The 72089-nt window shown below is 37.7% G+C and overlaps 2 protein-coding genes and 2 long non-coding RNA genes across 13 annotated transcripts; 2 read left to right on the plus strand and 2 right to left on the minus strand.

Annotated features, from left to right (window-relative positions):
• Positions 1 to 20619: 20619 nt before the first annotated feature.
• On the plus strand, positions 20620 to 25817 carry LOC107812511 (uncharacterized). 7 transcript variants are annotated; one of them, XM_075231211.1, is made up of 11 exons: positions 20620 to 20673; positions 20912 to 20962; positions 21076 to 21157; positions 21460 to 21574; positions 23266 to 23302; positions 23433 to 23502; positions 23581 to 23685; positions 24179 to 24329; positions 24827 to 24909; positions 25218 to 25311; positions 25404 to 25817. In XM_075231211.1, the coding sequence occupies exons 1-11, from the start codon at positions 20635 to 20637 to the stop codon at positions 25489 to 25491; spliced, it is 915 nt and encodes a 304-aa protein (XP_075087312.1). In that variant the 5' UTR covers positions 20620 to 20634; the 3' UTR covers positions 25492 to 25817. The 7 variants fall into 7 exon arrangements, with proteins under 7 accessions (XP_075087312.1, XP_075087313.1, XP_075087317.1 ...); XM_075231216.1 differs by lacking the exon at positions 20620 to 20673 and adding an exon at positions 20687 to 20833 and having other exon boundaries at positions 20912 to 20994; XM_075231213.1 differs by lacking the exon at positions 20620 to 20673 and adding an exon at positions 20688 to 20833.
• A 1243-nt stretch (positions 25818 to 27060) lies between these two features.
• On the minus strand, positions 27061 to 29869 carry LOC107812518 (uncharacterized). Of its 2 annotated transcripts, XM_016637658.2 has the most exons (3): positions 29676 to 29869; positions 27476 to 28280; positions 27061 to 27362 (listed from the first exon to the last, which is right to left on the minus strand). In XM_016637658.2, exons 2-3 carry the CDS (start codon positions 28223 to 28225, stop codon positions 27327 to 27329), a joined length of 786 nt encoding a protein of 261 aa, XP_016493144.1. In that variant the 5' UTR covers positions 28226 to 28280; positions 29676 to 29869; the 3' UTR covers positions 27061 to 27326. The 2 variants fall into 2 exon arrangements, with proteins under 2 accessions (XP_016493144.1, XP_016493136.1); XM_016637650.2 differs by having other exon boundaries at positions 27061 to 28280; positions 29676 to 29865.
• Positions 29870 to 35224: 5355 nt separating this feature from the next.
• On the minus strand, positions 35225 to 43928 carry LOC107807376 (uncharacterized). Of its 3 annotated transcripts, XR_012699438.1 has the most exons (4): positions 43800 to 43928; positions 42938 to 43076; positions 37250 to 37317; positions 35225 to 35418 (listed from the first exon to the last, which is right to left on the minus strand). It is a non-coding gene; the product is annotated as an uncharacterized LOC107807376 (long non-coding RNA). The 3 variants fall into 3 exon arrangements; XR_012699437.1 differs by lacking the exon at positions 37250 to 37317; XR_001652891.2 differs by lacking the exons at positions 35225 to 35418; positions 37250 to 37317 and adding an exon at positions 39973 to 40625.
• Positions 43929 to 46166: 2238 nt separating this feature from the next.
• Positions 46167 to 50412, plus strand: LOC107807375 (uncharacterized). Its single transcript, XR_001652887.2, has 2 exons — positions 46167 to 46930; positions 47094 to 50412. It is a non-coding gene; the product is annotated as an uncharacterized LOC107807375 (long non-coding RNA).
• Positions 50413 to 72089: the final 21677 nt, after the last annotated feature.

A 72089-nucleotide genomic window follows, 5' to 3' on the forward strand; every position in this document is an offset into this window, starting at 1 on the left:
TTTTCATAAAACACTAAAATTTAGAGTCTAATTACTATACGTAATTATAGTTTGTCTAATTATCATTTGTAACTATAGTTTGGGTATGCTTAATTTTAATATTCTCAATTTGTATTTTATGTCATTTCCTTATAAAAATGATGACATGTTTGAAGCCACAAGCTTCATTTCAAATATTTTGGTGTAGTGCGAAATGAAACAAAGAAAGTACTTCGTAAATTCTGAAGTGCGAGAGCAAAAAGCAAATGAAAAAGAGAAATTCGAAGCCTGAAGGAAGAAGAAAAGTAATTTTGCTTTCTTTAGGTTGAATGGGACTGGCCACACATGTAGACATAATTATACTTTTTGGATACTCATGAATTTTCTATACTGGCATATTTATCTCCCTTTGATTCTTTTTCAAGAGACCGGCTTCCTTTTCTTTCAAACAGATGTGTTGTTGTATTAATTTTTCTTAATTTTTTTTCTTTCAAATAATTATCTTAATTTGCTTGGACTCGCCCATGTGCGGGGCACTTGCAAAACGCCATGGGATTTATGTCTAGAGTTTACCTTCATGAGGCTTATTCCTTAAGCGTTCGATTGTGCGTTCTAAACAATGCCTAACGCCCAACGCTCGAGACTTGTCTAACAGTTAATCAATTTCTAAACGCATGAGTAGATTCTAAAGAGATACTACTTCCTCGTGAATTTATCTTAAATTGAGGTTTTTGGCTCAATAGGGAGCAACCCCATTTTCATCTTGAATTGGTCAAAATATGTCTGAGTTTCTTACTTTTTGTAGAGGATTAGATCTCTTATGCAAATCATGTGTCGAATTTCTTAATTAATATCGTTGACCCTCAAAATTATTTAACAAATAAATAGTAAAAGTTCTACTCATCTATAGATATATGAAGATTGAGAGTAACTCAAATAATGAGCCATAATATTGCAAATTTAATAATTTAATTTAATATAAAAAATCATGGAAATTAATATTATTGAACATATCTTCACTTGTTATCGGTCTTATTTCACATGTCTCTCAGAATTATAGACTTTTATTATTTTGATAGTTGAATGTAATTTTGTATTTATTTATGAAGGAATAATATTTTAACTTATAGTACTACTAAAGTATATCGATTATTTACTTTTACGAAGGTAAAATGTGTAGTTTGATAATATCTTTTAAGAAATTATAATTTTTTAATTGTTTGAAAGCTAAGACGTTATAGTTGATTTGTATCTCATAATAACTTTAATATTATTTCATTGTTTTTACTTATAAAAACATGGTAGATACTTTATTTTTTATGAGTTTATTTAACATTTTTTTAATTTTTCAGTTTTTTCATGTACTTTTTTTTGTGTTATTATGGTATTTTGTTAATTTATAAATTAAGAATTTTGATCTATGGGGTTACACATCCTGCTTCTGGACCTGCGCCTCGTATATTGTGTACAGTCAAAACTGATTTGAGTCAATCGTACGGACTGATCGAGACAATAATATTTCGATCAAAGGATATCTGCACGACAAGTGTGATGACCCAAAATGTCATCTTTAAATTTAATAAGTAATTCTGTGTTCTAAGACCTCGAAAGGCACCATTTACCATTCTTCGACTTGCGTGCGTAGTCCGTAAAATTTTTCGAAAAGTTTTCATGTGAAAATGGATTAAAATGTGAAATAGAGCTTTAAAACTCAACTAGGTTGACTTTGGTCAATATTTTTAGCAAACGGACCCGAATCAGTATTTTGACAGTTCTGGTAGCTCCGTATCGTGATTTGGGACTTGGGCGTATACCCGAAATTTAATTTGGAGGTCCGTAACTCAAGTTATGACCATTTAACGGAACTAGCAATTTATGGCTAAAGATTCCAAGTTTGACCACGGGGTTGACTTTTTGATATCGGAGCCGGAATCCGATTCTGGAAATTTGAACAGCTCTATTATGTCATTTATGACTTGTGTGCCAAATTTGAAGTCATTCCGGATTCATTTAATATGTTTTGGCACGAGATTTGCAAATTGAAAGTTTAAAACTCAAAGTTTGAATCGGGGTGTGAATTGTAATTTCAGCGTTGTTTGACGTGATACGAGACCCTGAGTAAGTCCGTATTATGTTATTGGACTTGTTGGTATATTCGTACGGGGTCCCGGGTACCCCGAGAGTCATACAGATTGAAATCGAATCAAGAATTGGACTTAAGCAAAATCTGAAATTTTAGGTTCTGGTGTAATCAGACCTGTGGATTTTTGACCGCAGGTGCGAGCTCGCAGAAGCGAGCCTTCCATCGCAGATGCGGGACTGGGCTGGCCTGGGGTCTTCGCAGGTGCGGCCTTTTTGCGCAGAAGCGGATGTCGCAGGTGCGACAAGAGTGTCTGCAGATGCGGAACTTCACCTGGCAGCCTGGCATCGCAAATGCAAGTCCACAAATGCGAAACTTTTGTCCGCAGATGAGAAAATGACTGGGCAGAACCCATAAATTCGGAAGTCGTCATTTTTACTCATTTTTGAGTTTTAAGTCTCGGATTTGGGCGATTTCAAGGGGGATTTTCACGACTTTGAATTGGGTAAGTGTTCTTTAACCAAAAGTGATTATATTTCACAAATCCATGTCTATATTCATCATTTATTTCGGATTTAGATGGAAGAAATTGGAATTTTTGTAAAACTTTCCAAAAACGAAAAATTAAGATTTGAAGGTCCATTTGATATCGGAATTGGACAAATTTTGTATGGTTGAATTCGTATCGGAGCGAGTGTTCGAATTTCACAAGTTTTTTCAGGATTTGAGACGTGGGTTCCACTGTAGAATATTTTAATAAATTTCGGATTTTTATCCGAAAATGTATAAATTCCTATGATTAGTATTAAATATATTGAATTGTTTGTGAATAGATTTGAAGCTTTCGGAGGCAAATTTAAAAGAAAAAGCTGTGGTTGAATAATTGATGAAATTTGCAAAGCGAGGTAACTATTGTGGTTAACCTTGACTTGAGGGAATAGAACCCTTAAATTATTTTTTATATGAATTGCATGTGAACGACGCATAGGCGAGGTGACGAGTGTCTATACGTCGTCAAATTAATTATTTAGCTGCTTACTTGAAAAATGATAAATTGTTTTAAATCATAAATTAATTATTATAGTAATTGTTTCTCTCCTATTCTTTGTCAAATATTAATTCTTGAATTCCTGCATTAATTGTTACATGCTATTTAAATTATGTGTCTTAATTGTTGTTTGACATTTAGTATATTAAATGTTAAACTGCATATTTTCTTTCTGATTTCCATAATAATTTGCTATTTGCCTTTGTTTGTTTCATAATTAAATCATAATTATTGTATGCTTGTTGTCTTATAATTTTATATTAATTGTTGCATTTATTGGGGAAATTTCTTCTATAAGAATTGGTAAATGAATATGTTGGAGGAGCGGGTTGCACGCCGCAACAGAATTGATTATAATGAATATATTGGAGGATCGGGTTGCACGCCGCAACAGACTTATTAAAAGTCCATATTGTAGGATCGGGTTGCACGCCGCAACAGACTTATTAAAAGTCCATAGTGGAGGATCGGGTTACACGCCACAACAGACTTATTAAAAGGCCATATTGGAGGATCGGGTTGCACGCCGCAACAGACTTATTAAAAGTCCATATTGGAGAATCGGGTTGCACGCCGCAACAGACTTTTTAAAAGTCCATATTGGAGGATTGGGTTGCACACCGCAACAGACTTATTTAAAAGTCGACATACATATATATATATATTGGGGGATCGGGTTGCACGCCGCAATATACTTGATTAAAATGAATATATTGGAGGAGCGGGTTGCACGCCGCAACGAAATTGAATATGAATATATTGTGAGAGCGGGTTGCACGCTGCAACAGAATTGAATGTGAATATATTGTGAGAGGGGGTTGCACGCTGCAACAGAATTGAATGTGAATATATTGTAAGAGCGGGTTGCACGCTGCAACAGAATTGATGGAAATGACAATTGGTTATGACTGTTGAGTTGTCTTCAATTATTATAAATAAATTACCTAATTTATTTCTATAATTGTTGTTGTTACTACTATTGCGTACAAGTAATGTAAGTGACCCGCCCTAGCCTCGTCACTACTTCGTCGAGGTTAGGCTCAGCACTTACCAGTACATGGGGTCGGTTGTACTGATACTACACTCTGCACTTCTTGTGCAGATTTTGGAGTTGGTCCCAGCAGCGTACCATAGACTTGCTCAGATTTTAGCTACTCAGAGGAGACTTGAGGTATAATTGCACGGCGTTCGCAAATCTGAAGTCCCCGTCCATTTTACTTTAGCTGTGTGTTTATTTTCAGACAGCTTTATTTTATTTTAGACCTTTATTTGTATAATTCTAGAAGCTCGTGCACTTGTGACACCAATTCTGGTATGGTATTTAGACACCGTTATTTTTATGGATTATTCACTATATTTTAAACGTTACTTCCGCAATTGTTCTCTGTTATTAATAAATTTAAAAATTATTTTAAAAATGGATAATATTATTCTAACGTTGGCTTGCCTAGCAAGTGAAATGTTAGGCGCCATCACGGTCCGAATGTGGGAATTTCGGGTCGTGACAGTTGGTATCAGAGCACTAGGTTACATAGGACTCACGAGTTACGAGCAAGCTTAGTAGAGTCTGAAGAATCGGTACGGAGACGTCTGTACTTATCTCTCAGAGGCTATGAAGTTTAGGAACAATATCACTTCTTTCTTATTTTGTCGTGCGATTTTATTCTATCATCGATGATTGAATCATTCTACTCTTATTCTCTCGTAGATGGTGAGAACACGTAATACCTCTACCGATGGACAGGGACCAGAACCCCCGGTGGCAACTATGGCCAGGGGTAGAGGTCGAGGTCGTGTTAGAGGTCGAGGCAGAGGCTGAGGTAGAGCTCAGTCCAGATCTCGAGCAGCTGCACCTGCTGTAGAACCTCAGGTGGACCTTTAGGAGGAGGCTCCAGTTCAGAATGTACCAGTTGGACCAGTTCAGGCCCCGGAAGGATTCATAGCCACTCCAGTACTTCAGGACGCTCTAGTCCGTTTGGTAAGTCTTATGGAGGGCGTGGCCCAGAATGGTACATTTCCAGTGGCACCAGCCGTCTCACAGGCTGGGGGAGGAGCACAAACTCCCACTACTCCCGCTCCGGAGCAGATGGCTCCCCAGAATCAGGCTCCAGCAGCCCCGCCAGTTGGGGTAGTTCAGCCAGTTGTTGCGGCACAGATCGGTGATAGGCCCACCATGTCTTTTGAGGCCTTATTGAGACTGGATAAGTTTACCAAGCTCTTTCCAGTTCACTTCAGTGGTACACCTTCTGAGGACCCATAGGATTATCTTGAACGCTGCCATGAGGTGCTGCGGAACATGGGTATAGTTGAGACCAATGGGGTCGATTTTGCTATATTTCAGATGACAGGTTCTGCCAAGAGGTGGTGGAGAGATTACACATTGACCCGACCATTCGGATCACCTGCACTTACCTGGGAGCAGTTCTCTCAGCTATTTCTGGAGAAGTTCCTCCCTATCACACTGAGAGAGGAATTCCACAAGCAATTTGAGTGTCTACAGCAGGGCAGTATGACTGTTACTCAGTATGAGTCCCGTTTTGTGGATTTGGCCCGTCATGCTATCCTTTTACTACCTACGGAGGGAGAGGGAGTGAGGAGGTTTATTGAGGGACTCACTCACCCTATCAGACATCAGATGGCCAAGGAGATCGGAAGTGAGATTTCTTTTTAGGCGGCTGTTAATGTCGCGATGAGGATCGAGATGTTTCTTGCACAGGAGAGAAGGCAGAGGTCTAAAAGAGGCCTCATCAGTTTGGCGGTTTCAGTGGTGCTTCGTCTGGAGGCAGGGCTACTTATGGCAGGGGTCAGGTACCTAAAGATGAAGGTCAGACCGTTGGAGATAGAGGACAGGCGGGTAAAAGGCGTCCTAGAGGTGGAGACCCAGCCGTTGTTATGTTTGTTCTATGGTATGACGGAGGTCGTTACATCAGATGGTGTCATTATGGGTACGACCTCGATTTAAAATAAAGGAATAATTTCCTTAACTTGATTCGGTTCTGAGTATCAAGACGAGTCCTCCTATTGTGCTTCACTTATGAGTGAGCTTCGTAATTCTATAATCTACTTATGTGTTTACTCCCGTTGGGAGATTCTATGGAGATAACTACGCTTATCATTCCATGTTGGTCACTAATAAGAGCTGTGAGGCTAAATGCGGCTTTCTGTTACTCATTTCGATAAGTTTTGATGTAATTTACGGATAATTAATTATAAATTATGAATTATATGCCCTACCGGTGTGGGGTTCATTATGTGTTATGATTTTGTGTAACCAAAATTATTTAAAAGGAGAAAATGGAAATTTTCTATTGGCACAATGTGCATATTACTTGTGATCCAGAACTGAGGATGAGATCCTCGCATTTTTAATATAAATCGATATGTTTAAACCGGGCTACGAGCTGTGGTGAAAGTTATATAAGGACGAGATCCTTGTGAAGAAAAATTCTTGTGTTTAAGTTCTCCCTTGTGAAATTAAATTTGTACTATAATACTAATAGGGAGTCATGCATGTTAGGCTTATTTGAGAATTCTTGTATGAAATTCTCTGTGCATATTTGCCAAAAAAAAAATCATGTTTGTAATTATTGGGTTTTAACCTTCGAGGTAGGTGCTCGCGCAGGTGGCGTTAAATGTTACTCGTTAATTCGGGTAAATAATTATGAGGTCTTCATGCCTCGCATCTCGTTATCAGTATTGTGAAGGTTTGCAACGAGATTTTTTTTTATTAACATGAGGTTAATTGGCAATTCGGTAATTGATCATGAACAACTATTAAGAACAAATATCCGTTGCCAAGAATTGATGACTTATTTGATCAGCTTCAGGGTGCCAAGGTATTTTCGAAGATTGATTTGAGGTCTGGTTACCATCAGTTGAAGATTAGGGCATTTGATGTCCCTAAGACAGCTTTTTGAACTCGGTATGGGCATTACGAATTCCTAGTGATGTCATTTGGGTTGACAAATGCCCCAGCATCATTTATGGATTTGATAAATCGGGTGTTCAAGCCCTATTTGGATTCTTTTGTGGTTGTATTCATTGATGATATTTTGATTTACTCCGGCAGTCGAGAGGAACATGAGTAGCATCTTCGAAGTGTGCTTCACACCTTGAAGAATAATCAGTTATATGCCAAGTTTTCAAAATGTGAGTTTTGGTTAGACTCGGTTGCCTTTTGGGGGCATGTTGTATCAGCAGAAGGCATAAAGGTGGATCCTAAGAATATTGAGGCTGTTCAGAATTGGCCTAGACCTACTTCAGTTACAGAGATCTGGAGTTTCCTGGGTTTGGCAGGTTATTATCGTCGGTTCGTGGAAATATTTTCATCTATAGCAAGCCCATTGACCAGATTGACCCAGAAAGGTGTCCCATTCAGATGGTCATACGAGTGTGAGATGAGCTTTCAGAAGCTCAAGACCGTTTTGACTACGGCGCTAGTATTGGTATTACCCACAGGTTCAGGATCGTATACGGTATATTATGACGCATCTCACATTGGGCTTGTGCATTATCAATGCAAGATGGAAAAGAGAATGCATATGCGTCGCGGCAATTGAAAGTTTACGAGAAGAATTATTCTGTTCATAACTTAGAATTGGCAGCCATTGTTCATGCGCTGAAGATTTGGAGGCATTACCTCTACGGTGTCTCGTGTAAGGTATTTACTAATCATCGTAGCCTTCAGTATTTGTTCAAACAAAAGGATCTTAATTTGAGATAGAGAAGATGGTTGGAGTTGTTGAAAGACTATGATATCACCATTTTGTATCACCCCGGAAAGGCCAATGTGGTGGCCGATACTTTGAGTAGAAAGGTTGTGAGTATGGGCAGGCTTGCGTATATTCCGGTTGGTGAGAGGCCATTAGCTGTATATGTTCAGACTTTGGCTAATCAATTTGTGAAGTTAGATGTTTCAGAACCCAGTCGGGTTCTAGCTTGCACAGTCGCTCGGTCTTCTTTATATGAGCGCATCAGAGAGAGGCAGTATGATGATCCTCATTTACTTGTCCTTAAGGACACGATGCGGCACGGTGATGCCAAACAGGTTGTTGTGGGGGAAGATGGGGTTCTGCGAATGCAGGGTCGTATTTGTGAGCCTAATGTGGATGTGCTTCGTGAATTAATTCTTGAATAAGCACACAGTTCCAGGTATTCTATTCATCCAGGTACCGCTAAAATGTATCAAGATTTGCGTCAACATTATTGGTGGAGGAGAATGAAAAAGCATATAGTTGCACATGTAGCTCGGTGTCTGAATTGTCAGCAAGTTAAGTACGAGCATCAGAGACCTGGTGGTTTGCTTCAGAAATTAGAAATTCCTGAGTGGAAGTGGGAGCGTATCACTATGGATTTTGTTGTTGGGCTCCCACGGACTCAGAGAAAATTTGACGCAGTTTGGGCCATTGTGGACAGGTTGACCAAGTCAGCACATTTCATTCCAGTGGCAATTACCTATTCTTCAGAGAGGTTAGCTGAAATTTACATTCGTGAGATTATTTGCCTTCACGGTGTGCCCGTGTCTATTATTTCAGATCGAGGTACGAAGTTTACCTCACATTTCTAGAGGGCTGTACAGCGTGAGTTAGGCACGCGGGTGGAGTTGAGTACAGCATTTCATCCACAGGCAGACGGACAGTCAGAGCGCACTATTTAGATATTGGAAGATATGTTTCGCGCTTGTGTTATAGACTTTGGAGGTTCTTGGGATCATTTCTTTCCACTTGCGGAGTTTGCTTATAATAATAGCTACCAGTCGAGCATTCAGATGGCTCCATATGAGGCATTATATGAAAGGCGATGTCGATCGCCAGTTGGTTGGTTTGAACCGGGAGAGGCTCGGTTGTGGGGTACCGATTTGGTACATGAGGCCTTGGATAAAGTCAAGATTATTCAGGGTCGACTTCGCACAGCTCAGTCTAGACAAAAGAGTTATGCCGACCGTAAAGTTCGTGATATTGCATTCATGGTTGGAGAAAAAATATTGCTCTGGGTTTCACCTATGAAAGGTGTAATGAGATTCGAAAAGAAGGGCAAGTTGAGCCCTAGGTATATCGGACCCTTTGAAATAGGGTGGGTGAAGTAGCCTACAGGCTTGCATTACCACCTAGTTTATCAGCGATTCATCCGGTGTTCCATGTGTCTATGCTCCAAAAATATCATGGTGATTCGTCTCATGTGTTAAATTTCAGTTCAGTCCAATTGGGCAAAGATTTGACTTACGAGGAGGAGCCGGTGGCTATTCTAGCCCGGCAGATCCGACAGTTGAGGTCAAAGAGTTATCCTTCAGTTCGGGTGCAATGGAGAGGTCAGCCGGTAGAGGCATCTACCTGGGAGTCCGAGTCGGACATGCGGAGTAAATATCCACACCATTTCTCCAGCTTAGGCACTTTTTCTAACTCCGTTCGAGGATGAACGTATGTTTTAGATGTGGAGAATGTGATGACCCAAAATGTCATCTTTAAATTTAATAAGTAATTTTGTATTCTAAGACCTCTAAAGGCACCATTTACCATTCCTCGACTTGCGTGCGTAGTCCGTAAAATTTTTCGTAAAGTTTTCATGTGAAAATGGATTAAAATATGAAATAGAGCTTTAAAACTCAACTAGGTTGACTTTGGTCAATATTTTTAGCAAACGGACCCGGATCAGTATTTTGACAATTTCAGTAGCTCCGTATCGTGATTTGGGACTTGGGCGTATTCCCAGAATTTAATTTGGAGGTCCCTAGCTCAAGTTATGACCATTTAACAGAACTAGCAATTTTTGGCTAAAGATTCCAAGTTTGACCACGGGGTTGACTTTTTGAACAGCTCTGTTATGTCATTTATGACTTGTGTGCCAAATTTGAAGTCATTCCGAATTCATTTAATATATTTTGGCACGAGATTTACAAATTGAAAGTTTAAAACTCAAAGTTTGAATCGGGGTGTGAATTGTAATTTCAGCGTTGTTTGACGTGATACGAGACCCCGAGTAAGTCCGTATTACGTTATTGGACTTATTGGTATATTCGTACGAGGTTTCGGATACCCCGAGAGTGATACGGATTGAAATTGGATCAAGAATTGGACTTAAGCAAAATCTAAAATTTAGGGTTCTGGCGTAATCGCACCTGCGGATTTTTGACCACAGGTGCGAGCTCGCAGAAGCGAGCCTTCCATCGCAGATGCGGGACTGGGCTGGGCTGGGGTCTTCGCAGGTGCGGCCTTTTTGCGCAGAAGCGGATATCGCAGGTGCGACAGGAGTGTCCACAGATGCGGAACTTCACCTGGCAGCCTGGCATCGCAAATGCGAGCTTTGTCTCGCAAATGCGAGTCCGCAGATGCGAAAATGACTGGGCAGAACCCATAAATTCGGAAGTCGCCATTTTTACTCATTTTTGAGTTTTAAGACTCGGATTTGGGCGATTTCAAGGGGTTTTTCAAGACTTTGAATTGGGTAAGTATTCTTTAACCAAAAGTGATTATAATTTACAAATCAATGTCTATATTCATCATTTATTTCAGATTTAGATGAAAGAAAATAGAATTTTTGTAAAACTTTTCAAAAACGAAAAATTAAGATTTGAAGGTCCATTTGATATCAGAATTGGACAAATTTTATATGGTTGAACTCGTATCGGAACGGATGTTCGGATTTTGCGAGTTTTTCCAGGATTTGAGACGTGGGTCCCACTGTCGAATATTTTAATGAATTTTAGATTTTTATCCGAAAAATATCTAAATTCATATGGAATTAATTCCTATGATTAATATTGAATATATTGAATTGTTTGTGAATAGATTTGAAGCTTTCGGAGGCAAATTTAAAAGGAAAAGTTATGGTTGAATAATTGATTGGAATTTGCAAAGCGAGGTAATTATTGTGGTTAACCTTGACTTGAGGGAATAGAACCCTTAAATTATTTGTTATGTGAATTGCATGTGAACGACGCATAGGCGAGGTGACAAGTGTCTATACATCGTCAAATTAATTATTTAGCTGCTTACTTGAAAAATGATAAATTGTTTTAAATCATAAATTAATTATTATAGTAATTGTTTCTCTCCTATTCTTTGTCAAATATTAATTCTTGAATTCCTGCATTAATTGTTACATGCTATTTGAATTATGTGCCTTAATTGTTGTTTGACATTTAGTATATTAAATGTTAAACTGCATATTTTCTTTCTGATTTCCATAATAATTTGCTATTTGCCTTTGTTTGTTTCATAATTAAATCATAATTATTGTATGCTTATTGTCTTATAATTTTATATTAATTGTTGTATTTATTGGGGAAATTTCTTTTATAAGAATTGGTAAATGAATATGTTGGAGGAGCGGATTGCACGCCGCAACAGAATTGATTATAATGAATATATTGGAGGATCGGGTTGCACGCCGCAACAGACTTATTAAAAGTCCATATTGGAGGATCGGGTTGCATGCCGCAACAGACTTATTAAAATTCCATATTGGAGGATCGGGTTGTACACCGCAACAGACTTATTAAAAGTCCATATTGGAGGATCGGGTTGCACGCCGTAACAGACTTATTAAAAGTCCATATTGGAGAATCGGGTTGCACGCCGCAACAGACTTATTAAAAGTCCATATTGGAGGGTCGGGTTGCACTCCGTAACAAACTTTTTAAAAGTCCATATTGGAGGATCAGGTTGCACGCAGCAACAGACTTATTTAAAAGTCGACATACATATATATATTGGGGGACCGGGTTGCACGCCGCAACAGACTTGATTAAAATGAATATATTGGAGGGGCGGGTTGCACATCGCAACAGAATTGAATGTGAATATATTGTGAGAGCGGGTTGCACGCTGCAACAGAATTGAATGTGAATATATTGTGAGAGCAGGTTGCACGCTGCAACAAAATTGATGGAAATGACAATTGGTTATGACTGTTGAGTTGGCTTCAATTATTATAAATAAATTACCTGATTTATTTCTATTATTGTTGCTGTTACTAATATTGTGTACATGTAATGTAAGTGACCCGCCCTAGCCTCGTCACTACTTCGTCGAGGTTAGGCTCAGCACTTACCAGTACATGGGGTCGGTTGTACTGATACTACACTCTGCACTTCTTGTGCAGATTTTGGAGTTGGTCCCAGCAGCGTACCATAGACTTGCTCGGATTTCAGCTACTCAGAGGAGACTTGAGGTATAACTGCACGGCGTTCGCAAATCTGAAGTCCCCGTCCATTTTACTTTAGCTGTGTGTTTATTTCCAGACAACTTTATTTTATTTTAGACCTTTATTTGTATAATTCTAGAAGCTCGTGCACTTGTGACACCAATTCTGGGATGGTATTTAGACACCGTTATTTTTAAGGATTATTCAATATATTTTAGACGTTACTTCCGCAATTGTTCTCTGTTATTATTAAATTTAAAAATTATTTTAAAAATGGATAATATTATTCTAACGTTGCCTTGCCTAGCAAGTGAAATGTTAGGTGCCATCACGGTCCGAAGGTGAAAATTTCGGGTTGTGACAACAAGCTCGGTCAAGGTCCGAAGTAAGGGCGTCGAGCTTCGAGCTCTAAGACCGATCAATGACAAGCTTGGTATCATTATCGAGCTCATATCCAAATCGAACTATGAGGCAAAGCAGAGATTATCGAAGATGCATAGACCGACCAACACTCACCCCGAATACCAAGACCCCAAGTCAGAATCGAGCTCGGACCAAGGCCGAGGGCTCGATCCAATATCGAGCTCGAGCCAGTATCGAGCTCGCAAACAAGGACCGTTGCAACCGCACTATGGGAGAGAATCTTGGCAGAAATCGAGGAAAAGACAATACATCATGGGCTCTCCACTACGTATTTTTTATTGTATATAAAGTAGGATCTCTCTACTATAAGGGGGGATAGATTGTAAGCAAGGGGTGGGATCGTAACAAAATATTTTCTTCTCATATTGAAAGATATCCTCTTGTGTTTATTTTCCTTGATCTTATTCGTTCTTCTTATCACTATTCTCATTCTAATAGTCAAGAATACACGAATTTCTATTTCTCTATACGATTTGTTTCAAATTATATCACATATCCTTAGAACCATACACAAATTTAACTCTATCCAATTTTTCGGGTAAACAGTTTGGCGTCCACCGTGGGGCTAAGGGTAATTGTGGTTGTTTGATACAAATATGCAATACACACAAGTTTTCAACTTCAAATCAACGATGGAAAACCCTCGACTGATGGCTTTACCTATTGACCATGAAGCCGGCCTTCAAGATAAAACCAACAACTTGACACCCAGGGACGTAAGGCGAATTAATGATGTCACCGAAGCTCGAGTCGAAGTACCGCTAGATGTCAATTCACAAGTGGCTCTTGAGGCGAACCAACTTTTCGAATCGGAAAAAAGCATTCAGGGCGGTACTCGATCCGTAGCTCGAGACACCCATAACATAGAGGAGATCGGAGTCAGCTTATGGATGATCTTCGAGATGTTACAAGCCCAACAAGTAGCGATAGCTCAGTTGCAGAGCCAAACTCATGCACAAAGAAGATCGGAGCCCAATCCGCTTTGAGAAATCACCCACATATCGGAACCAGCCATAGTGAAGTCAAATGAGCAAGAATCGGGGACTACTCCCGAAATTACTAAAATGCTCGAGGAACTCACAAAACGAGTCGAAGCCAACGATAAAAAAGTAAAAACATATAATTCCAGGGTCGATCAGATCTCGGGAGCTCCACCAATGATAAAAGAGCTAGATTCGAAAAAATTCATTCAAAAGCCTTTTCCCTCGAGTGCAGCCCCAAAACCAATCCCCAAAAAATTCCGTATGCCCAAAATACCCAAATATAACAGAACAACCGACCCCAACGAGCACGTCACTTCTTACACGTATGCCATCAAGGGCAATGATTTGGAATATGATGAGATCGAATCTGTATTATTTAAAAAAATTGGTGAAACCCTGTCAAATGGGGCAATGGTATGGTATCATAATTTACCATCTAACTCTATTAATTCTTTTGTTATGCTTGCAGATTGCTTCATAAAAGCACATGCCGGAGCCATTAAGGTCAAAACCAGAAAGTCGGACCTGTTCAAGGTAATACAAAAAGATAACGAGATGCTAAGGGAGTTCGTATCTCATTTTCAAATGGAACGAATGGATCTGCAAACAGTCACAGACGATTGGGCTGTTCAAGCTTTCACTCAAGGTCTAAACAAGCGGAGCTCGATGGCTTCATGGCGGCTGAAGCAAAATCTGATCGAATACCAGCTATTACTTGGACCGATGTGCACAATCGATATCAATCCAAAATAAGAGTCGAATATGACCAGTTGATTTCTAGGTCCGTTACGAAAAGAACTAGCAAGCAAAAATCGACCAGAGATCGATACCAGCCATATAACGAAAATGATACTACTGTTGAGTATCCGAGGCCTCTTTAAAATCAACCTCGTATACTGGGGGGCTTTATCATTGAACGCATCTGTGATGATTATCAAGTTCGGTGCAAAGGAAGTTACTTCGTTATTTCATGACAAACAATGTCTCAACAGGAAACGTTGTAAGAGCCAAATGGTCAAAATGAACCATGCTTATGTAGTTGGCCCGAGCCCTGACGCAAAACATGAACAGATGTATAATGACTTGCAAAGACAATCTTCTTTACCGATATTCTATGTTCAAGATTTATTATGCAAACAGGATCGAGTTCGAGCAAGTGCTCACTCAACCATTACGCTTAGGCAACATTATTTCGAGTTCGAATTATTCACTCGACTACTAAGCCTACGGGCTACATTGCATCGAGTTCGAATCATTCACTCGACTGCTAAGCCTACGGGCTACTTTTATTTTGAGTTCGAGCACTCACTCGACCATTAAGCCTATGGGATACTTCGACTACTAAGCCTACGAGCTACATTGCATCGAGTTCAAATCATTCACTCGACTGCTAAGCCTACGGGCTACTTTTATTTTGAGTTCGAGCATGCACTCACTCGACCATTAAGCCTACGGGCTACTTCGACCCTTACGCCTACGGGCTACATTGCATCGAGTTCGAATTATTCACTCGACTGCTAAGCCTACGGGCTACTTTTATTTCGAGTTCGAGCAAGCACTCACTCGACCGTTAAGCATACGGGCCACTTTGACCACTATGCCTACGGGCTACATTATTTCGAGTTCGAATCATTCACTCGACTACTAAGCCTACGGGCTACATTGCATCGAGTTCGAATCATTCATTCAGCCTATGGGCTACTTTTATTTCGAGTTCGAGCAAGCACTCACTCGACCATTAAGCCTACGGGCTACTTTTATTTCGAGTTCGAGCAAGCACTCACTCAACTATTACGCCTACGGGCTATGTTGCATCGAGTTCGAATCATTCACTTGATTACTAAGCCTACGGGCTACTTTTATTTCGAGTTCGAGCAAGCACTCACTCGACCATCACACCTACGAGCTATATTATTTCGAGTTCGAATTGTTCACTAGACTACTAAGCCTATGGGCTACTTTTATTTCGATTTCGAGCAAGCACTCACTCGACCATTACGCCTACGAGCTACATTATTTCGAGCAAAACTACTCATTTCTTCGAAATCAAACGAACACTTGACTATTTTAGCTGAAGGATGTTCGAGCCCGATAAAGCAAAGGGGACTACCCACAAGGCCCGAAGGCAACAGAGATTTAAATTTAAACTATCCATTTAGTTTGAAAGGCTATTTTTCTTCAAAATGAAGAAAGATTTATACTTACAAATATTTTGTACAGAGGCGGCTACTCTGCCAAAAGGAAGTTCTTTATACAAAAACCGAAAGCGGTATCAAAAGAACGCAGTGAACGACCTAAGGCCCTAAATAACTCAATCTTTGTAGGAGGCCGTATTCTCGGCATCGTCCTCATCTTCAGACTCCCCCGAGTCATCAGAGTCCTACTCAAGAAAGGCCAACCTCCGAGCTTTGTTCTCATCCGCCCTGGCGACTTCAATCTCGGCCCCAACATCGAAGCCCTGAGCTCTGACCTCCTCGAGAGCCTCTCTCCGAGCTTGCCATTTTGCATGTTCGACCATGGTCTCAGCTTTGGCTTGGTTAACCTCGACATCGATCCTGAACAGAGCCACTTTGGCATCAGCTCTTTTATTGGCCTCGATCACTTCAGATCTAGCCACTTCAAGTTCTTTGGCCAAATTTGCTTTATCTGAAGTGGCCAAATCCAACTGATGCTGAAGCTCTTTCATCTTTTCGATCAGCCCCAAAGCATTTTCTTTCGCAGATCGAAGTTGGGCATGAGACAGCTCCAACTGAGCTTCGACGGCTTCCTTTTTCGAGGCAAGGTTATCCATATACCTTTTAAATTCTTCTGCTTCGGCCAGTAGTGCATCTACCTGTGAGTTAAGCCATCCAATCTGCTCGATCCTCTACCGAACCTGTAGAATCAGATCGTTAGTGGTTATCTCTTTTTCATCTTTACTATCATGGAACATTCGGAATACCTGCTTAGCCATCTCCTCATGCTCTTCCCGAGCTGCTGTCAAATCTGCTCGAAGTTTTTCACTAAAGAGCTTGTACGAGTCACTCTTCTCAGTGAGGCTCCGAACCTCGACATCATGCTCCTCCTAAATTTGAAGAAAGGCCTCGTGATGCAACACCGAAGCCTGCAAACAAAAGGAGAAACATTAGAATTACCTGCAACTCTATGTGTAAAAGAAGCGGCAAAAGCGCCATCAGAGATACCCGATTCAAAGCATGTTGGGCCTCGTTGAAGAGACAGGCGGCCCCCACCGCATTCATCACTGATTGATCTTCTTCGGTCACCAAGGACCGAAGGTAACTGGCAATCCCCATAGGGGAAGAAAAAATTCGGGTATCCGTAGGTACGGAGAGCACTATCTTCCGCCTTCGGTCGGGATCGATACTCGGGGCCGAGAATCGGTCTACCAGTTTATGAATCGATGAAGGCTCAGTAGAACCCGACCACAACGCTTTTTTGGGTACCGGTATTCCACCAAAACCGATAACCTCCTCTGAGGCACCTGACTCGAGCCCCTCCAGAAAACCATGGATATCGGCAGACTCCTGAATACCCTCATAGGACTGATCCTCCAATATGACAGCCTCTCGAATCATGGCATCCGAAATCTGAGGGGATCCGCCAATGTCAACTATCCCGAACTCATCCCTTGAAATATCTTCTACTGCCTGAGAAGATCCACCCTCGGTATCCCTTTCAATCATCTTAGCTCGAGAAGGGATAATCTCGGCTTCTTCTTGTTCTGGGATTATGGCCAAGGTTCCCTGATTTGCTTCCACCAAATTGGAAGACTGTTGAATCACAATATTAGCCCGTACGCAGGCTAAATTCTCCTCTCCTTCTTCGGGCTTGTCCCTTAAATGGCGGACCACTTCCGAAGACGTAACACTAGAGCCCCCCTTCGGCTTTCGAGATCTCTTAGCCGGTTTCTTCTTTTCCGAGCTCGGGGAGCCCGATACGTCTTTTCTCTTCCTTTCTTTTACCTGCTTCAGGACAGGAACTTCTTCGCCACCAGATGAGGGCCTCATGACTACATCTTTCCCAAGTCCTACAAAAGGGAAGAGGGAGATTTACCATACAAACCGATGAAGAGACAAGTCGACAAAAAGATTTACCATGATTGCGGGCCTCCCATCGACCCTTTGATAATTCGACCCAAGCACGCTCGGAGTACGATCTCTACAACACCAGACTTTCGACCTATTGTCTAAGGTCTGGGATCGGTTCCGGCATTCGAGCTACGGCTGTGATAAGGAAAAATATATCAACAAAATAGAAGGCAATCACAAAATCAAAACGGGCAAAGAGAAACGTTTTCTCACGGCTCATATTCCATTTCTCGGGAAATGGCAAGTCATCGGCAGGGATCAAGTCCGAGGTTTTGATTCGAACAAAACGGCCCATCCAACCCCGATCCCGGGTCTCGTCTATGCTCGAGAATGGCGCTTTGGTTGCTCGGCGAGCAAGCTTGATCAACCCTTCTCGATAAAGTCAGGGACTGTAAAGGCGCATAAGATGATCGAGGGTGAAGATACGCCCCTCGACCTTTCTCGAGAAAAATCGAAGAAGAATCACTATCCTCCAAAAGGAAGGGTGGATTTGGTCGAGGGTCACATCGTACCTCTTACAAAAGGCAACGATGACAAGGTCTAGGGGTCCCAACGTGAAAGGATAAGTATAAACACTTAAGAACCCTTCGACGTGGGTAGTAATTGATTCATCGGGCGATGGGATTACTACGAGTTTATTATCCCAGTTGCATTCTTGTATGACTTTATCGAGAACCTTTTCGGTAATTGAACATTGGTACCTCGACATCGGCTCACACCGACTTGGTATTGGAGAAGGCTTTTCAATTTTAAAATCGCCTACAGTCGAACACCCAACCGGAACGAATTCCTCAGGGCGGGGCTCTTCCACATCCTTGCCACCAGCAGGTCGAGATGAAGAAGCGGTCTCTTTTTGCGGAACAGTTTTAGACGTTTTTGCCATTTAAAATTTCGTAAACAAAGAACGGAAGTATTTGGTGTTCTAAGGAAGAGTTTGCAGTAAAACTCACAGATTTACAGGCAGAAAACTCAAAAAAGACGAAAAGGAACTTGGCAAATTTGGAAGATTGAAGATGTAAAAATGATGAATGGTGGAAGGAAAGGCTATTTATAGATTGAAGCAATGATGGTTCAATATCAGAGGTGGCCGACCACCGTCTGACACATTAAATGCCTTGGTAAAACCAAACCGATGGGACAGTTATCACATATGTCATGGTCGGGATCGATGAAAACGTCAGTATATATCTAATCGAGTTATTGGGAAATCATATCGTTTTGGTCCCTTATTTTGATTTTGAAGTAGAACATTGTGTACTGTCAAAACAGATTTGAGTCAGTCGTACGGACTGGTCGAGACGATAATGTTTCGATCAAAGGATATCTGCATGACAAGCTCGGTCAAGGTCCGAAGTAAGGGCGTCGAGCTTCGAGCTCTAAGACCGATCAATGACAAGATCGATATCATTATCGAGCTCATATCCAAATCGAACTACGAGGCAAAGTGGAGATTATCGAAGATGCATAGACCGATCAACACTCACCCCGAATACCGAAACCCCAAGTCAGAATCGAGCTCGGACCAAGGCTGAGGGCTCGATCCAATACCGAGCTCGAGCCAGTATCGAGCTCGCAGACAAGGGTCGTTGCAACCGCACTATGGGAGAGAATCTTGGCGGAAATCGAAGAAAAGATAATACATCATGGGCTCTCCACTACGTATTTTTTATTGTATATAAAGTAGGATCCCTCTACTTTAAGGGGGGATGGATTGTAAGCAAGGGGCGGGATCGTAACAAAATATTTTCTTCTCATATTGAAAGATATCCTCTTGTATTTATTTTCCTTGATCTTATTCGTTCTTCTTATCACTATTCTCATTCTCATAGTCAAGAATACACGAATTTCTATTTCTCTATACGATTTGTATCAAATTATATCACATATCCTTAGAACCATACACAAATTTAACTCTATCCAATTTTTCGGGTAAACACATATTATTAAATAAAATACTCCGCCTTATGTGCCGTCTTTTAAAACACTGGTAACCATCAAGCTGTAATTTCAATCCTTAAACGAGATTGTTAACTATAATTAACTTTGTATTGATAGTTAACTTGTGTTTCAGGGATTGGATTTAGCTTTGGCATTACATATTTTCTATGATATATAGTTAAAATTGTGTTATTTTTTCAATAAAAATTGATTTTATGTCTATAGTGCAATAAATTAAAAGGTGGAGTCAGAATTTAAAGTTTGAGTCCGGGATTCTAATTTTGTAAGTCACTGTGTTCTAAATTAATAATTTGTACATATTTAATGGATTTCTTAAGATAAGACACGGTGTAGACCAAAACTACTTGGTTTGGCCGAACCCGTAGCCGAAAGGCTAACTCTACCCCTGGCTAAATCGGGTTGTTACCTTTGCTAACTCTTCTGTTGTAAACAGCTTACCCGTAGCTGCTTACATAGTTCGAATCCGTAACTTATAAATCATACAGAAAACTTTGTCGTTCCTTCCAAGGCTACCTTTCAAACTCATGAATTACAAATTTTGAATCTGCTACAAGACAGATAATTGTTCGGTCCATGCACTCATATGTACAAACGAACAAAACCTTATGATGACTTTGAGACTTGAGGCAACCATATGTACCCACAAGAATAAGACTTTGAGGGACTAAAATAGCCAAAATAGGTGGCAAATCAAGAAAATGATAATGAGAGAGTATAAAGTTCACTTGCTTTTTCATATGTTTGTCCCTTAGCTTCCACCTAAAGAATTTCCAAGTTGGTGAGCTAATAGCAATATATGCTCACTTGTTCAAATTCTTGATCATTTATGTGATTCTTAATGTATAACAATGTGGTAATGATGATAAATTAGACAATTGAACTTCACTTTTTAAAGTTAATGGGTACCCATCAATCATCAAAATACATAAACAAATGATTGAAAAGAAAGATATTTTCTTTTATACCAACTTGGTATTATTCTTTCTTATTTTCAGTAATATTCTTGAAGCTGTAGTTGTGCTTATGGCATAGATTCTTTTCCATTCTGTAAAAACTAGAACTCTCTTTAGGGAAAATGGACGGATGAATTGTGATTTTGCTGGTTTTTTCTTTTGATTCTCTTCTTTCCGCGGTTGAAAAGATTGCATGCTTTTGTTTTCCATTTGCTTTACATTCCTTTTCATTGATACCCTCCATATTTCTTTATCAGTTTCTAGGTGGTGGTAGTAGGCACAATTTGCAGCTGTTTCTCACATACTTGGTAATTTTTGCATATTCACATGTTTTATTCGAGTTGGTACCTACTCCTTTTGTGTATAAATAGTGCATTATTACATTCTCTTGTCTTCAACTCATCTCAGTTCATTATTGTAGGTGGCCTTTCAAAAGTATAGTGAAGGCTGTGTTTCATTTCTGAAGGCAGATATGAGTTACATGAATCCTTCTATGGGCTCTGGTTAGTAGCAATTTTTAAGTTTTTCTTTCTTTTATGTTCTTCACCAAACTTTGCATTATGTCATCCTTTAGAAGTATTATAATTAGTTTAAGGACTTTTGGCCTTACTATCACTATCCACTGAGATTCAATACTTTGTCACTTCAATTTGTAGGAGAAAGAAACTACAGAGCTTAAGGCTTTTTGGCTTTAAATTTGTGAAGCTACATTCACATTGTGCTAGTTATAATGAGATTAGGACACATTTTTCTCCCTTTAAGCATTTGCCACTGGAATAATTTAACTTGGTTAACAATATTACAGGAAGTCGAACGGCTAGGAGGACTCTGGAGTTTGGGAGGACATATGTGGTGAGGCCTAAAGGAAAACACCAGGCTACAATAATTTGGCTGCACGGCCTTGGTGATAATGGCTCAAGGTAGGTTCTTTTTTGCTTTTAAGCCGAACATTCTATGGTTAAATTTTAAAAAAAGAGTGTCACATTTATACATTGTTGTGCTTCCTTAAGCCAAACTTTCTCTAATCTGAAGCAAAGGAATTGGATAAAGTACCCAAGATAAGACATCACTTTAGTGTATTTCCTGTCTTCTGCACTTCTTTATTGCCTTTGATTTCCTTTGGAGAAACCTTCAAATAACCTGTTTCTTTCCTTCATTTGTGTCACTTTCAAAATGTAAAAGCAACTACAAAAATAATGGCATCACTCACTAGCCAGATATTCTGTTCCCTTAGTGGAGTTCACTGTACCAACTGTTGGAATAAAGTTTCTAAAAGAAGTGTGGGATGATTGACAAAGCAAGAGAAGTAAAATTGGTTAACAGAATGTCAACGTTTTGACATATCCTATAAGGAAGTCATTCAATGTTAAATGTTATTTTATCTTACTTCTATGTTAAGATTCTTGGTTAACTAGGATAAAGGAGAAAATGCAAAGCAACCATTTTTAGTTTTCTACCTAAAGAAAATTCAAGCATTTCTTTCTCTATTCTAGTGCGACTATGCATGCTTGCATTGAGCCGAGTGTTTATCGGAAATAACCTCTCTACCTGCACAAGGTAAGGGTAAGGCTTCGTACATACTACCCTTCAGAGGCGAAGCCAGGATTTGAAGTTTATGGGTTCGGGATATTTGTCTGTTTAAGTTACTGGGTTCCAAATTGATAATTTGTTCATATTTAATGGATTTCTTAAAACAAATACATAGTTTGAACCAAAGCTACTGGGTTCGGCCGAACCCGCGTCTCGCATGCTAGCTCCGCCCCTGCTACTAGGGGTGCTTATCAGACGGATCGTGCAGATAATTACGCTTAACGGTTCGGCTTAACGGTTATCGGATTATAAATATAGTAATCCGCTAGTCATCCAATAAGACAACGGACGGATTGATATCGGATTAACAATTATCAGGCGGCTTATCGGCTAAACCAAATAGAAATTTTTTGAACAATCATTCAATCAATACCAAACAGTTTCAAATCAATACCAAATTTTTAATACCATCTAAGATCTAACCAAACAGTATTTTTTAATTGAAGAGTCTTCAAGACAACTCATACTGTCATACACGTATTAACCAAATTTTTAATACCATCAAAACTACTTGTACAGACATACACGTATTAATCATTGAGATTTCGATTTTTCGACTTCTCAGTTTTCAGTTCAAGAGAGAGACGAGACTGACGACTTTTCTGCCTCTGATGGCTGCAGACAATTGAGAATTAGAAAATAGAAATTAGGGATTTAGCCATTTAGGGTTTCAATAGTACTTTATATATATAGGGGTAAAAGTGTAAATATAAAGTCTTAACGGGTTAACGGTTTACCCGATAAGAAAATTGAGTAATCCGCCCCTAAACCGTTAAGCTGATAATTATAAAATCTCAATTCGTTCACCATCCATTACCCCGATAATCCGATACCAATAAGCCAATAAGCTATCGGTTCGGTTCGGTTAACAGTTTCAGTTCGATTTTGAACAGTCCTACCTGCTATCCTCCCCATCTCACTTGTCGGATTACACTAGTTATATTATTGTTGTTGTTGCACCTAAAAATAAGTCAAGCAATGTTTTGTAGTGTCTGCTAATTTTGCTTGTTTCTTTTTGCAGTTCTTCTCAACTCTTGGAAAGCCTATCTACTCCTAATGTAAGTGGTGAATGCAGATAACTAACTTTTTTGCTTTGTGGTTAGGGTGCATTCTTGCAATATTGCTTTTCAATTGAGGTATATTCTTCCTTGTCCTAGACTATAATTGTTCCCTATATGATCTTTGCAGATCAAATGGATATGTCCAACGGCTCCTACTCGTCCTGTGGCTATGCTTGGTGGTTTTCCTTGCACTGCATGTAAGAATTTACCTGAAAACTACGACGCGGTCACCTTTATAACTTCCATTTTAAAAGGGACTCTGCATCTTATTCCAGGGTTTGATGCGGGAGAACTTTCTGATGACACTACTGATGATCTTGAAGGCTTAGAGGCTTCAGTTGCACATATCGCGAACTTACTGTCAACTGAACCAGCTGACGGTAAGTTCTTCGCCATCCTTCATTATAAACTACTACTCTCTTTGTTTCAAAAAGATTGACACTATTTCCTTATTAGTCTGTTTAAAAAAGATTGCACCTTTCAATATTTCCCGAATAAGAAGCATTTATAGCCACATAAATGTTATGGTAGGTTTCAAACCACAAGTTTCAAAAGTTTTACAACCACACAAACGTTATGACTTATTTAAGACAACATATCTCAAAAGTCTTCCCTTATTTATTAAAGTTTGTGCCAAGTCAAACTAAGATAATCTTTTTGAAACGGAGGGAGTATAGCTTAAAGAGCTGGTATAGCTTAAAGAGCTGGTATATCCTCTGTATTCTTTGTCTCAAAATCAATTCACTAAGATGATGAATACTAATGTGAATGCTCAGTTGGTCAACTACTTCTCACAGGCTCATAGTGTTGGCTTATTTGTCCTCCTTGTATTAATTCCTTTTTCTGATTAGCAATTTGCTACGTCTTACACAGTTAAACTTGGTATTGGAGGCTTCAGCATGGGTGCTGCTACCGCACTCTACTCAGCAACTTGCTTTGCACAGGGAAAATATGGAAATGGAAACCCTTACCCTGTCAACTTGAGGGCTGTCATAGGTCTCAGTGGGTGGCTTCCTGGTTCCAGGTGTGCAAATCATTTTTCAAACTATATATAGCTCTGTTGATTCTCTCTTTTTTTTCCCTCCCTTTTCTGCTAGAGGATAATATGGTTTATCACATGACTTAGGCTGGCGAAACTAGTAATTTCTTCAAGGGTATTCAAATTTAAAAAAAGTGAAAAAAATTTACGACAAAGGGTGTTCAATATGTGTTATATACCTCTAAAACGTAATATTTTACCTATGTATACAGTGCAATTTTCGACGAATGGTATTCAGTTGACCACCTTTATAACCATGTGGCTTCGCCACTGGCCCTAGGTATTGAGCCAAATTTATGTCCATTAATAGTGCGGAATATATTCTATTAAGTTAGTTTCTTGAATTATAAAAGCTTTTACTACAAAAAGGAGAGGGAAGGAAGAGTCATTTAAAAACTCTTTTCTCCTGTGTTTTTCTTTTCTTTTCTTTTTTTGCTCTACAAAACAAAAGTACTTTGGAGTTAACTACTGATATTCTGCAGGAATGTGAGGAACAAGATTGAAGGATCGCATGAGGCTGCAAGATGTGCTGCATCTTTGCCCATTCTACTCTATCATGGAAAATGTATGCACTTCACTTGCAAATTTTGGTTTTAAAACCTTGTGAGTTCTTATGAATAAGGCTATCTTAACCTTTATCGAAAACAACTTCTCTACTCCCTCGGGGTAGAGGTAAGGTCTACGTACACACTACCCTCCCCAAATCTCACTTGTGGGATTTTACTGGGTTATTGTTGTTGCTATCTTAACCTTGCTCCAAAGAGGCCTCTTGATGTTTTCAGCTATTAGTGCAAATTGACTAATGTAACTCATATGAAGTATGTACAATGTCAACCTCCATATCCATCTTACACTATTATTTGTACTTGTTAGGCGATGAAGTTGTTCCTTATAGATATGGAGAGAGGGCTTACCATGTCTTGAGCTCAGCTGGATTCAGGAATCTTCAATTCAAAGCCTATGACGGGTAACCCTTCTTTTTCTCTCGCAACAAAATTGTACTTCTCACGATTTAAGAAAGAGTTGTCTAAATTACACCAACTTATTCGCGATCTGCAGGCTAGGCCATTACACAGTGCCAAAGGAAATGAGTGAGGTTTGTAATTGGTTAACTGTAAGGCTTGGACTTGAAGGTTCACGACGATAAACACTACATAACAAATATTTCATGTTCAACATATATAGCTGAAGAAAAAAAGAAGAGCCTTGGTATATTATACAGTGTATGAGGTCTGTAATTGGTTAAGTACAAGGCTTGAACTTCAGAGTTCCTGATTGATAAATTGAAGTCCATCACAAAGATTCGTCATCAGAATGAATAGCTGATGATAAATGCATTGGAAAGAAGTAACAGAGAGGAGTACACAGTTTTCATATAGTTAATAGTTGTATTATGTTGAATGCTAGGATTTAGTTTCCAGTTTTGACATAAAATCTTCTGCATAATAAAGTTTTGGATGTTTGCTATTTTCATTCATTTGTAGACACAAACTTGACATTTTTTTCTCTTCAATTACAGTTTTGCTTTCCAAAGTTCTGTTTATTCAGCAAATTAATCTAGGTGTGGATGTTGGGTGTGGTTGTGTATATGTGTACACACATTAGGGGTTAGTACACTAAGATTTAAGGTCATTTCTTTAAATTGCTCTCCGTTTCTATGTTCATAGCCTTCGCCTTCGGGTAGCTTCATCGATTTAACGAACACACAGATACCATGTATATAAAATGTGTTAAAAATATTTATTTGACTTCGGCAGTTTTGATTTAAAGAGACTAAATATAATGTGCTGATTCGGGTTAAATACAAAGATAAAAACAGAACAAAATACGAAAATATTAGTTGGATGTTTGAACATAAGAATTGTGAAATTTCGGAAAAAAGTAAAAAAAAAAAAAAAAAAAATTAAGTAAAAATGATATTTGAAAATTAGAATTGTGTTTGGCTATGCATACAATTTTGGAAAATAACTTTTCTGATTCAATCTCTAAAGGATAAAACAGTAAAGACGCTAAGAAAATAACCACTATCCTTGTGAAGGTTGTAGCCAAGAAAAGAATTTACGAATGTTTCTGAAACTTATCCACAATAAGTACAAAAACTGGTAAATTATTCATGACAAGTTACCACATGGAGCACCAAGCTTCGTTAAGGCTTTCTTTTTAATGTTAGAAAGTCTAAATGGTTCATTTGTCATAATTCAAGCTTCTTATGACATCCCAGTTAAGGTAAATAATTAGCAAAATTGTCAACACCATTTCATCTTTTCAACCTTTACAACTTTCAAGAATCAAACTCATTTAACTACCTAAGTTTCACTTTGATGTTATATATTTTCCATTAAAGTAACCCAAAAATACATTAATTTAATGTCTCTCTTCTTCACAAGTAAAAGGATTATAACTCACATCAAAATTCAAACTCAAATGTTCAGTCAAAACCGTCATATAAAATGCAACAGAAAGTGTCACTTGGACAGCGCCCAATGTCTGCAAATAGAATTATGACTGGAAAAGCAGGAAGATACTATTGGAACCCACTGTACGCTCTAGTAAATTGAGTTTCATTCCAACACACGGCCTTCTAGGATATGTAGAAGAAAGATTTGCAATTATATCGAAGTTGAAACTTGGATTTTAAGAGGAAAGAATGACATGGACCAACACTATAACAGTCCGTAATAAGAATGCAAGAGATACCACGAGTAACAATGTTCACTTGAAGATAAAGATGAGATGAATTGCGGAAGGGGAAGTTCCTCCATTCATTGTTGATTAGCAGAAATACAAACTAAAACTAAAAGCCATGAGCTAAACTCTATAGTTATAACCAATTGCTAAATTCATCTGTTCCGTCTCCGTTCCCTAAATGAGCTAGGCCTGCGCCTCCATGACAGATTTGTGCTTCTTGTAGCTGATGGCCTTGCCTCGTGGTTATTAGACCTTGATGCTGATCTTCTAGATCCCCTGTTTTAAGACATAGCACTACTCGTTGATTGATAGGCGCTCCCACCAGCATAGCTAGGAAACTCATCCCATTCACATGCCGAAGACACCAAAGAGAACTCATTCAGGAAAGAGAGCGAGAGCTCAAATTCAAAATCCAATAACATATTTATGTTTTCATTTAGTACCTCCTCAGCCTCTAAGTAACCGTCTAACAGGTCAAATTGACCATCGTCGAGAGGCAGCTCAGTTAGAAAGTCATATCCAGGAAAGTCATCACCAAATGGTGCCTGATATGCACTAAAAGCATCTTCTAAGTCCCTTTGTAGCTCCAACCTTGTCCAGTCAGACTGTCGGCTAGGGTCAGCCTCAGATGGCCTCTCAGAGGGATGTTCACTCCTTGCATGCTTTCTTAGCTCAGCATAATTACCGGTGAAATTGCAAGTCTCCAGGGCACAACTCCTTGTTTTGGAGTTCATGAAATTACGAGCAGCCTCTACAACAATCCAACCTTTGACATGTCCCCTGCAAAGAGGGCAAACAAGCTCAGGTTGCTGCGGCACATGAGACCTAGGTGCTCCTGATAATGCTCGCCCCCAACTTCCTCTGCGGAACGCAGATCCTGATATATTATCTCCCTCTGGTTGAGCTCCTACAACAGATGACTTACAAAATTGATCAAAACAATTAGAATGTCGATAACTTGTGTCGCACATATAAGGCCGACAACCCTTGTCTTGTGAAGAACAAAGTAAAAGGACAGCATTGTGTGGATGCTCCATACATATTGGGCTCCTAGCTTCTTCCCATTCTCTTTCATTCCCAATTGGTGGCAAAGATTTCTGGGACTCGAGGTCAGAATTCTTTGAGCTGCAAGCATAAGGAGATACGTTTGCCCGGTTGAAGGAAAAGGAATTCATCCTTCTATCTTTCGGCATGTTGAGATGATGGGATTCACTGGACAGGCTTCTACTTCAATGCACCAATGTAATTCTGAAATGAGAACAGCAAGAAGATAAATAAACGATTACAGGTAACCATGAGGATAGGGGTGCGAAGGACAGCAAGAAAGGAAACATGTTCGACAATGTACTCTCATTTGAATATTTCATGACAAAAAGAATCTGCAATAACTTTTCCCCCTTTTCTTGTAAACAATTACGTCTGTGGACCCAAAAGCTAATTGAAAAAAAATAATAAAAAAAAAAATTAAACCATAGACGCTAGAACAACAGGCACTGAGCATTAACAAAAAGTCACATTAATATCCACATTGTCAATTTACAGTTAAAGGTTTCTTCTCTTTGAGGGTGTTCTTCCTCCCTCACACTCTTTGCTCTTAAGGTTTACTCATATTAACTCCCACCTATTACTAATATGATTACTTACACTGAACCACTTGGGGTAATAGATCCTGTCTACATGATTCATAAATCCCTAATATGGTCTACGTCTGATTATTCAAGAGCGTGCACATTAAAATCCTCACACACATTCATGCAACCAGGGGCGGACCTAGAGCAATGAATACGGGTTCCCGGGAACCCAGTAACTCTTGCGTAGACCCAGTATTTATATTAAGAAATTCACTAAATATTTGTAAATATCTAATTGTGAACCCAGTTATTATTATATATTAATTTGAAATTACGGTAGGAACCCATAATCCTCAAATGCTGAATCCGCCTCTGCATGCAACAAATACTACTACTGCTGCTGCTGCTGCGTCTTAGTCTGAAACTGGTTCGCATCAGCTATATGAGTCCTCCATATCCATTCTACTCCATTTGAACATGTTCATTCCGACACTCAGTACTTTTTCTATAAAGGTTTCTCTAGCGTTAGACCAGAATTGGTATATGTGTATAGCCTATATATATAGATCTTCTACTTCCATTATGTTATGTTCTTCATCTGCATGTACCGGACAGACCATAGATCTTTTAAGACAACTTTTATTATGAATATCCATACATGCATCCAGAGTTACATGAATTAGGCTATTTTCCAGCGAAATTCAGAAAGGTTAAAACAGCTTAAGGCTTAGTTATTGTTATTTACTCTGCTAATCATCATTAAATAAATAAAATAAACAATATCATTCAGCATCCACCAACTGAGGATCAATTAATTAAGCTTAAGGCTTAAATACTATTATTACTCTGCCATTAGGTTCCGTGATTGTCAAGAGACTTTTCAGTTTCGCTAGTAATTTTTGTTCGACAGAATTCACAGAACCACTTTTTAGAAAACCCTAACTTGCCTTTTAAGGTAAATTAGAATCAAACAAATAACAGAAGAGAAGCAAACAAACGATGACAAGTCGAAACTCAAAACTCAAAACTCAAAAGATACAAAATTACATAGACTTTACAGAAGTTAACGAACCTGCGAACTAGGTATTTGCTAGGCGGTGATTTGAACTGTGACGAGGTTGGAGCTTCTTCACAGAAGTTTCCAGAAACAAAGAGGAGGACAAAGGATTTTGAAGAGGATGAGAAAAGTCGGAAATATTTATATGGAGTACAGAAAGCGGGAAAGGACCAAACACTCCTTTAGCCAACGCAGCGGCGCTGAGCCAACGGCATAGGCGAGAGGGGTGCAAATAACTTTTTATAGTTTTTAGAGTTTGCTTCAAAATCAAATACGTAAGAGTTCCAAATTTGTTACCGTTTTGAAAATTTTAAACAAACTCACGACCCGTTTGATTTTGCCAAAATAAATTTGGATTTTATTTGGCAAACATATGTTTGATCGTAGATTTTACCTATATTTTGATCAAATCCCAAAATGGACCAAAATATCATTATTATATTTTTAAAAAATTACCCCAAACTTTTATATTTTATAAAAGAACCCGCCATTTATTATTTTGTAACAATGTTGTTTCGTCTTCTTGGTCACATGATAGTGTATCATGTAGTTCATTATAAAAATGATAATTTTGTATCAAATTTATTTATGTTCAGGACTATAGTTTGCGATAATATAATAAATGTTATTGATAATGGTACTATTGAGTATTTGTTATAATTTTTAGAACTTGTGGGTATATGTCATGTTTCATGTTTTTCCAAAATAAATTTGGGAAATATGTTTTGAAAACTGATGTCCAAACACATTTTCATCTTCAAACCAAACTTCACCCAAATTAGATTTTTCAGAACAAATTTGGGAATTTATGGCCAAACGCTAGCTTAAAACAGGAAAACTGAGTTTGCAGAAAATCAAACAATTTCCACCTCAGTTTTCGCAAAATTTGAAAGATTTTTTTTTGTCTATGTTATGTTGAAAAATAATTTTTATTAAATTCCTTTCACAAAAAATCTTCCTTAGCATTTTGACCCGAAACATCGTGAATCACAAACTACATAAAGAAAAATCTAATGTCTCTATACATCAGAGTCTAACAAGTAAAAATACAGAAGATAATGGACATGAGAAAGAGTAGAAGGGGACTCCAAGGTCTGCGGACGCGGCAGATATACCTTGAAGTCTCTAAAGTTGTCCCGCCTCACTGATAGTGCGGCTGATAAGGTACACCCGGATCTGCACACGAAAAATATGTGCAGAGAGTAGCATGAGTACACCACAATCGGTACCCAGTAAGTGCCAAGCCTAACCTCGGTCGAATAGTGACGAGGTCAGGTCAGGGCCCTACTGGCAAATATATAATAAAAATAATATAGAGTATAATACCGCAATAAAATAAAGGCTGAAATTTAACAACAATGAAATCATAGAAGGTAACAGGTCAGTACACAGAAATCACAATAGGGGACCTCCCGAGATACCATCTCGTAGTCCCAAACGTAAATGTTCAGGGGGATCTCCCATAATACCGTTCCGTAGTCCCAAAGTAAATATGCAGTACATGGGGATCTCCCAAAATACCGTTCCGTAGTCCCAAAGTAAATATGCAGTACAGGGGGATCTCCCGGAATGCCGTTCCGTAGTCCCAAAGTAAATATGTAGTACAGGGGGATCTCCCGAAATACCGTTCTGTAGTCCCAAAGTAAATATGCGGCGCGAATGATAGAAAACTACATCACGAAATTCTTACAATTTAGACTAAGTACCAGGGAAGAAGCGGGAAATTCACTAAGCATGCTGCACAGAATTCACGTAAACAATTAAGATACGTAGACATATTGGATTAGACTAAACATGATAGCTACACATATTGGAATAACTCAATTAAGAATGAAAATAGATTAGTACTCATTAAAATGGTATAACTCAAAATAACAGGAAAACATATTGCTGCTCAGTAAGAAAAATCGGGTTTTACCACAACTAGCCCGTGTACGTACTCGTCACCTCACGCACACGGCGCTCACATATCACAATAGTTCCAAATCTTAAGGGGGATTTTCTCTCACACAAAGTTAGGCAAGCCATTTACCTCGAACCAAGCTCAATCAATTGGTCACAATTTCTTTCCCACGAATATCCGGCTCCAAATGGCCCAAATCTAACCAAAAGCAATTACATATCATAAATACAACCAAAATAGACTCACCTAATTAATGAAATCAACACTTTAACAAAAATTCCGAAATTAACTCAAAACTTGTCAGTGGGGCCCATGTCTCGGAATCGGGTAAAAGTTACAAAATAGGAACGCCCATTCCACCACGAGTCTAACCATACCAAAATTCTAAATTCTGATAACAATTCGGCCCTCAAATCCTCAAATTTATCCAAGAGAGTTTTTAAACTTTTCCAACTTAATTCACCAATTAAATGATAAAAATAACTATGGATTCGGGTAATTTAACTAATATTGAGTTAAGAACACTTACCCAATTATTTCCTCTGAAAATCTCCCAACAATCGCCTCAATCCGAGCTCCAAATCGTTAAAAACAGAAAATGGGACCCATTTTCTGAACTTAAACTTTCTGTCCAGGCCTCTTTTCTTTGCGAACGCGACAGGTCTCTCGCGTTCGCGAAGCACAACTCGACTGCCCACAAATTTAACCCTTCGCGAACGCGACCACGGCTTCGCGAACGCGAAGATTTACCAGCTCAAACCTTCATGAACGCGACCACCACCTCGCGAATGCGTAGAACAAGGACTTGGGGTCCCCAATAGCCTCACTCCTCTTCGCGAACGCGACACCACTCAGGCGTTCGCGATGCACACACAGACCATACCTTCGCGTTCGCGTCCTCCCCTTCGCGAACGCGAATAACAAAACCTCACACTCAGAAAACACTCTTCGCGAACGCGTCCTACTCCTCGCGTTCGCGATGCTTCCACTATCCACACCTTCGCGAACGCGAAGAACAAACTTCTGCAACAAAAACCAGAAAAAATCTGCTATTTCTCTAAGTCCAAAAATGACTCGTTGAGCATCCAAAACACACCCCAGGCCCCCGGGACCTCAACCAAACATACCAACAAGTCCTAAAACACCATACGAACTTAGTCGAACCCACAAATCACATAAAATAATGCTAAAATCACAAATGATCCTCCTATTCAAACTTAAAGAACTTAAAACTTCCAAATTCGACAACTGATGCCGAAACTAACCAAACCACGTCCGATTGACCCCAAATTTTGCACACGAGTCATATTCAACACTATGGACCTATTCCAACTTCCAGAATCGGATTCTGACCCCGATATCAAATTTTTCACTACCGGCTCAAAACTCTAAAATTTTGACTTTCGCCATTTCAAACCTAAATGAGTTACGGGCCCCCAAAACACATTCCGGACACGCCCCTAAGCCCAAAATCACCCAACGGAGCTAACAAAATCGACGGAATTTCATTCCGGAACCGTCTTCACATAGTTCTGATCACGGTCCAAATTCTAAGACTTAAGCTCTCATTTAGGGACTAAGTGTCCCAAAACACTCAGAAACTTAAAACCAATCATCCCGGCAAGTCACAATAGCAGAAATAGATATGAGAAAATCAGTTAATAGGGGTTCGGGGCTCTAACTCTCAAAATGACCGGCCGGGTTGTTACATTAATACTATATTACAAATTTTAATTTCACAAAAGGAGAATTTAAACTCATAAGTATTTCACCACAAGGACCTCGTCCTTATATAATTTTCATTGCGGCTTATAGCCCAATTTAATTATTTCACACCATATAAAAAATGCGAGGATCTCGTCCTCAACTCTGAATCACAAGTTTTTTTGCACATTGTGCCAACTGAAATTTTCAATTTCCTTTCTTTCTTCTTTTCAATAAATTTCGTAAATATTTTTTTTTTCTCAATACATAATGAACCCTCATACCGGTAGGGCATATAATTCATAAAATTGAATTCAATTATTCCGAAATCACATCGAAATTCACTGTAGAGAGTAATAGAAAGTCACTTTTGGACTCAAAGCACACAATAATGTATAAAACAAAAATAATACACACAGACTAACACCATAAAATCTCCCAACAGGGATAAACACGGGAGTGGAGTACAAATTCACTAATCCACCATATATAAGGAGCATGAAAGGAGTTCTCACCTCGATAATCGGAATCGAATCAAAATAAGAATGGTGCTCCTTTTATTATAAATTAAATCATACCTATAACTACACCATCTAGTGTATCGACCTCAGCCAATTCATAGCAATTATATCAACGGGTCGGGCCTCTGCCTCTTAGGCGCCCTCTACCCGTCTATCCTCCACCCCTAACTGGCTATGCACGTGGAGTATTAACTGGAATAAAGCTTGTAACCTAAGTGTTCTGATGAAATCTACCCCTCCCAAGTCTGGGACAATTTCTCTTGATATGTCTAGTATCACCACTCTCATAACAACCTCTCTGCGGGCGCGACTGCTCATACTGAATCTCTGCCGGATAACTGGAACCACTGTAAGAACCCCGTGCCGGTGGTGCATTAAAAGAACTTACTGTAGCACACCGAATATTCTGAAATTGTTTCTGTGACCCCGTTGGTACTCAAATGTAGAAATATTAAGGACGCGGGAATACTGCAAGCCCCAACATCATCCCATACAAATCTCACCTCTTAATCATATACGAGTTTCGAAAAACCATTCATTATCACATAAGTATATCTCAGGCCAAAACTGATATAACACATGACCCCGCAATCTGATCGTTGATAGTGGACTCCCCTCACTTGGTGCAAAGTCATATGACACATTCCGATGATCCACAATACTAACCTTCATTGCTCGTAGGACACCGGTCATAAGACACCTCAAGCCATTTATTTGGCGCATGTCATCCTCGTGACAGTTAAACTTGCTTTATCCAGTGCCTTGGCTGCTAATATGTACCCTTCGCTAAATAGAAATCATATATGAACTACATAGTCTCTAATACCACCATCTTCATATATATATCCACCCCGTGACCCTACCACGATTGTGATGATTAGGCAATTAATTAAACCTTCTTAAGATCATACTTATCAACCAGATGTCAGAACCTGCTGCACCCCCATGTGCACAACTGAATGATCTCTAAATATTTCCGCATCCTCGATTTGGACGATACGTTGCAACAATGGTTGAACAACCCTGGCACCCTTATAACCCCTCTGTAGTATCACAAACCGTTGGCGCATAGTTGATACCGAATGCACAATTTCATATACGATTGGATGCAAAAGAACATAAGATATATGCTTCAAGCTAAATAAATGCCGCACGATAAGGAATGAAAGACGTGATTGTTTTCCTACTAGCTCTATAGCCTCTCGAAAATAAGTACAGACGTTTCCGTACTGATCCGCAAGACTCTACTAAACTCGTTCGTGACTCGTAGAACCTATGAACCTAGAGCTATGATACCAACTGTCACGAAACAAAAATCCCACCGCATGCCTCGTGATGGCACTTAGTCTCTATGACTAAGTAAGCCGATTATAATCATAATTCAAGCCTTTTTAAAAAAATATATATAATTTAATACAACCTCTCAAGACTGGTAATACTGAGTCACGAACTCTAATTGAATACATTGAATGATCATGAGGACCGAATGTACAATAATGTTCGAATAAGAAATTAACAGTACAATAGAAATAGAAGGACTCCAAGGGGCTGCGACGACCAAGCAGCCTACCTTAAGTCCTTGAGATCACCCTCTAACTTCGTCCGAGTCCGATATCTCCAATACCTGGCTCTGCACAAAAATGTACAGAAGTGTAGTATGAGTACACCACGGTCGGTACCCAGTAAGTATCAAGACTAACCTCAGTGGAGTAGTGACGAGGTACAGTCAAGACACTCACTAGTCAAATAACTTGTGCAATATAGCATACAAAAATAATAGAAAACAAATAGCAGTGATAGCAACACCAATCAACTAGTGATTTAAACTGCAAGGCAACAGGAACACCATAAATATTGCTCAAATGAATAATAAACACAAGTACAGCCAATTAATCAAGTCCTTCAAGATATACATCTTTTGTCTATAAGTTTTTCAATAAAAGTCTCTAGAATATAATCATTTTCAATAAATATATTTCGAATATACTTCCTTCAAATAAATATCTTTCGAATATAATTCTTTCAAATAAATACTTTCCGAATATAATTTTTTCAAGTAAATATTTTCAAATATAATTCTTTCAAGTAAATATCTTTCAATTATAATTCTTACAAGTAAATATCTTTCAAATATAATTCTTTCAAATAAAAGTCACCACGTGACACCTCATTTAACTTTTCTGGCGTGAGAAATATATTCAACATATCACATCAAATGGCACGACAATACCTTTGTGCACTTGTCTCATTCTCACCCAATATATATATACTTGTCTCATTCTCACCCAATGTATATATGTAGATCAAATCAATTGGCACGGCAACACCCTTCGTGCATTTATCTCTTTCTCACCGTGCATACATATAACAATACCAACTAGGTGGGAGAAAAGTCAATAACAATAAAAGAAATAAAGTGGGAGGCACACAGTAAGCAACAATGATTACAAGTCACATTGAAAACATAGGTGTACAATAACATATCAAGATAAAGGCATGAATGTATACACAACAAACCGATATCACAATATAATGTATGTCTCTCGTCCTCGCCTGCACGAAAACACCCTTCGTGCCATGAATATATGATAATATAAAAATAATGGTACGACATCACCCTTCGTGCTTTTACTCTCATCCTCACCTGATAATATAAATGAAATGGCATGGCATCACCCTTCGTGCTTTACACTCTCAATGGCACGGCATCACCCTTCGTGCTTTACACTCTCAAATGGCACGGCATCACCCTTCGTGCTTTACACTCTCAAATGGCACGGCATCACCCTTCGTGCTTTACACTCTTCCTTACCAAGCACATGTATATCATTAACAAGCAAGGTAGGAAGCATAAATAACATTCAAGGAGAGTGTTTAATCCACAACACAATACAACAATTCATATCATAATTTTCCACTGGCCACAACCAAATTCCAAATATGTAGCATAATCAATAAATATCTCAACAAATAGCCCAAGGCTCCACACAACGTATATAAAACCTCAGAACGATCAACAGAGGTGAAAAATACTTAGTATAGGGCAACGCCTTCATTAATTCAAATTCTTGATAATTATATTAACTTCTCAATTTAAACTTATTTTATAAATATCTGCAGATAAGGATTCCATCATGAATTTAATTCCAAGAAAATTATCAAATCAACAAACACACGGAATTCACATAAAATCCAAGTAACAACAACACCAAATTATTATATAAAATACAAACTCGACAAATAAGGAATGACGCGTGATAATTCAAGAATTTACCAAATGCCAACAATTATCCAATCTAATACATAAAGATGCCTAAAACCTTAAACCAATAAAATTTGCACATATAAACCCGAGTCCGTACTCGTCACCTCATGTACACGGCTTCCAATCACATAATTTTCACATAAGACTCAATGTCTAAAGGGTAATTCCCCCACTCAAGGTTAGGCAAGATACTTACCTTTTTGAAGTTATGCCGATATTCCAAAATCGCCTTCTTGCTTGAATTGACCTCCGGACAGCTCAAATCTATCCAAATTAATTGTACAACTTCATTAAAATTCATCCAAAATAATTTCGGATAATAAAACACCAACTTAAAATTTTATTCTAAAAAGTCAGCGCGGGTCCCGCCCCTTGGAACCCGACAAAAGTTTTACGAAATTCGAACACCCATTCCGATACGAGTTCAACCATACCAAAATTATCAAATTCCGATAACGGATCGCCCTTCAAATCTTAAATTAAAGTCTAGAGAATTTCTACCATTTTCAACCCAATTCACTAATTTAGTAATAAAAACAATAATAGATTTATGTAATTTAACCAAAATCAAGTTAGGAATTCTTACTCCAATATTTTCCTTGAAAAACTCTCGAAAAATCGCCTCACCCGAGCTTTCTTGGTCCAAAAATGGAAGAATGAGACGAATTTGGACTTTATTCTGCTGCCCAGGGGTTTGTTCTTCGCGTTCGCGACCCTCCCCTCTCGTTTGCGATGAACAAATTCTCCAACAACCATTTTCAAACGTTTCTCAGACAGACTCTAGCATAATGGTCATAACGTTTTGTACAAAACTCTAAATGATGAATGGTTTAACTTTTTGAAAACTAGACTCCAATGGCTATAACTTTTATTTGTTGATCATCTCCCAATTCCTTATATATTGCGAGATATAAGCTTCCAAAGTCAGCCCTGTGCAACAGAGATTTTCAAACTCTTCCCAGACAACCTTTAGTGTATCCACCATAACTTTTTGTACACAATTCCAAATGATAAATGGTTTGCCTTTCTGAAAACTAGACACAAAGGTCTACAACTTTCATTTTTGGATCATCTCTAAATTCCTTATAAATTGCGAGATATGAGCCTCCAAAGTCAGACGACGGGCAGCAAAAATTCCTTCTTCGCGAGCTCGAAGAACAAAGTCCCAACAGCAAAATCCTTCTTTGCCAACGCGAGAGGCTCCTCGCGAACACGAAGATCAATACCAGAACCAGCAACCAGCAGCATCAAAACACCCAAACTTGATCTGGAACCACCCCGAATCAAACCCGAGGCCCCCGGGACCCCGTCTAATCGTACCAACCAATCCCAATACATAACACAAACCTGCTCGAGGCCTCAAATCACATCAAACAACATCAAAACCACGAATCGCACCCCAATTCAAGTTTAATGAAACTAAGAAATTTTAACTTCTACATTCGACGCCGAAACCTAACAAATCAAGTCCGATTGACCTCAAATTTTGCACACAAGTCATAAATGACATAACGGACCTATAAAAATTTTCATAATTGGATTCCGACCCCGATATCAAAAAGTCAACTCCCCGGTCAAACTTTCAACTTAAACTTCATATTTTCGCCATTTCAAGCCTAATTTAACTACGAGCTTCCAAATAATTTTTCGGACACACTCCTAAGTCCAAAATCACCATACGAAGCTATTGGAATAATCAAAATTCTATTCCGGGGCCGTTTACTCAAAAGTCCAACTCTGGTCAACTCTTTTCATTTAAGCTTCAAAAATGAGAATTGTTCTTTCAATTTAACCCTGAATCTTCCGAAAATCAAACTCGACCACACCCGCGGATCATAATACATATTACGAAGCTGCTCGAGACCTTAAGTCACTGAACGAGGCGTTAATTCTTAAAATGACAAGTCGGGTCGTTATAATTTTATACCACATATAAATTATATATATATCATAATATATGTAAATAAACAAAATATACCATACATAATCTTTAAAGTTGTGTATTTTATACTTTATATATACACTATTATATAATTTATCACATATACAATTGTAATAGAAAATATATAAGAACCACCAATCGAAGTTATAATATGTTATTATCCAAATTTAAACTCCAAAGAAGGAAACGAAAAGAAGAATTTTGCATATACAAAAAGAAAATAAGAAGAAAGGCATTAGAAAAGGGAAGACAAAAAAGAATGGAAGGATTGCATCAGTTATAGAAGATAAAAAATCTGAGCGAAAAAATAGGAACAATTGCTATAATTTTGCAATGGGGTTGATTCTTGTCCGGCTGAATTTTAGGAACATTTATTTGAAAGGTGTTATGATATGTTAATATTTAGGTGCCGTAAATGTAATTAACTAATGTTGCTATCGTTTTGCAAATTTTCTGTAAATATTGCCTAGTTATGTTTTTTTTTATATACGCACACATAAACCTTTGGTTGTATATCGCAGAATAATGTTAAAACTTACTAAATTCTCCTATTTACCAACGTGAAGTATCATATGCCTCAACACATTGAAATGTTCACATCAGAATATATGTTTCATGAACTACCTGTATAAAATCATTTTACTCAATGTTGTTTGCATGACTCTCAAATGTATAAACCTACATGTAAATGTAGATGGGGCTTGTAGGTGACCTAATTTTTAAATACTTTTTAATTATTAGTATAAATTACTTGCTCTTTGTGTTACTCTTATTAATAATATACGTGTATAATGAGTTCACAAGTTTATATTTAAGTCTTGTTTTTCTTCATAAAAAAAAGGCATAAATAGCCTAAAAGTCAACTTTATGGCCAATTATAAATGTTCTTTTATTTATATGACAATTTTCACAGAAGATCGATATAATATAACACAGAAAATCGATAAGTAAAATACTCCATAGAACATCTTTGTAGGTCTTTTTCTTATGTTCAAACTGTAATTGGCTATAGGAGGTCATTTTGTAGAAAACTGAGGTACAAAACGACAATAATTTCGGTATAGAAAGTAGAAAATTTTACATGGTATAATTAAATTATACATTATATTTATCATAAATAAATACACTTTAAACTAATTATAATACATAACTGCATATTGGGTTTTATAGCAAATATCCTCTCTAAGTGATTTCTAACCCTAAAATAACTTTTTCCTCTCTTCCTCTTTTATCTTCGTACTATAGCCTAACCGCCTCCCCCATCTCCCTTAAACTCTCTCTATCTCTCTTGTGTTACAATCTCGGTGGAGAACCACCGCCAGCCTAACCCGTCTGAACACTGTCATCCGACCTCATATTTATTTATTTTCTCCTTTGTACTCTCTCTTCTCTCACCCGCTATGAAAATTCCTCAATTTAGTACCTCAAATTCCTCAATTCAGATCGGCCTCGTCAATTCAGATCGGCCTCGTCATTACCTCCACCGCTGCCTTCATCTCTGGTTGGAATCTATGGCCAACCGGTCGGATTTCTCATATCCGAGTGCATTGCCTTAGAAATGCATTTGTTTTCACCTTCTCTTCTGCTAGTCCAAATGTTGCATTCATTATCACGTACATATTCTATTTGTCTAAAGAGAAAACAAACTTTTTTTTTAGAATAACACCCAAATATTTTACTCAAATAATGCAATATGCTTTACCTATATTTAACATTCCAGAAAAAGTATATTAGCCCTCCATCATATAATAGTATCTCAGGTGTAACACTCCTCAAATCTATAGAAATTTCAACACTCGCTAAATATAGAATTAATTTTTTTTTAATCTTAAATTATACTTCTATTACAGATTTAAACCCTTGTTATTGATTTTTGAGTTACTTCTTTATTTATAAAGAATTGGATATATATTTAGGGGAATATTAATAATTTTAATATTAGTAATTTTTAAAAGTGAGTATCATTAATTATTAGTTAAGGCAAAATAAAACAAAACAAAAAGAGAAAAATAATAATAAAAAAAAAGGGCTTAAAGCCTTGGAATGGTAAGAAACGTATTTGTTTTAAAAAGGGCAAAAGGCTTGAAAGCAAAAGTCTGAAGGCCGAAAAGCCTTATAGGAAGCCTTATAGGAACAAGACAGAAGGCTTAAACTCACGTAAGCCTCAAGCCTCATGCGGAAAAGAGAAACAGAACGAGAAACATTGGCAGCAAGACTATTTACGCAAACAAAAATTCTAAGTTTTTTTACAAATCACTAATTCTTAAACTCAGGTATATAAAATTCCCTATTGTCAATTATCCTAAAGTAGTAGTACGTAAGAATTGAATAGTTAATTCCCTTCTTCTTTTGTATCAAGAGTAAGTTCCATGTTTAGGTGTGAAACTTTGAAATTAATTCAAATACAATGGTTGGCTCAAGGAGTTTTGAGGTGAGTTGATATAACCCTTTACTAAAGTGGTTTAACTCACAAAACCATGTATACAAGGTGTTTGATGAATTGCTTAAAAGAATTTATATGTACTTAATTGGAGCGAGTAAGTACCTATTAACTTAGAATTGTTCTAGCAAAAGTTTAGATGATTTATTATGATATATGTGCATAAATTTTAGATTTTTGTGTTATTCTTATATGCCATTTTCATGTTGAAAATTTATGAAGATGCAAGAATCTTTAGAAATACTTTTGAATGTTTATTTCATTCTTACGTCATGCTTTACATTTAAGAATAACAGTATGAATATGTATAGGATGTTCCAGAAAGGATTTAGACTTGAAAAGTCACAAGAAGAAGTTTTAGAAAGAAAAGATTTTTGGGAGTATCCTCTATTCTGAGAAGGGATCATCGTCCAGGCCGAGGGTCCTGATCAAGGCGTTGACTTCCTGAAACTACTTGTGCCAAAGTAGGGAGCACACGAGCCGAGGGTCTCATTGCTGAGAATTTACCTAGCCATCTAAGGTATGACACATGAGTGCTAAGAACCATGAAGCGAGTGGCACCTCGTGGATTGGGCCTAATCGATCAGGTTGATAATAACTTAGCAATATTTCATTTGTTACTACGAATAAAGTTTTGGAGTTGGTTTATTTTAGATATTTAAATTAATTAAAAGTATTTGATTACAGTAGTGCCTTGTGGCATATAAAGTTTGAAGCTATAATAGATTTGATAAGCACAGATGGTTCGCTCGGTCATGTTTAGTTATCGGGTGCCGGTCCCGGCTTGTTCAGAAAATGGGTCGTGACATCATGCATCAATATATACCTTTAATTCCCTCCATGTCGTATAAGACACATAAAGAGCGGGCAGTCTCAACTAACAGAGGAATCCTACTCCACCATTTCATGCAATTCATCACCCAGAAACACAGAATTTAGAAGAGCTTAGATATTTTTCTCTTTTTTTTGCATTCATACACCTTACTTTTCAAATTCCCTAGACATCTTATGGACTGTATTAATCTTTGAACATATCTAATAATATAACTAACTTTAAAATGTTCCTTTCTAGCGAAACATGACATATTACTGCCCTAGAACATTTAATCAGATTCATGAGTAAGTCGCAAACAAGTGACCATGTACCTGAGGGATTGTAGACAAAGCACATATGCTATCTAATTACACATCAGAGAGCATTATAATTTGCCTTTTTAAAACAAATGAGCAGATACTATCATGTATCACCTTTTGACATTTCAAGTGAATTAGGAATTAACATAGATATCTATCAAAAACTAAACAATTCAATCTTACGCCTAGCACCATCATTTCTCAGAAATCCAGTTTCATCTATAGTGACATTTGGGGTAAGTCCGGAAATGAAGCACATATTAATTGGGAAAGTAAGTCCCAATTTCCAAATAAAAGATGGTCAATGACATGAAATAGAGAGTTTACTTATTGGTAGCTGCATCAAAATTAGAAGAAAACTTATATACCTGCGACTCTTTATTAATTTCGTGCTAATCAATTAACTCCAACTCACACCAATCACCACTGGTCCATGAAGTGTCTCGTCTCCACCAAAGAAAGGGTGGAGTGGTTGTGAATTAAAAGGTTTCATCAAGCGGACAATACCTGTTAAATCAAGCTTTCCGTTCATAATGCATCTAGAGTGAAGTAAAACTGAAAGCTTTATAGGATTATGGACATATCAACAAAGTTGGATCATCAAAATGCTTATATCTGATGAAGCCGAAAGAATATATTTGAGTATTATACCGTAAATAGATGTTTCTCTTAATTTAACATTACTATTTATTTACTGCAATTAGATGATTACTTATTCTTTTAGGCATTCCATCAAACATCATGGGTGCATCAGTGTGCAAAAAGAATCAGATTGCTTACCACAAAATCTGATTTTCCATTCATCAAATGTACAAAATCATGTACCTAGGCATCAATTTTCCCCATATGGAGAAAACACAGATCATGCACCCAAGTATTTTATACCCAAACATGTGAAGAAGAGGTAAAAATAGTGACATGCATGTAAAATATAACCCAAATATTTTTAAAATAAGAGGAAAACTAATTAACAGATATCTCCATCGCCAAGGAATTAGTGCAATATATTTAAAAAACGAAAAAAGAAACACGAAAAAACTCAGCGCAAGTCACAGGTACGAAAGATGTGAAAAGAAATAGAAAATAGAAAATCTAAAAATCTAACCAAAAGCGAAAAGTGAGAGAGACGGAGTAATAATGAAGAGACCCGAAACAGAGCCGAATTAAAGCACACAAAAGGCGACTGTTGAGTACACACCAACTATTTGCAAACGGTGTGGTGTAGCCTACCTGGTGAGAAATTTACCATCTTTTAGATGAAGAGATTGAAGAACCAAGAAAGAGTAGATGACACCAAAATAGAAATGATAATGGATGACAACTTGTCTCATACAAATAACAAAAAGGGCTAGCACGTGTTGTTAAATGAGGAAAAAGTAAGGACTCTAGTTGGAGAGTAAAGTTCCAAAATACCCATGACGAACATTCATAATTACCCAATTACTCCTGTTCGTACACTCCAACTAAAAAAAAAAGTAAAAAAACTCACACAAATTGATAAACAGAGAAATGAAAACTTGGAACCAAATTGAAAAATGTGTAAGAAAACGAATTCAAGGTCTCACAAATAACGATGATCAGTGATCATAGTAGGGGTTTCTAGATTGTACTATTGGAGTGTGGCAGCACCCACCTGTAATGATGTAATGAAGAAATCTCAAGCTAACTAGATTTCCCGTAGTATTCGGGAACAAATCCCTCCAAACATAAACAATAACATCAATCTTGTGTACCGATGAATATGAAGCTCCAATGTATCATCTGTGATGTCAGCGTGCATCACCTCGAAATGCTGTCGGACGGGCATCAACTACAAACGACTGGCCCCAATCAATGCAGTCTCATCCGATGGCTGGAAACCGGCGAGCCGCTGCAGCATCTCCAGGTACTGCAAACCCGTATACTCTCTAATGGCATTCGGTAAAGCAACATGGTGTCCATCAAAGGGCAGCTCATACCGGACCTCCACGTCCTGAAGCGTGATAGTGGCCTCGCCAATGGACAAATGGAATGTGTGCGTCTCCGACCGCCACCGCTCTATCAGGGCCGTGATCAATGACCAATCCAACTGCAGTCGGCCGATCTCTACAATCCTATAAAAAATTATATCCTGGAGGCGTCTGACAATACGGGAATAGAGAGGGTGGGCTCTAAGAAAGTCTCACATATCATCTACTCTCCTAGCGCGGAAAGTCTGGGCCAGTAACTGTTCCTCCTATATGTAGGACGACTTATACTTGCCCTATAGCAACAGTAGCTCTAGCGTGGCAGGTCCGGGATGCAAAAGCGGAACCTCCATGTCGGCTACTGTTAATTGAAAAATATTAATTATATTATTTTACTTTAATATGTTAGTTTTATTATTTTACATGTTAGTTTTATTATTTTATATGTTTGTTTGTTACTCGCCTATTTTTGACTATAATAAAATTAAATAATTAATTTTTGATCGTTGACTAGAATTGGACAAAGTTTGTGTTTGAACTATCAGCTTTTTGACGTATTTTTGGGTATAAGAGATACTTAAATGATTAATTTCAATAACTACAAGGATACTACGCTAAATGACACTACATTTTACTACGCTAAAAGGGCACTACATTACAAATACGAGCACTACATTAGGCCACAAGATACCACTATAGGGAACTAAACTAACAATTTATCTATTTTACTGGTCTTTTAGCAAATAAATAATCTAAAGTGGATAATAATAACAAATTAATTTAATAAAAAACAATCACGAAAATACATATACCACAGTAAAAAGTAACTTAATATTTTTTTAACAACTAATAACAATTTTTCTATTTTACTAATTTTTTTAGCACACTACTCTTATAGTCTGGATAAAAAATAACAAATTAGTTAAATCGCAAAACAATCACAAAATAACATAGAGACTATTAAAAACAACTAATATGCATTTTTTATACGAGTTTTAACCTAAACTAAGTTAGAATACCTCGATTTAAGATTTTTGGAAAGTTGAAGATTTGGAGCCGAAACGAGCAACCCACTACTAGAATACGCCTTAGCTAGATGTGGGACCGAGAATCTATACTTTTGTGGGACCGATGGGCTCCACTCAAAAAAAATTTCGTTGATAATGGAAGGACCGCTATTTTTTTTTTGTTTTTTTGGGGGGGGGGGGAGTTTCTCGTTTGGTGGGGAAGGGAAGGGGATATGTTTTTATGTGGGTATAACGCCTTTTACGATATACTATACTATAGCGTCTTAATAAAAAGCGCTATATCTTTCCGCTCTTTTCAAGTTCAATTATAGCGCCTTTTAAAAGGGCGCTATACCTTAACGAGCAAATGACCGTTAAGGTATAGCGCCCTTTAAAAGGGCATTATATATATTTGGGTCTCTATATTTTTTTCACACATTTTAGTTCTTTAAGTCCAAAAGAATTACATTTTGGTTCTGGACTCAAAAAAGTCAACGCAAGTCAGAGGTACGAAAGATGTGAAAAGAAATAGAAAATAGAATATAAATGTGAAGGAAAGGACGAACAAAGCTATTTCCAATTGTACATTTTGCATTAATTGTGCGTATACACTTTTTTAAATTGACAAATGTACCTGCTCCCTTTTGAACTCAATTGTTGTAGAAACACGTGTACTCTACGTGTCCAGCACAGATAATTTCATCAGTTCATCTAGATTTTTCCAAGATAGAGAACCGGAAGATTGGATCATATTGGAATTCCACTAGATGTCTTCAATGAAAAATTTGGTTCCCTCGTATTCAAGATTTTCAGCTACAAAACTATTTTCCCTTTTAATCATTCATCCTCTGTTTTTGCTTTTCTGCTCCAGCTGCGTTTGGCCTTGGCTTCTAGATCCATTTCAAAATTTCTCTATTTTTCCGAAATGTGTGTGGTTCGCTAAGTTCTGCTTAGTTTTCTTTTGTGCTCAGTGCTTCTTTCTTGATGAGCATATGAATATTTGATTCTATTTTGTTTAGAGATGATTGATTTTGATATTAAACTTTCCTTCTTTCTTCGTGTTTCCTTTATGGATTCTGTCATACTCATACATGTGGTTATTTTTTAAAATGCCTCTTTAAAAATTTTCAGCTTTGGTAACCTGACTGCTCCCCTACAGCGGCTACAGAAAATTGCCACTGGGAGAAAAATAAACTAACAACGGAAGAGTTTTAATGCAACCAATATGTTTGATGAAATTCCAATGTATTTGATGAAATTCTCCAATGTAAAGAAGATAGTTTCAACAATTCGGTTGACCTCTTCTCTGCAATCAATCAAGCTTTTTACATATCAATGGACACTGATTAAATTAGTACAACTTGATTTCTACTACTGATTGCACTTTGAATTCCCATTTTGTTGATTGGTAAGCTTTTGTCAGTGTATTCCCTCTATGTAATTTCATTGTTTTCCATTTTATATCTTCGGCTTTATTTTATAATTTTCTTACTCAATTTAGATCGGGTTTCTTTCATATGCATTTTTTTTTATTTATCAAGATGCGAATCAGATTGTTTGCATGCTTATAGGGAGAGAAAGTATGAACTCGAGGGAGATTCTAGAGCAGCAGAAAAAACATTGGTCATAATCGAAAAAGAGAAAAAGGGGCAGGAGAGGCAATCGAAGAAAATGACATCAAACAACTATTGCCAAGGTGATGCTGACTTGATAGCTGAACGTTAATTAGGTATGGACTAATATTAGGCTTATATTTTGTGTATCTTTTAATTGTTATATTCCTATATGCGCATGCACACATACCCATATCAGTATGGCACGAGCGAGCGACTATGTGTGTATGTGTGTAAAGTATTCTTTTAGAAAATATTTTACTTAAAGATATTACTTGCCAAGTCATTTTTCTTATTTGGTTGAACAGAGAAAATGAAACGCAAGCTTCGTTGATAATCACAAATAGTAAACAATGGAGATGATATTTACATGTTATATGAGTAAGCGATACAGAATAGGAGTGGAGTGGAAATAATTTTCAAAATGGATACAACTACAAGCTAGAAAATAGTTTCATTAGTGAAAATGAATTCACCATCAGAGTGGAAGTTTTCATTGTACTCATACTTTCAATGTGCTCTCTGTTAAAGTTAACATAGTATAATAGCTTTTCTCCAACCAGTTTGCAATAATATTGAATTTCTCTCATGAATTTTATATGTTCTTCTTTTTGCTTTGCTTTGCTCTGTTGTTTAGTTAATTAAGTTGCTGGATTTTAGTACTAATTTAGGTAATGCAGAATAGGGGTGAAAAGGATGTAAAAGAAGTTTTGAGTTTAAATAGCCTAAGGAGTATATGATGAGTCCAACCCTGAAGAATAAGCCACACGGTTATCACAGCTTCTGCATCTTATAAAAGTTCTAATTGTTAGATTATTGCATCTATTACAGTAAACTACTTAAAGTTCTATAAAACTTTTTGATTTTGTTAAACTCTTCCACTAAGATATTTCCAAGGGAAAATGGCAAAAGGTCCACATTTTATATAAAATATTTTTGTTCACCTTTATATGAGAAACTTTAAGAATTTTCTAGAGATCACAGACTATCCAGTAGGTGACAGCTTTTGTTGATTTCAATTGATATAGTTTATGTTGTCCTTGATTGAATCGTAGTAACTTGAAATTATCTCAATTTTTTGTTAATACCTCTTGAAGCTGATAAAAGTACTCGATAAATTGAAGATGTTGTTCTTAAAGTGCTCAAGTGCAAGGATATGTAGACCTCTTAACTCACTTATTTAGAGTGCAATGGCTTGCTTGTTAGTGTTGTCTTCCGAGCTGCGCCTCTGGTCCTGAAACACCTAAAATTATGTCTGAGGATAAGTTATATACATGAATATTTGATTTTGAATTTTAAGTCCGAGAAACTCTTAAGTGGTATTAGTGGAAGCTCTCAATCATTTTTTCGTTTGTTTGAATATTCCAAATATTTACCCGACTTTCTTCTTTCCTTTTCAAAGTTAAATATAATGCTAATCATACAGCAAATGTAGTGTGTAGTGTGGCATATTTACTTTGGGCTGAATATTTTTATTAACTATACCAGGATCTCTTATGCATAGCTACTGTATCTTAGCGTCAGTAAGGTATTATCTAAATTTTGGTGTTTAGTTCTATCTGCTATTAAATCTTAAGTATGACCTTGCACTTCCTTAAGTGTATTTATCTTCCTACTTTATGTGTGCAGCCAAGTTTCAAGTTGGTATCATACATATATTCCTTTAACCCGATAATATCTATCGTTTGCCCTTGGACCAAAATACTTCCTGAATGCTTATGCTCACTTTTAGTATATGGATTTGTGTTAATTAATTTCTTTTTTAATTTGTTTTAGGCATTATTAGGTATTATCCATGGCTCCCGTTGGTGTCATATATATAGTGGAACACCTAAACCATAGAGAATAACGAACATTCCTTGGACAAATCAAATAGCAAAAGGCATATTTTGTTACATCACAATATGGCTTTACAACTAATTCATTTATCGATACTAAAATCCAGTTGCAGCATTAGCTCTAAGAGGCAAGAAATGGTATTACTTTGGAGTAGAGAAAGTTTTTCTTTGCTAAAGAATGAATAGGATATAGTTGAGTGTCCCTTATGTGAAATTGGGGTCATTTTGTGATTTTTCCCATTCAAAAATATTTAGATGGTTTTGCATTTTGCTTCTTAAAGTGGTCCATAGTAATTACATGCTGAATTATTTTTTTATCCATAGGTGGTTTTACACAACTGTTTTTTTAGGGACTCGGAAGTCTGGGAAGTGACACATTGATTTATCCAGGAACAACTTAATTTGGTTGAGAAAAAGGAAATAAAGTTATTTGTTGGACTGAAGTTTCAGGCCAAATAGCCAAGGGAGAAATTCAAAAATAGTCAGATTTACAAGTGGTCATTCAAAAATAGTCACACTTTTAAAAGTAATTGAAATTTAGTCACTTTTCATGTAAAGATAAATCTGAACGAAAACACTGTTCAGAATCCGAAAAATACTCTAGTACATTATACTGGAGTTCCAGCATAAAGTATACTGGAACTCCAGCATATTATATTGAAGTTCCAGCATAAGTATACTGGAACTCCAGCATAATATAATGGAGTTCAAGCATAAGTATACTAGAACTCCGGCATAATATATTGGAGTTCCAGCAAAGTATACCGGTCCAGTATAATATGTTGGAAGTTCATATACATGTGCTCGAATCTCCAGTATATTATGCTGGAACTTTCCGCGTGTTGGAGTTCCAGCATAATATGCTGGAAGTTCATACACAGATGCACCAAACTCCAGTATATTATGCTGGACCGGTCTCTGTTACAGCAAAATAGTAGCTATTTTTCAATGACTTGGTAAACGCTGGCTATTTTTGAATGACCAGTCCGAAAACTGGCGAGCCCGTGCTATTTTTACAATAGTCAAGGTATAAAGCCCAAGAAGATTAGAAGTGATAGAGGTGATATAATTGCTACTGCTTGGATTCCAATCAAGAGGAATGATGCAGTTTGGAAAAAACGGTTTGTTCTTGGAGTTTAATAAACCTAGCTAAACATTTATTTGCCTTTTCTTTTATGTGATATATTTAAGTTATTCACAGAGATGCAATTATATGAAGTGTCGAAGGTTTATAGGTAATTTGAATATGCCTAAGCCTTCCATTGTGTTCCGTGCTCTTAGGCCCGTGCAGAGGGGCACGGGCATTCCCATCTAGTATCCATATATACACAAGTTCTCGTTGGACGTGTTGGAATAGATTGTAGGTATTAGCCTAGTTGAGAAAGGTTAAGTGTAATTTTTATTTAGCATAGGTGGTTATTTTTTCATTTCGAATTTCATATTTTATTTTTTCTATTTTGAATTTGGTGGCAACTGGCTATTTCGATAATCCATGGAATTTCTATTTCACCGGTGATACCTCTTTAAAAAATCTAATTTCAAATACCTAAAAAATTTATTTATTAACTGGTGATACGTCTTAAAAAATATAATTTTCTGTCACGGTTTGGACTGTGACTTTAAAATTTAAAGCAAGACATGGATAATATGAGAATTGGGCCGGCTCATCAGGAAGTCTGATTGAGAATGAGTCCAGATTTATATATATAATTAAGGAAAAATGCATAAGTACCTTCAGATCTATATCCAGATTTTCAACTATATACTCTACCTTCGCAAGGGTAATTTATTACCTCTAAACTATTTTAAAGTAGAATTATTTGCACCCTTAAAGTTGACGTGGCAGAGTGTGTGTATTTCACTCTCCTTGGGGAGTGAGAAGCAAGCTTTTTAGATTTTTCTTTTTGCTTTTTTACCATTTTTTCTTACTTTTTTTTTCCTTTTTCTTTGTCTTTGTCTTCTTATTTTACTTCTTTTTTTGTTTCTTTTCTCTAATTCCAGCGGATATTCATTCACCGGCGGCTTTGTCTAACCGTTTTTCTTTTATTTATTATGTTTTTCTTTTTTCTCTTTCTATCATTTTCACACACAAATTAAACTCTCAAAAAGATCTATTCATAAGCAAAGTAAAACAAAAATTCTGATTTGAGGGAAAAATTCATCATCGAAAAACCTTCCCACGCCGAAAAAAATTGAGGCATTGAAATTTTATCTAGAAAAAGTTTTCTCAGCTTATATTCGTTTTTATTTCTTTTTCTCTTTCTCCCACACATAAATTACACTTTCAAGAAATTTATATATATATATACACATACACTCAGATCGGGATAAAAATCTGTCGCCGGAAAAAACATTTCTCCAAAAAAAATGGTGTCTTTGAAATTCCGACAACCACCATTTTATGCCGCCGGTGACCAAAATAAAAAAGAGAGAATGAAATAACAAAAAAAATGAGAATAATAAGAAATAGGAAAAAAGTATAAGAAAAAGAAGAAAGAATAAAAAAAGTACTAAATATACATGTGACAGCGCATGTAGTTCACCACTTGCCAAGAGTTTGGTTATCTAGTTTTAGGGTGATATTTATTCCATTTAAAAAAAGTTTAGGGGGTAATAGAATTTTCGCAAAGATAAAGTGTGTAGTTGAAAATCCGGGTATAGGTTAGGGGGTACTTATGTATTTTTTCCTATAATTAAGTTTTTAGCCTTTATTATTTGGTCCCTGGTTTTTTTTATTTTCAATCAAGTTCTTCTATGTTAGGCTGTTAGCTAGCGGAGGGTTGGGCACGTGTCATAGGTGGTACAAGTTTGTTAGTTGTAGATAGCTTTTCCAATATTTAGGGAACGTTGCCTTGTATTTTTGGGTTATCTGATGAATGAAAAATTAATTTATCTTTTTAGTTATTGCTTTCCTTCTCATGACAATTTCGACGTTGGAATCGCTACATTTGGTATCAGAGCTGACGATTGTCGACTGTTCGTCGGTGTTAATGACAGAGTCCGACAGAGGCTTGAATCAGTTGGAGCAACATATTCAAGCTTTAACGGAAAGATCGAACAGAAAACTGCAGCATATAGAAGAATGATATCAAAATCATTTCTGGCCCTTCCATAGTTTAGAAAACCAGGATAACCTTTAAAGATCGGAGTGTGAGCAACGGGTTTCCGGCGACCCGTGTGCATATCATCAGTATCCTGGCGCAAATCCAAGTTTTTATCGAGATTCCTGTGGTGATTTCACTGGTGGATTCGCTAACCCAATGATTGGAGGATGGAATTATCTCGATTTACCCACAAGTGCTTACTCTTACCAGATTCCATTTGCTTAACAGATTGATAATACAAATCCAGGTTTCTATTTCGTTCAGCTCGGCAATGGTTCGGTGGTGTCAATGACTAGCGCTGGGATAAATAACTTGCTTAACTGTAGCTATGGGTATTTTAAATACAAAATACCAGAAGTAAATTACCCATATGCTGAGCCTCCATTCATTTTGACTAAACCCGAGGCTGGAAATATTAAAGATGAAAGGGTCTCTTTCTCAGGGATCGAATCAGATTCAAGTATCAAAAAGATGGAGAACTGGGTCAAAGATGTACCCATGAAAATCAAAGGTGAAAATGCAGACAAGGTGTTGGCTGAAATTTTCAATGATTTTGAATCAGGGGCGGCCCCGCGTGATGATAAGTGGGTTCAATTGAACCCGCTTCGTCAAAAAATAGTACTGTGTATATGTATAAATTATGGCTAAAGCAAGGTAAATTTTGTATAAAATCTAAATTTGAACCCACTAGACAGAAGCTTTGCTCTTGTAAAAGTGGTCAAGCGGGTTCAAAGTATTGGTGAGGTCGTGTGCTCGAATCATTTTTATTTTTTGTGCCTACTTTATTTTTTTGTTTGTATAAATTGCAACAAGAATGAGAAAAGGAAACAAACCCATGAAGATATCAACATATCCTAATATAACTGTCTTTGCAATCAAATCAATTTATTTTTCTTGTAGTATATATTTTGCCATTTTCTTTATTTTATTTTCTAGTTTATTTTCTTTACATAAGTTCAATAGAAATTATATTGAAGTTTATTTTACTCCAGAAGGTAATTTTAGTTCTCCCTTTCGTAAAATTTGTTAAGACTTGCAAATATATTTGTTGAAATTATTTGTCATTTGTTAGTTTAATTTAATTTTGTTTATGTTGGAATTCTTTTCATTTTTTTTTAGGGAAAATGCATAAGTACCCCTGATTTATAGCCGAATTTTCAACTACACACTTTATCTTTTCAGGAGTCCTATTACCCCTGAACCTTTTTAAAATGAAATAAACACACCCTTAAAACTGGACAACCAGATTTATGACGGGGAATGTTGTGCACGCATTGCCAGCTAATATTTTTTTTCTTTTTTTCTTATTATATTCCAATTTTTTTCCCCACCTTATTTTCCCGTTTTTCTTCCCTATTAACTGGAACAATGGATGAGGATCGAGGTCTTCAATGACAAAATGTAAGTTTGATTATATCCAAAATGTACATTGTTTTCATAAAACCCAATTGGGTGTTTTGGTGTAATTCAAATAGTTTTTTTAAAAACAAAAGTACTTAATTGTAGGGTAAGAATGAAACCTGAACTAAAAGGAGTTAAAATTATGATTAGGATTGCAAAATAGATGTGGAGTTCGAAAATCAACTTGTGTAAATTTATAAGGGGGTTTAAGTGTTGGTTCAATATTTGGGGATAATTCTGGAAATTGGGTTTGGAGAAGAGATGAAATTAGTAGATTCAAGGTACAGATTGAGCCCCTTAACCTAAAATATAGACCTTACAAATTGTTCTACAACTCAAGATACCAACGATAGGTAGACCATCGATGAACTTGCGACCGACATTAATGGAGTTCATGATCTTCGGACAACAAGACCAATTTAAAAAAGGAAAAAGGGACTAAAATAGAATTAAAAAATAGTATTAGTCTTAATTATAACTAATTAAGTCTAAAATAATGATTTTATTTTCAATTAAAAGTTGTCACTTGTATAAACTAATCAGTTTTAAACTTAAATTTTGCCTCTCACATGCTTTCAAGAGAGTGAACACACTCTCCTTGCCACTTCATCATCTAAGGGTTTGTTTATTTCATTTTTAAAAAGTTTAAGGGGGTAATAGGACCCCCACAAAGATAAAGTGTGTAGTTGAAAATCTGGCTATAGGTAAGGGGGTACTTATCCATTTTTCCTTCTCTTTTTTTTGTGAATAAGCTCTCTTTCTTTGATTATTGGTATTAATTGTAACTCTTTTCTTATTGTCTTCTTTTGCAAATAATAACTTGTTACTTATAAATGCTAAAAAGATTTTATAATCGATCAAATTTCTTAGAGTTAATAAATTCTAAAATTGGTCAATTATTTTTTTGTTAAAGTTCAACAAATTAGCTAAAATTAGATTTTAGAATTAAGAGAAGCAAAAAATTGTTTAAAATATAGAGCATCGACTTTAAGAGGATTTTATTATGAGATCACGTTGTGGGAATAAAAACAAAAAACTTGTTTCTCGTACCTTATGTCGTTTATATTGGTTATATATGGACTTCCCCAATTGAACCTGCTTGCACAAAATTATGGGTCCGCCACCATTTTGAATCACTACCCATTGTTTCCAAGAGCATCTGGGACTCAATATTTTTGGAACCAAGTGATAGAGATGAGGATACACCAAGAGAAAATATAGTCGTTGGAAGATGAAAACAAAACCTTGGATATTTCTTATTCAGATGCATCCACAAAGGTTAAAGGTGAGTATGAGGAACACTCAGAAAATAAGGACGGATAGGTGTTCAATGAATGTCCTCAATGGGATGTAGCTGGATTTCCAGATGCACTTTGCTCAGAGAGAAAGCATGCAGAAGAGTTATGTGAAAATTTTCTCACAAGGCGTAGAGCATGATTTTCCAGTGACCTTTGATGAGAAGAATAGAAAACTCATGACTTTGAGCAAGACTTGTGTTAGTGAAACAATAGAGATTGCTCGTAAGATTAGTACTGTTTCAAAATCTAAAATACTCTGTGAAAATCCTCATGTTTTCTCGTTTGTGCCGAAAGTGTGTTTAATGAATTCTGCATGTAGTTTTGGTCATCTCCTTGCTTCGAATATTGGTTTGAAGCCTAATGGGGTAATTGACTTGAAGTTTAATGGGGTCATAAAGAGTTTTATGGTAAACAAGTACTACAAAGGTGGAGAGATGAGGATCACTAGAAAATTATTTGATGAAATATTGCCTTGGGTGTGTGGGAATACTATTCTCATTGAGTTGGATGTTGTTAAGCTTTGGATCTATACAATCCAAATCTAAGGGAAATTTTTGTTGAACCAAGGAAACAAAGCATAGAACATGGTCTTGATCGAGTCAATTGGTGGCTGCAATTTGACTTTGGCATAGACATATGTAGTTCGTTTGATGCAGGACAGATTGATTCTAAAGGTATACAGTCCAACCTAGGGACACCAAGTAAAGCTTACGCTGAGCTGTCTATTAAAATGGCTTCGGATCTTAGCATTGATGTCGAGTTTTCTGAATTTGGATGTCCCATTTCTTACTGTCTCTATAAGGATCGGGTATTTTCGGAGATTGATAATAACGATATTGCTTTAACTATGCAAGTGAAGATAAGGCTTGCCAAATTGAAAAAAATAATGCATTCTTACCTGGGTTGTTTAGAAGTTGATATATCTCTAAATTACAGAGAGTTTCTCAACTGGATCATTAGGAAGAAAAAGAAAAAGGATCCATTGCTTGGGGACGATAAAAATGCATATTGGAATTCTCTTTTGATTATACAGATTAGTGAGGGTTTCCAGGGGATAGTTACTGTGAATTCCACCGATACGCTAGAGATGCTCTTAGGTTCTAAGGATGCTGATTACTGGTTGGAGAGTGGGTCAAGACTCTATGCTCATTTCTTTGAGTACCAGCTTCATGGTTCTTGTATGGGTAATAGGTCATATCACGCTCGTAGGTGGTTCTATTCCCTTATAAGTAGAATCGCTATATATCTATTACAACAACTATTCAGTTGCTTAACAATAAAGAGTAATTATATGAATGCAAATTGGAGGTTATGCATCCAAAACTCATCAAGTCAACATGGTTTATTTTAGGAACTATTCAGAAATCACATGGTTGGTTGTTTATTCAACAGAACAGGGTGTTGGTATCTCAGAGAAAAAAGCTAAAGAAAAATAGTGATTATGATTTTGGACTATTAGATGAGCATGATCCTTCTCTTTTTGCTGCGAAGACAGTCAAGGTTTATATGGAAAAGGTTCAATATGCTTTTGCCTTTTCCTATCTATGTTCAAATGATCACGAATGGATTATTTTTATTGATGGCCTAGAGTTGCCTTTCGACTTTCTGGAATCGCCTAACTTAAAGCACCAAAGAGATGGTTTTGTACCTAAATGCACACCGGATCGCATACTTGGAAATAATAAGTTGATTCTTGATATGCTTGTTATACCTATGAAAGTTAGCTTTCCAATGAGTTTGCTTCATTTCTGCAAGTAGTTGTTCGAGAAAAGGCTCAAAAGATTGCATGTCGCAGTTCTTCTTCTAGCTTCTTTATTCTTTCTGGTTCTTTGGTGTATCATACCCCATATGGTGACCTTTGTCTCACATGATTGCTTGCTTAAGAATGGAAAATGCTATATTTCATTAGTAGGTCATGCTGGAAAATTATTTAGCATGCATCCGAATAAAAAAAAAGGTAATAAGTTTGTCTCCTCCTCTAAAGGGGGTGGTTTTCTTAGATCAATGGGGGAAGGATTAATTGAACGAGTTGAATCAATGTGGAGCTTTCTTACTATGTTTTTTCTGACCAATGTTAAGGTGAGAAAGATGGAAGTTATATCTTTAATTGATGTGAAAAAGGTAATAAATTTACAGGTCGTAGATATTAAAAAGAGTACAAGTCAAGTTTTAGAAGCTTTGGTCCCTGTCATCATCTATCTACACTTTTGTTGTATCTTGCTAGAGAAAATCATATGAACTAGTCAACAATTCAAACATTTCTCTACTACTACAATGGCATGAAAGGTGTCATGGTTAGACATGATTTCAACAATTATGTTTTTGTGTATTTTTCATTAAGCTCTTTGGATACATACTGTTTGCTACTGCTTTGTTTTCTCTTGATCCATATCATTATAACTAACAAGCATCTAAGGAAGTAATGGTTAAGCTTGTCAAATGGGAAGGCTGGATTACGACTAAAGGGATGCAAGGATGCAACTAATTGTCCTAATATTCACCGAATTCAAGAAGGGTCATTCGCTCTGGGCCTAGACCCTCACGGGTTTAAAATATGTCACTAGGGTCTAAGACTTGTTAACTTATATACCAGTATCCCTCTTGTGTTTTGTCGATGTAGGACTATGTCTAAAGTCTGGTGTGTTACATACACCCACTCTTATGGACTCAGCGTCCTCATTGAGGTTTGCCCCACCGCATGGGATTCGCCTAAACTTAGCATTAAGGTTTGCCCCGCCTAATCAGAATTTGCCAAAACTAAGCTGAACTCTGACCCACCATCGGCAAGGCTGACACAAGAGTAGCTCTGATACTATATGTAATAACCCAGCCCGCTAGTGATATTGTCCGCTCTGGGTCTAGGCACTCACAGGTTTAAAACGTATCACTAGGGTTTAAGGCTTGTTAACTTATATACTCAGCATCTCTCTTGTATTTTGCCGATGTGGGACTCTGTCTAAAATTTGGGGTGTTACATAAAACTTATCACGCCCCCAAGGGTGGGACGTGATTAGCACCCAACTCTAACTGACCGTCGAGCGAACCCTTACCTTGTCTATGCTTAGTGTAAATATCATAATACTATTAAGTTCAATAAAATTGAATAACTAAAATTTAATTTAATTAATTGTCTGACAGCTGAGTTACATGATTCTAACATAGGTTTACTATGAGCCATAACCCATTGGACAAAGTCATGAGCCTCTAAAGATTTAAATCTAAATATACAAACTATAGGGCATTCCCAAGGAATATATAACATGCAAAATAAAGTAACATAAGCTGAAGAAATTTGGCTACCGTTGGAAAGAATCAATGTGCTCACCAACAAAGTCTACAGAGTCTGTCTCTAGCCGCGTGCCTTCTCACCCACAATCTCAATACCTGCCACACGACGTGGCAGGCCCAAACAGACTAAGTACCACCAAAGGATACCCAATGTATCTCATAAACTACCTCTTAAAAAGGCAGAGCGAGACCTTTGGGGAAAATCATAATATGAAAGAAAGCATGTTCACAGGTGTAACGACCCGATCGGTCGTTTTGAGAAAATTGGCCCCGAACCCCTATTTATTGTTCCCTCTAATTCATTTTTGGGTTTTTTGACTTGCCGGGAGCATTTGTTTTGGTTTTGGAGTGAAATGGGACACAAACCCTAAAATGGAGGTTTAAGTCATAGGAATTGACCGTAGTTCAAACTGTGTGAAGACGATTACGGAATGGAGTTTTGGCGGTTCCTCGGGAGACCCCCCTGTACTGCATATTTACTTTGGGACTACGAGGCGTTTACTCAGGAGATCCCCTTGTACTGTATATTTACTTTGGGATGATGAAGCGGTTCCTCGGGAGATCCCTCTGTACTGCATCTTTACATTTGTGACTACGAGGCGGTACCTTGGGACTGCCCCTACTGTGTACCTCTATTTATTGTGCTGATATTTTCTGAAACTTCTTATTGTTTAAATTCTCAGTCATTTCAAAATATTATTATATCTTTTGTCTTACTTTTCTTTTAAACTAGTAGGGCCCTGACCTGACCTCGTTACTACTCTACCGAGATTAGGCTTGGCACTTACTAGGTACCGTTGTGGCGTACTCATACTACACTCTGCTTATCTTTTTGTGTGCAGATCCAGGTTCTTCCTACCATACCAGATACCAGTGAGTTGGACTGCACGTGGAGACTTCAAGGTATATCTGTCAGCGTTTGCAAACCTCAGAGTCCCCCTCTATCCTTATTATGTTATTTCCCTAATTCTCTTTAGACTTGAGGTATAAAGACACTTAGTATTTCTATTAGAAGCTTATGACTTATTTTTACTGGGTTTTGGGAGTTGTAATTATTGAATGACAGTTTTATATTTATATATCATGTGTTGAGATTGGAGTTCAGTTTATTATTCATTGATTCTGCAAATTTGTAGGCTTACCTAGTCTTAGAGATTAGGTGCCATCACGACGTCCTACGGAAAAAAATATGGGGTTGTGATAACAAGATATTATGTAAATTATTTAAAATATATAAAATGTAATGAACTAAAACATAAATTATAAGCTAAACTGTAAATTGATAACAAAAATTAAAAAATGAGTCTACAACTATGTGATGACCCAAAATATCATATTTAAATTTAATAAGTAATTATGTGTTCTAAGACCTCAAAAAGTACCATGTAGCATTTCTCGACTTGCGTGCACAGTCCATACAATTGTCCGAAAAGTTTTTATGTGAAAAATGAATTAAAATATGAAATAGAGCTTTAAAACTCAACTGAGTTGACTTTGGTCAATATTTTGAGCAAACAGCTCCGGATCAGTATTTTGACAATTCCGATAGGTTCGTATCGTGATTTGGGACTTGGATGTATGACCGAAATCGAATTTCGAGGTCCCTAACTCGAGATATGAAATTTTGATGAAAAATTAAAAGCTTGAAAGCGAAATGATTTTTAAGAAATTTCTGATGTAGGATTTATTGACCTCGGGTCCGTATTTTGGTTTCGGAGCTCGGTATAGGTCAACTATAATATTTATGACTTATCTACCGAATTTGGTGAGAATCGGAGTTGATTTGATGTGATTTGGATGTCCGGTTGTAAAAATATAAGTTATAAAGTTTTCTTAAAAACTTCCTTTGATTTAGTGTCCGATTCGTAGTTCTAGGTATTATTTTGGCGATTTGATCGCGTGAGCAAGTTCGTTTGAGATTTTTAGACTTGTGTGCATGTTTGGTTTGGGTTGGAGCCCCGAGGGCTCGGGTGAGTTTCGGGTAGGCTACAAGATGATTTTGAACTTAGAAAATCTGGTTTTTCTGCAACTTCAGGCTTCTAATATTTTCTTCATCGCATTCGCGAATGTACTCTCGCGAACTCGAAGAGCAAACTGGGATGACTGAATTTTCCTTCTTCGCGAACGCGGAGATTGGGTCGCAAATGCGAATGTATGGGGACTTCACTCTTCGCGAATGCGACCAACTCAACGCGAACGCGAAGCTTTAGAGGCCTGGGGAGGGGTCTGTTGTCCTTCTACACGAACGCGAGCACTGGCACGCGAACGCAAAGGCCAGAGGGGAAAAAGTCTTCGCGAACGCGAAGAAGGCCTGACGTCTGTGACTTCAAACAGAACCAGAATGGGATTTTTCCCATTTTTCACAAACCCTCAATTAGAACTCGGTTTAGGGGAGATATCAAAGGAGTTTTTCACGATTTCGAACTGGGTAAGTGTTCTTTATCATATAGTGATTGTATTTCATAAATCTAAGTCTATATTCATCGTTTATTTCGGATTTAGATGAAAGAATTTGAAATTTTTGTAAAACTTTTCAAAAACGAAAAATTTAGATTTGAAGGTCCATTTGACATCGGAATTGGATAATTTTTATATGGGTGGAATCGTCTCAGAATGGGTGTTCGAATTTCGTAAGTTTTTTCGAGATTTGAGATGTGGGTCCCACTGCTGAATATTTTAATGAATTTCGGATTTTTATCCGGAAAATTTGTAAATTCATATGGAAATAATTCCTATGATTCGTATTGAGTATATAGAATTATTTGTGAATATATTTGAAGCTTTTGGAGACAAATTTAAAAGAAAAAGTTGTGGTCGAGTAATTGATTGGAATTTGCAAAGCGAGGTAAGTGTCGTGGTTAACCTTGACTTGAGGGAATAGAACCCTTAAATTATTCGTTATGTGAATTGCATGTGAACGGCGTATAGGCGAGGTGACGAGTGTCTATACGTCGTCAAAGTAATTGTTTGGCTACTTACTTGAAAGATCATAAATTATTTTAAATCATGAATTATTTATTATAGTAATTGTTTCTCTCCTATTCTTTGTCAAATATTAATTCTTGAATTCCTGCATTAATTGTTACATGCTATTTGAATTATGTACCTTAATTGTTATTTGACATTTAGCATATTAAATATTAAACTGCATAGTTTCTCTCTGATTTCCATAATAATTTGCTATTTGCCTTTGTTTGTTTCATAATTATATCATAAATTATTGTATGCTTGTTGTCTTATAATTTTACATTAATTGTTGCATTTATTGAGAAAATTTCTTTTATAAGAATTGGTAAATGGATATATTGGAAGATCGGGTTGCACGCCGCAACAAAATTGATTGAAATGAATATACTGGAGGATCGGGTTGCACGCCGCAACAGACTTATTAAAAAGTACATATTGGAGGATCGGGATGTACTCCGCAACAGACTTATTAAAAGTCAATATTGGGGGATCGGATTGCACTCCGCAATAGACTTATTAAAAAGTCTATATATATACTTGATTGAAATAAATATATGACAGACTTGATTAAAATGAATATATTGGAGGAGCGGGTTGCACGCCGCAACAGAACTGAATGTGAATATATTGTGAGAGCGGGTTGTACGCTGCAACAGAATTGAATGTATTGTGAGAGCGGGTTGCACGCTGCAACAGAATTGGTTGAAATAATAATGGATTATGACTGCTGAGTTGGCTTCAATTATTATAAATGAGTTACCTGATTTATATTCTATTATTATAAATAAGTTATCTGATTTATTTCTATTATTTGTTGTTGTTACTAATATTGCGTACAGGTAATGTAAGTGACCCGCCTTAGCCTCGTCACTACTTTGTCGAGGTTAGGCTCAGCACTTACCAGTACATGGGATCGGTTGTACTAATACTACACTCTGCACTTCTTGTGCAGATTTTGGAGTTGGTCCCATCGGCGTACCATAGACTTTCTTGGATTTCAGTTACTCAGAGAAGACTTGAGGTATAACTACACGGCGTTCGCAGTTCTGAAGTCCCCGTCTACTTTACTTTAGTTGTGTGTTTGTTTTCAGACAGCTTTATTTTATTCAGACCTTTATTTGTATTTATTCTAGAAGCTCGTGCACTTGTGACACCAATTCTGGGATGGTATTTAGACACCGTTGTTTTTATGAATTAATCACTATATTTCAGATCTTACTTCCGCGTTTATTTCTTTGTTATTAATAAATTTAAAGATTGTTTAAAAATTGATTAATATCATTCTAACGTTGGCTTGCCTAGCAAGTGAAATGTTAGGCCATCACGGTCCGAAGGTGAGAATTTTGGGTCGTGACAGTTGGTATCAGAGCACTATGTTACATAGGTCTCATGAGTCACGAGCAAGCTTAGTAGAGTCTGAAGGATCGGTACGGAGACATCTGTACTTATCTCTCAGAGGCTATGAAGTTTAGGAACAATATCACTTCTTTCTTATTCTGTCGTGCGATTTTATTCTATCATCGATGATTGAACCATTCTACTCTTATTCTCTTGCAGATGGTGAGAACACGTAATACCTCTACCGATGGTCAGGGACCAGAACCTCCGGTGGCAACTATGGCCAGGTGTAGAGGTCGAGGTCGAGGTCGTGCTAGAGGCCGAGGCAGAAGACGAGGTAGAGCTCAGTCTAGAGCTCGAGCAGCTGCACCTGTTGAAGAACCTCAGGTGGACCTTCAGGAGAAGGTTTCATTTCAGAATGTACCAGTTGGACCAGTTCAGGTCCCGGAAGGATTCATAGCCACTCCAGTACTTCAGGACGCTCTAGTCCGTTTAGTAAGTCTTATGGAGGGCGTGTCCCAGAATGGTACATTTAGAGTGGCACCAGCCGTCTCACAGGCTGGGGGAGGAGCACAAACTCCCACTACTCCCGCTCCGAAGCAGATGGCTCCCCAGAATCAGGCTCTAGCAGCCCCGCCAGTTGGGATAGTTCAGCCAGTTGTTGCGACACAAATCGGTGATAGGCCCTCTATGTCTTTTGAGGCCTTGTTGAGACTGGATAAGTTTGCTAATCTCTTTCCAGTTCACTTTAGTGGTACACCTTCTGAGGACCCATAGGATTATCTTGAACGCTGCCACGAGGTGCTGCGGAACATGGGTATAGTTAAAACCAATGGGGTTGATTTTGCTGTATTTTAGATAACGGGTTCCGCCAAGAGGTGGTGAAGAGATTATACATTGACCCTACCACTCGGATCGCCTGCACTTACCTGGGAGCAGTTCTCTCAGCTATTTCTGGAGAAGTTCCTCCCTATCACACTGAGAGAGGAATTCCGCAAGCAATTTGAACGTCTACAACAGGGCAGTATGACTGTTACTCAGTATGAGTCCCATTTTGTGGATTTGGCCCGCCATGCTCTCCTTTTACTACCTACGGAGGGAGAGAGAGTGAGGAGGCTTATTGAGGGACTTACTCACCCTATCAGACTTCAGATGGCCAAGGAGACTGGAAGTGAGATTTCTTTTCAGGCGGCTACTAATGTCGCAAGGAGGATCGAGATGGTTCTTGCATAGGAGAGAGGGTAGAGGTCCGATAAGAGGCCTCGTCAGTTTGGTGGTTTCAGTTGTGCCTCGTCTGGAGGCAGAGGTAATTTTGGTAGGGGTCATCCTCCCAGACCGTTTCATTCAGCACTTCATGTATCTCCCGATGCTTCAGGGAGTCACGATCCTATTATGCCTTACTCTGGGCAACCAACATTCAGTGCACATTCAGCTCCTATAAGTGCATCACCACTCCAGAGTTACTACAACGGTTATCCGTCCCATTTGGGTCAGCTTCAGCTTCAGCAGCCACGACATCAGGATGGGTGTTGTGAGTGTGGGAATATTGGTCACATCAGGAGGTATTGCCCTAGATTGGCAAGTAACATATCTCGGCAAGATTCTCGTGCCATCATATCGGCATCAGTTGCTTCTCTGCCTGCTCAGCCAGCTAAAGGTATGGGTCAGGCAGCTAGAGGTGGAGGTCAGGCCATTAGAGGTGGAGGTCAGGCCGTTAGAGGTAGAGGCCAGCCAGTTAGAGGCCGTCCCAGGGATGCAGTTCAGAATGGTGGGGCCCAACCCCGATTTTATGCTTTTCCAGCTAGGCCTGAGGCCGAGTCATTTGATGTTGTGATCATAGGTATTATTCCAGTTTACCATAGATATGCTTCAGTTATATTTGATCCAGGATCTACTTATTCCTATGTGTCCTCCTATTTTGCTTCATATTTGGTTGTGCCTTGTGATTCTCTGAGTGCTTCTGTCTATGTATCTATACCGGTGGGAGACTCTGTTGTAGTAGATCATGTCTATCGTTCGTGTATGGTTACTATTGGTAATCTTGAGACTAGTGTGGATCTTCTACTTCTTGATATGGTAGATTTTTCATCTTAGGTATAGATTGGATGTCCCTTTATCATGCTATATTGGATTGTCATGCCAAGACAGTGACCCTAGCTATGCCGGGGTTATCTCGGTTAGAGTGGAAAGGAACTCCTGGTCATTCTTCCATCATGGTTATTTCTTATATGAAAGCTCGGCGTATGGTAGAAAAAGGGTGTCTAGCCTATTTGACTTATATTCACGATCCCAGTATGGGTGTTCCTTCTATGGTCTAAGTACCAGTTGTTCATGAATTTTCAGAAGTATTTCCTGTAGATTTTTCGGGGATGCCACCCGACAGAGATATTGACTTCTGTATTGATTTGGATCCGAGCACTCAGCCCATTTCTATTCCACCATACCGTATGGCCCTGCCAGAGTTGAAAGAATTGAAAGAGCAGTTACAAGACTTGCTTGATCAGGGATTCATTAGACCTAGTGTCTCGCCCTGGGGTGCACCCGTATTATTTGTAAAGAAGAAAGATGTCTCTATGAGGATGTGTATAGATTATCGGCAGTTGAACAAGGATACTATCAAAAACAAATATCCGTTGCCAAGAACTGATGACTTATTCGATCAGCTTCAGGGTACCAAGGTATTTTCGAAGATTGATTTGATGTATGTTTACCATTAGTTGAAGATTAGGGCATCTGATGTCCCTAAAATAGCTTTTCGGACTCGGTATGGGCATTATGAATTCCTAGTGATGTCATTTGGGTTGACAAATGCCCCAGCAGCATTTATAGATTTGATGAATCGAGTGTTCAAGCCTTATTTGGATTCTTTTGTGGTTGTATTCATTGATGATATCTTGATTTACTCCAGCAGTCGAGAGGAGCATGAGCAACATCTTCATAGTGTGCTTCATACTTTGAAGAATAATCAGTTATATGCCAAGTTTTAAAAATATGAGTTTTTGTTAGACTCAGTTGCCTTTTTGGGGCATGTTGTATCGGCAGAAGGCATAAAGGTGGATCCTAAGAAGATAGAGGCTGTTCAGAATTAGCCTAGACCTACTTCAGTTATAGAGATCCGGAGTTTCCTGGGTTTGGTAGGTTATTATCGTCGGTTTGTGGAAGGGTTTTCATCTATAGCAAGCCCACTGACCAGACTGACCCAGGAAGGTGTCCCATTCATATGGTCAGACGAGTGTGAGTTGAGCTTTCAGAAGCTCAAGACTGCTTTGACTATGGCGCCAGTGTTGGTATTACCCACAGGTTTAGGATCATATGCAGTATATTGTGATGCATCTTACACTGGGCTTGGTGCAGTATTAATGCAAAATGGCAGGGTGATTGCTTATGCGTCGCGGCAGTTGAAAGTTCACGAGAAGAATTATCCTGTTCATGACTTAGAATTGGCAGCCATTGTTCATGCGCTGAAGATTTGGAGGCATTACCTCTATGGTGTCTCATGTGAGGTATTTACTGATCATCGTAGCCTCTCAGTATCTGTTCAAACAAAAGGATCTTAATTTGAGGCAGAGAAGATGGTTGGAGTTGTTGAAAGACTACGATATCACCATTTTGTATCACCCCGGAAAGGCCAATGTGGTGGCCGATGCTTTGAGTAGAAAGGCTGTGAGTATGGGCAGTCTTGCGTATATTCCGGTTGGTGAGAGGCCATTAGCTGCAGATGTTCAGACTTTGGCTAATCAGTTCGTGAGGTTAGATGTTTCAGAACCCAGTCGGGTTCTAGCTTGCACAGTCGCTCGATCTTCTTTATATGAGCGCATCAGAGAGAGGTAGTATGATGATCCTCATTTACTTGTCCTTAAGCACACGGTGCGGCACGATGATGCTAAACATGTTGTTGTGGGGAGAGATGGAGTTCTGCGAATGCAGGGTCGTATTTGTGTGCCTAATGTAGATAGGCTTCGTGAATTAATTCTTGAAGATGCACACAGTTCCAGGTACTCTATTCATCCAGGTACCGCCAAAATGTATCAAAATTTGCGGCAACATTATTGATGGAGGAGAATGAAAAAGGATATAGTTGCATATGTAGCTCGATGTCTGAATTGTCAGCAAGTTAAGTACGAGCATCATAGACCTGGTGGTTTGCTTCAGAAGTTAGAAATTCCTGAATGGAAATGGGAGCGTATCACTATGAATTTTGTTGTTGGACTCCCACGGACTCAGAGAAAATTTGACGCAGTTTGGGTCATTGTGGACAGGTTAACCAAATCAGCACATTTCATTCCAGTGACAGTTACCTATTCTTCAGAAAGGTTAGCTGAAATTTACATTCGTGAGATTGTCCGCCTTCACGGTGTGCCTGTGTCTATTATTTCAGATCGAGTTACGCAGTTTACCTCACATTTCTGGAGGGCTGTACAATGTGAGTTAGGCACGCGGGTTAAGTTGAGTACAACATTTCATCCACAGACAGATGGACAGTCAGAGCGCACTATTCAGATATTGGAAGATATGCTTCGCGCTTGTGTTATAGACTTTGGAGGTTCTTGGGATCATTTCTTGCCACTTGCGGAGTTTGATTATAATAATAGCTACCAGTCGAGCATTCAGATGGCTCCATATGAGGAATTATATGGAAGGTGATGCCATTCGCCAATTGGCTAGTTTGAACCGGGAGAGGCTCGATTGTTGGGTACCGATTTGGTACATGATGCCTTGGATAAGGTGAAGATTATTCAGGATCGACTTCGCACAGCTCAGTCTAGGCAAAAAGGGTTATGCCGACCGTAAAGTTCGTGATATTGCATTCATGGTTGGAGAAAGAATATTGCTCCGAGTTTCACCTACGAAAGGTGTAATGAGGTTCGGAAAGAAGGGCAAGTTGAGCCCTAGGTATATCGGACCCTTTAAAATTCTTGAAAGGGTGGGTGAAGTAGCCTACAAGCTTGCATTACCACCTAGTTTATCAGCGGTTCATCCGATGTTCCATGTGTCTATGCTCCGGAAATATCATGGTGATCCGTCCCATATGTTAGATTTCAGCTCAGTCCAATTGGACAAAGATTTGACTTACGAGGAGGAGCCGGTGGTTATTCTAGCCCGACAGGTCCGACAGTTAAGGAGTAAGAGTTATCCTTCAGTTCGGGTGCAATGAAGAGGTCAGCCGGTAGAGTCATCTACCTGGGAGTCCGAGTCGGACATGCGGAGTAAATATCCACACCTTTTCTCTAGCTCAGGTACTTTTTCTAACTCCGCTCGAGGACAAACGTTTGTTTTAGAGATGGAGAATGTGATGACCCAAAATGTCATCTTTAAATTTAATAAGTAATTCTGTGTTCTAAGACCTCACAAAGCACTATGTATCATTCCTCGACTTGCGTGCGCAGTCCGTATAATTGTCCGAAAAGTTTTTATGTGAAAAATGGATTAAAATATGAAATAGAGCTTTAAAACTCAACTGAGTTGACTTTGATCAACATTTTGAGCAAACAGACTCGGATCAGTATTTTGACAATTCTGGTAGGTCCGTATTGTGATTTGGGACTTGGGCGTATGCCCGGAATCGAATTCCGAGGTCCCTAGCTTGAGATATGGAATTTTGATGAAAAATTAAAAGTTTGAAAGCTTAATGATTTTTAAGAAATTACTGATGTTGGATTTATTGACCTCGGGTCCGTATTTTAGTTTCGGAGCCCGGTATAGGTCCACTATAATATTTATGACTTGTCTGCCGAATTTGGTGAGAATCAGAGTTGATTTGACGTGATTCGGACGTCCGGTTGTAAAAATATAAGTTTTAAAGTTTTCTTAAAAACTTCCTTTGATTTGGTATCTGATTCGTAGTTCTAGGTGTTATTTTAGCGATTTGATCGCGCGAGCAAGTTTGTTTGAGGTTTTTGGACTTGTGTGCATGTTTGGTTTGGAGCCCCGAGGGCTCGGGTGAGTTTCGGGTAGGCTACAGGATGATTTTGAACTTAGAAAATCTGATTTTTCTGCAACTTCAGGCTTCTGATATTTCCTTCATCGCGTATGCGAATGTACTCTCGCGAACGCGAAGAGCAAACTGGGTTGGCTTAATATTCCTTCTTCGCGAACGCGAAGATTGGGTTGCGAATGCGAAGCTATGGGGACTTTACCCTTCGCGAACGTGACCAACTCAACGCGAACGCGAAGCTTTAGAGGCCTGGGGGAGGGGTCTGTTGTCCTTCTACGCTAACGCGAGCACTGGCACGTGAACGTAAAGGCCAGCGGGGGAAAAAGCCTCCGCGAACGCGAAGGAAGACTCACAAACGTGAAAGCCACGGGCTGTTATTCATCGCATTCGCGACAGAAGGCCTGACGCCTGTGACATAAAACAGAACTAGAATGAGATTTTTCTCATTCTTCACAAACCCTCAATTAGAACTCGGTTTAGGGGTGATATCAAAAGAGTTTTTCACGATTTTGAACTGGGTAAGTGTTCTTTATCATATAGTGATTGTATTTCATAAATCTAAGTCTATATTTATCGTTTATTTCGGATTTAGATGAAAAAAATTAAAAATTTTGTAAAACTTTTCAAAAACGAAAAATTTAGATTTGAAGGTCCATTTGACATCGGAATTGGATAATTTTTGTATGGGTGGACTCGTCTCGGAATGGGTGTTCGGATTTTGTAAGTTTTTTTCGAGATTTGAGACGTGGGTCTCACTGCCGAATATTTTAATGAATTTCGGTTTTTTTCCGAAAAATTTATAAATTCATATGGAATTAATTCCTATGATTCGTATTGAGTATATCAAATTGTTTGTGAATAGATTTGAAACTTTTGGAGACAAATTTAAAAGGAAAAGTTGTGGTCGAGTAATTGATTGGAATTTGCAAAGCGATGTAAGTGTCGTGATTAACCTTGACTTGAGGGAATAGAACCCTTAAATTGTTTGTTATGTTAATTGCATGTGAACGACGTATAGGCGAGGTGACGAGTTTCTATACATCGTCAAATTAATTGTTTGCCTGCTTACTTAAAAGATCATAAATTGTTTTAAATCATGAATTAATTATTATAATAATTGTTTCTCTCATATTCTTTGTCAAATATTAATTCCTGAATTCCTGTATTAATTGTTACATGCTATTTGAATTATGTACCTTAATTATTATTCGATATTTAGCATATTAAATATTAAACTGCATATTTTTTCTCTCTGATTTCCATAATAATTTGCTATTTGCCTTTGTTTGTTTCATAATTAAATCATAAATTATTGTATGCTTGTTGTCTTATAATTTTATATTAATTGCTGCATTTATTGGGGGAATTTCTTCTATAAGAATTGGTAAATAGATATATTGGAGGATCGGGTTGCACGCCGCAACAAAATTGATTGAAATGGATATATTGGAGGATCGGGTTGCACGCCGCAACAGACTTATTAAAAAGTCCATATTGGAGGATCAGGTTGCACGCCACAACAGACTTATTAAAAGTCATTATTGGGGGATCGGATTGCACGCCGCAACAGACTTATTAAAAAGTCTATATATACTTGATTGAAACAAATATATGACAAACTTGATTAAAATGAATATATTGGAGGAGCAGGTTGCACGCCGCAACAGAACTGAATGTGAATATATTGTGAGAGCGGGTTGCATGCTGCAACAGAACTGAATGTGAATATATTATGAGAGCGGGTTGCACGCTGCAACAGAATTGAATGTGAATATATTGTGGGAGCGGGTTGCACGCAACAACAGAATTGATGGAAATGATAATTGGTTATGACTGCTGAGTTGGCTTCAATTATTATAAATGAGTTACCTGATTTATTTTTATTATTATTGTTGTTACTAATATTGCGTACAGGTAATGTAAGTGACCCGCTTTAGCCTCGTCACTACTTCGTCGAGATTAGGCTCAGCACTTACCAGTACATGGAGTCGGTTGTACTGATACTACACTCTGCACTTCTTGTGCAGATTTTAGAGTTGGTTCCAGCGGCGTACCATAGACTTGCTCGGATTTCAGCTACTCAGAGGAGACTTGAGGTATAACTGCACGGCGTACGTAGTTCTGAAGTCTCCGTCTACTTTACTTTAGCTGTGTGTTTGTTTCCAGACAACTTTATTTTATTCAGACCTTTATTTGTATTTATTCTAGAAGCTCGTGCACTTGTGACACCAATTCTGGGATGGTATTTTGACACCGTTATTTTTATGGATTAATCACTATATTTCAGACCTTACTTCCGCATTTATTTCTTTGTTATTAATAAATTTAAAGATTGTTTAAAAATTGGTTAATATCATTCTAACGTTGGCTTGCCTAGCAAGTGAAATGTTAGTCGCCATCACGGTCCGAAGGTGGAAATTTCGGGTCGTGACAAACTGATAACTGAAACTAAACTTGCAAATTGAGTTATTTTTTTGAAAGAATAACTTTTCCGAGAAATAGTTACACATAGTGCCCTGCGGACGTGAGATTTCACTAATATTTATATCTCATAATATCAAAAATATATAAAAACCAATTGTTGAAATTATCTTTAGGATCCAAATCTCAAAACCCTATCCATATCTTAACTAGTAGAAAAATAATAACGATAATTCATGGGTTACCTTGAATGACGATGACTAGTTGCTGAAAATTTTAGGCTTATCGTCATCTCCGTGATGCCTATTCGAAGACGGCTAAAGAAAAAGGGCTTAGATTTCCTCCCAGTTACACGTTAATAGCTTCAAGTAGTTTTTTGTTTTGCATCATTCTAAGCTTTATTAAAGCATAAGGTGGTGGCTGAATTTGACCAAAGTTCCAGCTTTTATCCCTTCCTATAAACCTTGAAACCATAAGTAATAGCTAAGGTCTTATGGGCTTGGCCCAGTAACTTTATATTTTTTATAGCTAATTTAATTCTCAGCCTTCATATTTCTTAATTGGATTTTTACTTCATATACACTATTTGAAACTTTATTACTCTCCCTACTCAAGTTTCAATTTAATTACATAGGCATATACAATTTACCAATTATATACATTTTAGGATTTAAATGAGTATCCCTTTATATTAGGAATTGAATAAAGAATCAATTATTTCACATCCTTATTCTCTCTCCCTCATGCGCTCTCTCTCTCTCCGTCTCTCTCTGCCTCTCAATCTCTTATTCTCTATTCTTTCTCCAATATTTCTTCCTCTGATGTTCTCTATTTTTTATCCTTCCATGTTGTATATATTGTTTAATGGAACTCATCAATAGATTTCAATCGTTTTATTATAAAGTTTTAACTTAGCAATTTCCTTTCATGTTGCACAATTGGTGTTCAAATTGAAATTGTCAATCAATAAATTTTGAAGGTGTTTGACTCTCCACCATTGACAACCATTAAAAAGCTTTGAAGTTTTGAATTCGAATTTGGGTTTTCAAAAACCATTATTTGTTTGGATTGGATGTTGCAAACAATTGGGATTATTGTTTGGAGTTTATATCTCAATTTTGATGGTGTTTGGTGAAGATTAGACTTGATTTTGGTTGAATTTCAGATTGAAACTCGAAGAAGAAGAAGAAGAAGAAGAAGAAGAAGAAGAAGAAGAAGAAGAAGAAGAAGAAGAAGAAGAAGAAGAAGAAGAAGAACACATGGCATACAATATACTTATGAAATTATAGTAAAGTTGTAGAATAATTATATGTAAATTGTATTCTGTTATAGTTATACATATTTTTTTATTTGAATATTGTATG

The sequence above is a fragment of the Nicotiana tabacum genome, chromosome 15 (genome assembly GCF_000715075.1).
Source record: "Nicotiana tabacum cultivar K326 chromosome 15, ASM71507v2, whole genome shotgun sequence".
NCBI classification, from domain to species: Eukaryota; Viridiplantae; Streptophyta; class Magnoliopsida; order Solanales; family Solanaceae; genus Nicotiana; species Nicotiana tabacum.

Bases quoted from the DNA above. Each gene is read 5' to 3' on its own strand.
- LOC107812511 (XM_075231211.1), top strand. From the start codon at position 20,635: ATGATTGAAAAGAAAGATATTTTCTTTTATACCAACTTG. The intron at 23,303-23,432 runs GTAAGTGGTGAA...TGATCTTTGCAG, and splicing joins AAAGCCTATCTACTCCTAAT to ATCAAATGGATATGTCCAAC. The intron at 24,330-24,826 runs GTGTGCAAATCA...GATATTCTGCAG, and splicing joins GGGTGGCTTCCTGGTTCCAG to GAATGTGAGGAACAAGATTG.
- LOC107812518 (XM_016637650.2), bottom strand. From the start codon at position 28,225: ATGCCGAAAGATAGAAGGATGAATTCCTTTTCCTTCAACCGGGCAAAC.